The 72089-nt window shown below is 43.1% G+C and overlaps 3 protein-coding genes across 5 annotated transcripts in view; 1 reads left to right on the top strand and 2 right to left on the bottom strand.

Annotated features, from left to right (window-relative positions):
* Window positions 1–5255: 5255 nt before the first annotated feature.
* On the bottom strand, window positions 5256–6683 carry LOC147888710 (dynein beta chain, ciliary protein). The gene is made up of 3 exons (XM_087392885.1): window positions 6331–6683; window positions 5921–6015; window positions 5256–5748 (listed from the first exon to the last, which is right to left on the bottom strand). The coding sequence occupies exons 1-3, from the start codon at window positions 6488–6490 to the stop codon at window positions 5452–5454; spliced, it is 552 nt and encodes a 183-aa protein (XP_087249011.1). The 5' UTR covers window positions 6491–6683; the 3' UTR covers window positions 5256–5451.
* Window positions 6684–22956: 16273 nt separating this feature from the next.
* On the top strand, window positions 22957–44092 carry LOC147888711 (plastid transcriptionally active protein). 2 transcript variants are annotated; one of them, XM_087392918.1, is made up of 5 exons: window positions 22957–23027; window positions 25447–25552; window positions 38177–38312; window positions 43259–43407; window positions 43651–44092. In XM_087392918.1, the coding sequence occupies exons 3-5, from the start codon at window positions 38184–38186 to the stop codon at window positions 43691–43693; spliced, it is 321 nt and encodes a 106-aa protein (XP_087249044.1). In that variant the 5' UTR covers window positions 22957–23027; window positions 25447–25552; window positions 38177–38183; the 3' UTR covers window positions 43694–44092. The 2 variants fall into 2 exon arrangements, with proteins under 2 accessions (XP_087249044.1, XP_087249043.1); XM_087392917.1 differs by lacking the exon at window positions 25447–25552.
* A 17554-nt stretch (window positions 44093–61646) lies between these two features.
* LOC147888712 (putative protein phosphatase 2C 80) overlaps window positions 61647–72089 on the bottom strand; it is a 21284-nt gene continuing 10841 nt past the window's right edge. For both annotated transcript variants that reach the window (XM_087392742.1, XM_087392743.1), the window contains exon 5: window positions 61647–62322. In XM_087392742.1, the coding sequence (XP_087248868.1) occupies window positions 62038–62322 (285 nt within the window). In that variant the 3' untranslated portion in view covers window positions 61647–62037. The remainder of the gene's footprint in view (window positions 62323–72089) is intronic.

Raw genomic sequence — 72089 nt, forward strand, 5'->3', positions numbered from 1 at the left:
ATAATGCATTACATGGAGCATCCTTGTAGTAAAAAATATCCAATAAATACATTACTTCCTTCTACATTAGGATGTATCCCTATACCTTACACCACAACACACTCTAGAGCATAAGGAATTTTTATTCTTGTGGCAAGTTCCCCCTCAACACATAATATCTGAATAAAATCAAAGATCAAGGATCCAAATTGCTAACATGATATCCAATATTCATTAAGACTTAGCCGATCAAGATGTTATCATGGCACATGAATCCATAGTTACAGTAGCCAATGTGCTAACAACCAACAAATGATTCTAACAACTAGAATATTGAGACGTTGTGCTTGCACGGTATGTACTAACTGCAAAATATGGACTCTACAACTTGGCCTTGTATGCCGACAAAATGAAACACTAAACTAAGGATTCCAAGTGGAAGCTATGATGATACCACAAAAATGGTAGAACTATAATACTAATGAAAACTATGTCAAAATGTACCAAAGATTGTACCCGATCTTTAAACCAATGCCTATAGAATGCTTGAACTAAAGTGAGATTCTAGGAAGAAGTTTGAAACAATGTGAGATTAACTTCACCTGTGGAAACTTGAATTATCAAAGAACAAGCTAAGGAGCAAACTCAAACTGAAGAACTCCTATGTTGTGAAAGCCTTGAAGAGACTCAAGTAACCTTGGTAAGACTATGTTGCTTAACAAAAGTCGTGACGCATATGAATAAGCTGAATCAATCAACCACAAGCTAATTGTGTGCTATACAAAAGCATCCAAATACATTTCATCAAGGACTTGACTTGCAAATCCATGCTGACTACAGATGAAAAAAAGTCTCTCTCAAACACAATCAAGACAACGTTCTAGAACTATGCCAGACACTCAATCAAGATAGAATCAATAAAGTTAGACAAGAATTGGAGAAGCTAGAAAAACATTGACTTTGATACCATGTTGAAAAAATGGTGAGAGAGAGAGAAGAGAGAGAGAGAGAGAGAGAGAGAGAGAGAGAGAAATCAAAGCAAGACACTTCTTGTATCGTAAAAAGCACGCATTATGCTCCACTTTAAGGAGCAAACCCAAAGTGGATATAGGCTCCACTTTAAGGAGTAAACACAAAGTGGATATGTATACAAGAAAGTGAATGAGAAGTTAGGAACCCTAGGCCACTTAAGTCTGGTAGGACATGTAGTGCACATATAGTGCAATTTACAATCTCAATAGTTTGAATGTTTTCAATTCTACTTTGGTGGGAATAAATTGACTCATTTTGGACAATCTTTTTAAAATTACCCACACAAAGTCATGACCCCTTTGTGGCCAAGGTAATCCCATAGCAAAGTCCATTGAGATACTTTCCCATTTGCCGACTAGAATTAAAAATGGACCTATTTTTAAGTGTTCACATTTATTGTCTCGACACTTTTGACACTTTAACACAAAGTCTTGGACTTCCTATTCATTAGAAGGTAAAAACTTTTCCATTTAGAACATGCATAAATGTCATGAATTTGAATGTATCCACCACCTTGAACTATCATGATATTTTTAAAAAAAAATGGCATCTTTTGTCTTTATATCCGAGACATATGATGTACCTTGTAGAGCAAATAACCATCTTCTAGACTATGGTCTTCCCATTTAAGTCCTTTGTCCCCCCCCACTTATATATATATATATATATATATATATATAAATTTTTTGGGGGATAAAAGTATTACTGAGCATCGTGAACACTTAAGAATAGTGTTCAGTACTTTGAGGAAAGCCAATCTTTATGTAAATAAAAAGAAAACTATACTGTGTATGGCTAGACTTGAATACTTAGGATTCATAATTACTCCAGGGGGAGTAGAAATGGATCCAAAGAAAGTGGCTGTGATACTGACTTGGCCAATCCCTTAGAGTCTGACCGCTTTGCGATCATTCTTGGGATTTGTCCAATTTTATAGAAGGCATATCAAAGGATATTCCGAAATAGTATCGCCATTGACTGATCTAACCTCAAATAAAGTATCTTTTATATGGGGACAGAATCAACAAGAAAGTTTTAACACCATAACAAGCTGTGGTCACAGGACCGGTGTTAAAAATAGTTGATCCCCAGAAACCGTTGTTCTTGGAAACCGATGCAAGTGCCATTACGGTAGGAGCAGTTCTCCTTCAAGAGGGAAGGCCAGTAGCCTTTTAAGCAAGAAGCTTTCTCCCTCTCAAAGGAATTGACCAACTCATGAATTGGAGTTGTATGCTGTTATCCATGCTTTGAAAACATGGAGGCATTATTTATATGGTTCAGAGTTTTATGTGGATGCGGATCATGATACTCTGAAACATTTTTGTAAACAACCTGACTTGAGGGGCCACCAAGCTAGGTGGGTAGAGCTCATGCAAGAGTTCAATTTGACAATTCGGTACCGAAGAGGGAAGGATAATAAGGTTGCTGATGCGTTGTCTCGCATTATGCACAATATGAGTTTTACGGTATTAGAGAGTGCTCTAATGACCGAGATTAGAGAAACTCAAAAAGTGGACGAGTTTGCCCAGAGCTTATGGCCTAAAGCTCATGTGTTTAGACCCAAGAAAGAAAAGGATGACCTGGCATCCAGAAAAGGCCAAACATATGCAAGATATACCATAAGGGATGGTATGCTAAAAAGAAATGGCAAGGTTGTAGTACCTAGTCAGAATGATCTCAGGCAGAGAGTCATTCGACAGTGCCATGATAGCCCATGTGCGGGACACCCAGGAGTCAAGAAGATATATGATCTCGTGAAGCGAGATTTCTTTTGGCCAAAGATGAAAAAGCATATTCATGAATACGTGACACGGTGTTTTTCATGTCAGGTAAGTAAGGGCGAGCGGGTGAAGCCACCCGAACTTTTACAGCCCTTGGAGATACCACTAAGTGGGAGAGCATTTCCATGGACTTTATTGTAGGGCTGCCTACGACACCAGGAGAGCTTAACTTCAGAAGAGTGTGCTAAGTTATCACCTCGATACTGTGGGCCGTGGTTAATTCTAAAGAGAATAGGCAAGGTAGCCTATAAATTAGAATTGCCACAGGGATGTAAGGTGCACCCAGTGTTTCATGTTTCTCGTTTAAAGAAATTTTTAAATACTGGTGACTCACTAATCGAAGGTGTGGTTTTGTTTCAGGAGATGGAGGATAATGCAAGGCACAAACCAACAAGAATCTTGGACCGAGAAACAATGCAATACGAAATCGGAAGATACCCACGGCGTTGGTTGCATGGCATGGTCAACCTCTATCAAAAGCTACTTGGGAATCCATATACCAGTTGCGAAGAGTAATCCCAGATTTTATCATCGAGGACGCTGATGTCTGAAGAGGAAAGGAATGTTATGCTCTAGCCGAGGTAGCATGACCTCGGAAGAATCAGTCGACATTTCCCTTAAAGGTTCTCTATTTGTGATATATCTGTTTGCGCTTCATGTAAATGATCAGGAGGGAATTAATGTCACGGTCCTAGGTGAGGGCTGATAGCACCAGACTAGGTGGATCTAAGGCTAAGGGCCTAATGCAAGAAATGTGCCTGGGGACAAAGGAAATTAAAGTATCCCAAGAGAGGGGTGAAAAGATGCATTAGGAAGGCCCTATGATGATGACATGTTGCATCTAGATCCATCTAGGGAGATGGGGCTTGTTGGAGTTAGTGAGAGAAGCAAAATGTACCTTCACGTGTGATTTTTTTGGATTTCGACTCTCTGAGAGCTCTCACGCTTCAACAGGATTTGGCTGGGATGATACTCTGTGGTGCTACTCCCGTGATCTACAGTAGTAGTTTAGGAAATGTACGTAACAATATGCAAGATGCCCAAGCCAAATATGCGGATGAGTGTAGGAGATACTTGGTTTTCAAGGAAGGGGATTATGTGCATTTATGTCTCTACAAAAATGTTATGCTTCATTGAAGGGCGAAAAAACATAAAATTCCCACATCCCCTAGGCTGAGAACGGACTACAAAAAAGCTCGCATTTACGAGAAGGAAACTAGACAACAATGGCACTATGTCAGATGCCTCCCACTTGCCACGAACTGAACAAATATATAACAGATATGCTATTGTTAACAGCCCAAAAGTGCTTCAGTAAAAATAAGGGGAGGAAATAAAGCCTGGAAAACAGCAGGTACAGCCGAGAAAGAGGGCAGAGCACGAGCATATAAACAAGTGGTTAGGAACAAAAAAAGGATATTTCTCAAGAGCAAACAGTTGGAGAGTTTGAGGATCTGACACAAAATCCTCAACAGTTTTTCCAGAAGTTACATGGCAGCAAACCTGGGGAGAGGAAAGCATCGTGGGAGGACGTGGTACGAGTCATCAAAAGCCTCTATGAATGAGGTGGGGAAGAGGAAGTCAACCAAGACTATACCATCAAGGCCGCAATTAGAATCATAACAGAAGAGGACAGGAGTAAAGGCCTTAAAAAGCTGGTTAATGGAAAGGCTCCAGACACATAAGCGTTGGTGGCGGAAATACTAACATGGGGAGGGGAGAGGACAAAGAAAATGCTTACCAAACTCATTAATATGGCTCTAGAGGAAAGGTTTCCCTCAAAATGGCAGCTTAGCAGGATTGTGCCGATCCATAAGGGAGGGGACAGCAAAATAGCAAAGAATTATTAGACAATCATGGTAAGCACTTGGTTGATATATGGGCTGCATCAGCCGAGCCAAGCACAAGAAAGAGGCCGTCTATTGTTGCTTTGTACATTTGGATGCACTGGGGGACTTCTGCAGACGCTTGGGAATGCAGGTCAACATAGACAAAACAAACGTAATGGTGATAGGGACACGTAACAAACAGATTGTTATCACTTTTGTGACCTAGAGTCAAAACATTGGCCACGTATCCAACCTCTATTACAACGTCACCTGAAGTATGAATCCTAGACACTGGCTCATGCATGATCATGTTGAGTCCAAGCATACAGATGTGAGAGAGGAAATAATGGTTCTTCCCTCCAGCCATCTTTGACCATTGCATAGACCTCTAAAATGCAATATAGATAACCCTCTCTACTATGCAAATACAACTTTCTCCAGACAAACTGAAGGTATAAATAACTAGGTTTCAAAGAAATGCCAATGCATACCTTATTAGGTTGCCCAGAACTAAGACTATGCATTGTGATGAGATATCAATGGAAGAGCTGATCGCAGAAACAACCACAGCCAAGCAACCAGAATCTCTCACCTCTTAAGAAGCCACTGAAAATCAAAATGCACAGATGAAGCCTTGAATTTGAGAACACTCCTACCTTATTGTAAACTCACAAATGGACGCTCCTTTGACATCAAAACGCACAGATGAAGCCTTTGATTTGAGATCACTCTCCTGCTTTATTGTAAACTCACAACTGGAAGCTTGGCATCAAAATTTGTGGTCTAGGATTCAGGAATAACACAGTTCACATTTAAAACCATCGAAGCTCCTATTCCTGCTTTAAATTTGATCCTGTGTCTTTTGTAGCAGCTTTGAATTCATCTTTCTTCTCGGGAAGGGCATAGAACTTCAGTACTTTTTCAAGTAGGGCAACATCAACCTGATACTTTTTGGCAAGAGCTTCGGCATCCATGTGTTTCTTTTCATCCTCTGCTAATCCTTGGTAGGAGAGAAACATCTGCCGTATGTGAGACACATTTAAAGTCCCAGGAGCTACAATGGTGTCCTCATCAGGGCCTGTAGTGCTATGCCTGTTGGTTGGCATTGGTCTTTTAAACATAGATCCCTGCAACGCTCATTCAAGCAATCTTAAAATTTAGATATACACCTAATCTCTTCCAAATTCCAGCAAACAAAACAACAGCTAAAACATCAAACCTAGATATCTCACGGCAACAGTAGTGCCCAAGCTTGAGAAATCAAACTAAACTGGGACCATAGCATCAAAATCCCCTTACCGGGTGTTGTCCTCCCCTAGTTACCACAGTTCCTGCCATCTGCTTTATCATTGCCGAATACATGGGATCAGATCTGTCCCATTCTCTCAAATCATCTGCAAAACGGTGGCAGCACTCAATCGAACAAGATAATACAAACGGGTGTTGCAAATTGCTTTAAGGAAAGCTTGTTGTTACAACAGCAGATACAAGGCAACAATCCCTTCTTCGATGGAAGAAACGATAGAACTGGATTGCCTAAAACAGAACAGACATTGTAATTCCTGAAGATATGAAATTCACAAAATGATGTGGAAGTTGAAGCATGTAAACAAAATGGGTGGTAGACTAATCTACTTTCCGACTAACTAGCAGGGCTTCTAACGTATTCAAATTACAAAAGTCATGTTGCAGGGGTGCAATGTGCTTACTGGGGTCTGGGGGGGTGGGATAAACATCCCCAGGTATGTGGCCTTGCAAATGGGGGTCTTGAAACCTCGTTTCGCGAGGTGTTTGCGATTCGATAACAGATTGCTTGAGCGTTGAAGGGGGCTTCCGCCAACCTGTAATCTTTCGCAAGGCCTGACCCATTTTCTTCTGTTATCGACAGTTGCCGATAGCCTTCTTCACCATAGCAATGAGAGTCGAAAATTACTGTCCCAAGAAGAGGGTTTAGTGCAAAAATCTTAGTTCTATAACTTCATGGCTCTTCTTAATGGCTCCATCACATAAATACTAGTACTAGCAAGTGAAGTTGTGGTGAAGGATGCACAGAATGAAGGAGTAGTCTTACATGACACACTTTATTTGCTAAAGGAGATTATCATTATTGGCCTCTTAGCATAGTGTTTAAGGCTCTTGATTGTGACGGATGTGATCTTTGATTTCACTGTATGCACGGCTCACTCCTCTGCTTTGGACAATCCAAACTTTCATGCACAAAGCGCATCCACGTGGCAAGCACACGTGACCGCCTTCTCTGCTCTGGTCCCTATGCATAGCTAAATCGCCACATGGCAATCGTGCGGTCATTCGCCACTGCTCCCTGACACGTGTAGAGAGAGAGTGTCGAGTTCTAAAGAGAGAACAATGTCAATTATATATAGTATAGATTAATGTACATTAGCCACCTTGTTAGCAATGCCCATCACAGTGCTGATGGAAGCGTCTTCAATTTCCCCAAGGTTATCTTAAGTAGTCAAGTTCTATCTGTGGCCACTACGAACATGTGTGTGTTTTTGTATTATATGTTTGTTACGTACACGCATACATATGTGTATGTAGTAGTCCAAGAGCTTGTGGTAGTTCATGAGTTTGTAAAAGTCCAAGAGTCCAACAATGGTACTCCAAGATCCCAAGAGTCCAAAAGTGACACGTGGCATAGTTCAAGAGCCGGTAGTTATCTTCTTGTCTACAATCTGACATTCTTGCATCTATATGCCAGTGATTACATACTTCATGAGAATTTAGAATTCTTGGGCCACAATTAGTAAGGGTTTTTTAAAATAGGACATCCATTCCCAACATCAAGCACACCTCATCTTTAGAAAGCATTGAATATGTGCACTCAACTCACCTCTCTATTATGTGCACTCAGCTCACCTCTTTTTTGGAGTCCCTCAGAGTGACCGCAAAATGTTGACAGTTAGCTTTCTCTCCCTCACCCTACATATTCGTGTATCTTGGCATGTGCCATCTACTCACCTCCTATGGGACAAGAATGTGTATGCATGGCAAAGATGTGTGTCAATATAATCCTATAGTTCATGCTACCGGGAGTGCAAGCAAGCTTGTGAAGAGCCATTGTGTGAGATGGTGATGCTTGGGTTATTTATGCACACTCAATTACTCAAGAACCAAAAGACAAGATGTTAGAATTCCATCATATTCAAGGGCAAATAAAGCCCATAAACAAATTACAAGTATACTAGTGCATGAAGTATGTGTGTGCATACAAGGTTCATGAGCTATGATATGGATGCAAAGCTCTAAAGATAATCTAGCATCAACCAAACCCTATGTTGGAAGAAGATCATCCAAACCCATATCCACAACCCTCTAGCATCTGTGCTTGAACATCCATTGAACCTCCACATCGAGCTTGTGGGTTTGTTTATATAGTTACAAACCTTCAAACTTGAAAATTATCACTCGTGGATTGAAGAATCTTGTGCATGGGATTCCTCCACAAAGGCTCAAAATAAAAGTTGTTAGCCAAGGTGTGCATGTGTGTATGTCTTATGATTATGCCTACATGCAAGTGCTAAGGCTTATGAGGCTAGAGGCTAGGCATCAAAGCCTAGCCAAAAACCCAATCGTAAGGGGAAGCTGAGTTGAGGAAAGGGTGGGGGCACCTCACTAAATACTATACTATTGCTAAACATAAGGCGAGGCGGGGGTGGGGGGCACCTCACCAAATGTTCAAATATAGCAATCTTTTCAGCATTCACTCTTTTATAAATATCATAACCAATAAAACTAGCAATAAAGTCTTGCACGTTAATGATGAACCAACTTGCATTGGTATAACAAATGTGACAACATGAAGAAAAGGTTGCAATGGGAATCTTTAATCTATAGAACTAAAGACAGACGATCGTTTCTTGTCACATAAGGAGCCCCTCCTTTAGTATATAGACACTGTTGGAGTGCTGGAAAGAGGGCTATAAGCCACCTATACTAAAGGCCTAATCTAGGCCTAATGAAACAAGGGGGTTGGGAGCAGTGCCCTTGAAAAATTTGAGCATGCATTATAACATTTATTCTACCTATTACCCACGGATGTGGTAGCTTGGAGAGATGTGGGGGGGTTTTTGAGATGTGGCAGCTTGGAGGAGTTGTCACGTGCCACGTGGACTCTTGGACTATCCCTACCTCTTGGATTAACACCCTTGAACTCTTGGACTTTTACAGACTGATGAACTATCACAAGCTCTTTGACTACCACCCTTAGACTCTTAGACTATAGGCTCTTGGACTACCACTCTATCGCATAGGCAAATGTTAGATAGAAGAGCTACCTCTTGGACCATTGCTACCTCTTGGATTACCACCCTTGCACTCTCAAACTTTTATAGAATCGTGAACTATCACAAGCTCTTTAATTACCACCCTTGGACTCTTAGGCTATAAGTTCTTAGACTACGATCCTTGGACTACCACCCTGTTGTATGGGCACATGTCAGATAGAAGAGCTAAAAAGATCTAGCAATACACAACTCTCAGTGCAAAGCTCTTGGAGTATGGCTAAGTAAATGTGGAGGACCAAGAATAGCAAGCAAGAAGGCAAAATTCTATCTCAAAACCTTGTGTAGGAGAGCTCTAGTCCCAATTGAGCGGATCTAACAATAGTACGAAATTGAGTCCGAATGGACTCCAAGGCACAAGGAAGCCTGCAATGACTCAAATATTAGTGCGATATCAAACTACAGTTGGAGACGATTTTGATAGGTGGTGCAATGTCAAACTACCTAGTGGAGACTACAAGTGAACAAGAACAGAACCGATTTGAGTTGTCTCAATCTCAAAGAATCCCCGAGAGCCCTAACAAAGATCAAGAGAGTCCTTGAGATAGTTGTGGGGATGAGCAAACATTCCAAGGAAGTAGTATCTAGAAGTGACGAGGATCCTACCATAGTTTACTCCACCCAACATGTCAAACCAAGAAATGCATGGAGCCATGAGCGAGATCATGTACTCAGAAGACCAATAAGCCTGGATCAAGAAAGTATATTTGCAACAAGCATGAGAAGCATGAGGATGTCATTGCCACCTAGAATAAAGGTGAAAGTTTAATATTTTTGGTGAGATGAAGAGGTCTCCTATTGTCACCACCAGAGCCTCCTCTATGTGTGCACAATCAATGGGTGCAACACCAAGGAAGAGTTATCATTTATATTGTTGAAAGAAAGACTTTAAGAGATGTTGTGACCTAGGCATCTCAATTAATCCATCACTAAGAGCATATCGCGCGAAATCTGGATTCTACTCAAGTAATTTGGTTTCTTGGAATGGGATCATAGCTGAGCATTGGAAAATTAAGGCAAGCCAAGCAATCTCACCTAGCTCTACTCATTCATAAGTTCATTTACTATCAAAAAAACATGTAGTTAGTCCCTACCTAGCTACTAGGTCACGTGCACTCACACACTTTTGCTTAGACACATAGATGATTGCATGAATAATTGTGCCACACACTTTCATTCCACACTCTCAAAGCATGTTTAAAATTAAAAAAAAGATCTCTCACAAACACACACAAAGGTCATACCTTCATGCCAACTAATCTAATGATCAATGGTACACCACATGCACATGGATGCATGTTCAAAAAAAATGCCACCACTAAAGAGGATGCGCAGAAAGAGCCCACCGCCTCAACCACAAGACCCCCTCCAGAGTTCGTAGCCATCTACATCCTCTCAACCATGGTGACCACAAGCATTTATGGTTCAGAGTGATGGCTCTGAGGAGGATTCAGTGCATGACCAAGAAGAACAAATGCCACGTCAGTCACCACTGGCCTACACAACCATTGACGAGGCCCAGTCACTGGAACTTGTGTGGCCACCTACATCGACTTATGCTCTTTCCAAGGAAGCAACATCTTACTTAGACCAAAGGGGTCTAAGCAGTTTGCATGAGAGCCTAAAAGCCTTGGAGGACAGTCCTACAATGACCACGTACATCAGGGACTTTCTCCATTCTTACCACTCAAACAATGCATAGGTTGGCAAGTACGGTACCATCACTGTACATCAGAGCCCACTCAGCACTATCCTTGATAGTATAGTCATTCAAATGGCTTTCTCACTCCCAACACAAAGTGCCAAATACCCTACACGACGTACCGATGCTAAATTTCTCGAAGTACAACCTCTCCTTGCCAAGGGCACACTGATCCATAGGGACATCATATTACTTTGCACTATCCTTAACCATCACCTCAAGGAAGCATCACAATTCCTATCCACAATCCTGGGGGTTAAGTGCAGTAAGAATAGATCCCTTCCACTCCGCACATTTGTTTTGCTGAGTAGGAAACTAAAGCAAGACTGGATCGAGCACTTAGTCATCTTCTTCACAAAAAAACTAGATGGTTCATCACACCAAAAATTTAAAATTCCACACTTATTGGCTATAATCATAAAAAAAGAGCTACAGGAACGAGAAATGACTCTACCCCAATCACCAAAACCAATTGAGGAGTTGGACATTCCCTTCTCACCAGTATGGGAGCCGTCACCAACTTCTCCTACTATCACATTGGCAAGTGCAGATGCCTAAGAAGAAATGCCTATTTTGGAGGTCGGAATTGAGGAATTCCCTCATGAGATGCTACAGCTCGGTGCACAACTACAACCAATATATCCCCAACAACAATAGCAACCAAAGCCTGAGGCAAGATCAGCACCAGAGGCTACATCAGCACCAGAACTGTGCCATGCCAGTCGATGAGCCACAAGGGGAGCTAGTGCCAAGATCAACAGTATGACTATTGTACACAAGTGACTGAAATACCATTGGAACAACCACCCACAAGTACTATAGAATCATTAGGATGGCTACATGGGCACCACTTGTATCAGCAGTATCACCAATCCTCATCACTGTCTATCATTCTCCAACATCAAGCTAGCCAAATGATCCAAATGTTAGAACTATTCACTAGCTTGGCCAAGGAAGAATATGCAAGAGAATTGGATAGACAGACTGTAAAAAAAATCGAAGACTGATTCCAGGCAATCGCCATAGAGGTCAAGGCACTTCAGGTGCAAATAGATGAGACAGAGGTAGAAGAAGTACGCATGAACCAAGCTCTCCAAGCTCAAAAGAAGGCAGTGAGGGATGTGACCTCCAACCTCCACCAAAGCCAAACACAACTGACAGCAGCAGTACAAGCAACGGCAATCCTATAGACCTACTATAACTTTTTGACCTCTGCACATGCTCAATAGACAGAGGTAGTGGCACAAACTCAACTCACTCTAATTCACAAAGAAGAAGAGCTTCAGGATTGCAAAGACAAGCTTGAAGACATGAAATAGTCTTTGGCAGTATGTGCCTTCAGCATTGACGAGCTTACAAGGGAATGCAGAATCTTAAAGGACCAACTTGCCACCGCTAAAGAGGCTAGCACTTCACAAGCACAAGTCTTGGACCAATGATCCAATACCACTGAAGACATTCCTCAACAAGCAAAGGTCACCTTACAAATGAGAAAGCTTAAGGAGACATATACATCCATCTACCAGAAATACAAAGAAAAGATGGAATCTACCAGAAATACAAAGAAAAGATGGAAGAGATGCACTCCCAAAAGATAATCATCTCCAAGCTTGAACTCCAATTGCTAGTGCACAACAATGAGGCAATGGAAGAAAACACCAATGAAGCCCCACTACAATGCACAACGGTGGTGTACCAAGAGCTTGTGGCTGCTCTACAAGTGGAAGATCACCTCAACACATGCGTGCTTATCCAATGGAAGCAACTCCAAATTAGGCATATCCGCTCATCCAACAATCAAATGGGAACGTTCTATAGGGACCAAAACTCTACGAATAATTTGCCAATACTTTGTCTAAAGATGAGAAAAATATATTCTTCCTGTTTACACATGCTGGGTTTATAGCACTCACGAAATGCTTTCATTGCATATATATGCCTCATGGGTAGTCCTCCCCTCAGGGTTATTACTGGTTTGTTGCCATTGCTACAAAGGCCATCACTAGTATTTGCAAGGCATGGCATAACCAACATCCCACCCATGCAGCTGATGATCCCATCGCACCAGTAAAAAGAAGTGTCGAAAGATGATAGGGCCTATCTCACATCCAACTTTCCATACCTAACCACTCTCTCTGCCAACCTCATAACCTCACTTACCCTTGTTGCTACCACCCTCTTAACCTTCCCCGAGCTCCATCCTAACATCTATTCCCTTCATCGTCTCTTTGCTCATGCCTCTCACCATTTTCAACTAACCCAACAGTCACAAACTTACAAACCCCTCACACCTAACTTCTTCCCTTCCCTTGCTAATCCTACCCTCAAGGATTACCAAGCTGCTCAAACCATTTGCCCAGCTCTTCCCCTTCCATAACTAATACTCTTCCATATTTCTCCCCCATGTCCCCAGATTCTCTCCCTGCCCCGTCATCACCTCTGACACTACTTGTGCTTCCATCAGTTGAAAATGACATAGTATTTGATTTTGAATATCAGGATCCAGATAATCCAATTCGTACTCCCATGCCAAGTTCCAATGATGGGTATGATTTTGATGAGATACCACTTCCCAGTAACCCCATCAAGGAATTTTGGAGCAAATATCTTGATATGAACACTCGAGGTGGATGGTGGACCCTAGACAACTTCCCTACCAATCTTCATTAGTGTCAAATTAGTGAAGATTGGATAAGCAAGTTAGATCCACAACCTGATTGGCACGTCCCAAGCTCTTTGATGTAATCTTCTTGAAAGAGTACCTACATGCACCTCCATGTCTCAGAACCCATCCCAAGTTCTATGCAGTTCCACGACATAAAAATGGGAAGTAAACATATACACTTTGGATGAAGGTCGCACCATTAATTGGCCAATGATCTAATCATACTCTGGTGTAGAATGGAATATCCAAGGCATAATAATCCGAGCACTTCAGTAGCATGAGCAAATAATGTGTGGCAACATTGATCGCTTCCTTCACCTAAGTGCTATCTTCTGCAAAACATTGGAATACATTCTGGAGGTCCCATGTTACCTTGATGGCCATTCACCTCCACTCAGTTTCAATCCCAATGAATGGGTCAATGCTCAGATTACAAGCCGAATCAATCAAAGAGTGATCTTCTTAGAAGCATGCCACATATCTCTATTCGAACAAATGGTGGATACAGGCTACCTGGAAATTGAGCAAAGATTGTATGGTACCAAGGCTTTACAACAAAATCGACTGGCATGACACAAGTTCCACAGCCACTGAACTAAAGGCATGGTAACCCAACTATGTGCTCGCAATAAGCCATAACCCAAGGATAGGTAATAAAATGGATCTGAGAGTATGTTGTCTCTGTGCCAACATGGACTTAGGTAGTATAGAATGTGTGTGTAGAGTAGGGGCAAAGCTCCGCTTGTACTTGCATATAAGGCTAGGAATAATCTCTCTTAGGAATCCTACACGCAAGTTCTACTTGCAACTCCTACATGCAAGTCTTACATGCAACTCCTACATGCATGTTCTACTTGCAACTTCTACTTGCAACTTCTACATGCAAGTTCTACTTGCAACTCCTACATGCAAGTCCTACATGTGATTCCTACATGCATGTTCTACATGCGAGTTCTACTTGCAACTCCTACATGCAAGTTCTACTTGCAACTCCTACATGCAAGTCCTACATGCATGTTCTACATGTGAGTACTACATGCAACATGCAACTTCTATATGCAACTTCTATATGCAAGTTCTACATGTAGAGAGAGAATGTCTTACAATTTCTACATGCAGAGAGAGAGGCTCTCCAACTTGTATAAATACCCCATAATGGAATGAAGCCCACACTCTTTGGGGCATTGTGTTGAGTTCTACTTTGGTATTCCAAGCAATTGTCTCAAGTGTCCATGCTTCCTTTCACTCCACGTCCAAAAGCATGTCCTAACCTTGCAACTCCTCCTCCCCTCTCCTCCAACCTTGCAATCCATCCTCTCCTCCTCCTCCTCCCTCCTCCTCCCTTCTCCTCCTCCTCCTTCTCCTCCCTCCTTCTCTCCCTCCTTTCCCCCATGCTCTTACATCTTCTTCTTCTCCCACTCCTATACTCCCCCTAAACCCTTAGTTCCTCAACCTTTAACCTCCAAGGGAGATGAGTTCTCCACCATGTACTCTACCCTGAACCTTGGATCCTCCTTCTAACCCTGGAACCTCTTCTAAACTCAAGAACCACTTTCTAAACCTTGGAACCTCTCTCTAAAGCTTGGAACCTCCTTGTAAACTCTGGAACCTCTTTCTAAACCTTGGAACCTCTCTCTAACCCTTAAACTCCTCCTAAACCCTTCAACCCCCAATGAAGGTGAAAGCCTTCATTACCTCAACCATGATGATACATGTTCCTTTCACACATGCATGCACTATGTTTGCTTACCACACTTAAGCCTGCGTCCCTCACTAGAATACGACTCATGGTCCTAAGCTACACGTATACTATAACAGCAACCCCAATATATCTGTAGGTGACAAAAAACCTTGAAACCCTACATACTGAGAATGCCCTACTCTTCCTGCAGAAGCCATGGGAAAGAGCCAACAGTTGGAAAGATAGACATACCTACCAAGACAGCGTGTAAATTGATAAGGAAGAGGAATTTGCCTCTTCAAGGAATACACGTGGGCAAGTTGTGGAACGTGAAGAGGAAAAAATCAAGGTTTTCATATAGCATTTTGAACAGATGTCCCTAGTAGTCTCTGTTACCATGGATATGTTTGTTAAAGGCAAACCTAAATTATCATCCTTACTTGGCATCTCCTAATTGGAGGGGACCCTCACTAGAGTAGGCAATCAAAGCTATGGATAATGGCAAGATCCTAGGATAGGATGGGCTATCATTGAATTTTACAAAGACTTTTGGGAATTAGTAGGTACTTATCTATTCCAACTTCAGAAGTCAAGTGTTCAAATGTAGTCTGTGTGTCCCATGTCAATGATCTTATAGTAAAGCTGACTAATGAGGGGGGCTAGAAGGAGAAATGGAGAAAGTGGATGCCTTTGACCATATTTTACTATAGCTATAAAATATTTGCCAAAGCCTTAATGTTAAGATCAAAGTTCTAATGGAGCATTGCATCAAGCGATAGAAAAAAGGGTTCATTTAGGGTAGACAATTGATAGCACAATAATCAACATCTAGAAGGGGTGTGAATATACTAAGTGATCAAACCAAGACATATGGTTCATCACAATTAACATTGACTAAGTCTACTATGGGATGGATTGGTACTTTCTATTGCACAATAGTCATTGCAAGATAGTCATTGTTGCATCAAAGTGGACTTTAACAAAGCCTATGTTGGATTGGATTGGGACTTTCTCTTGCACGATATTCATTGCTACTTCATAGTCATTATAGGATACGGGACTGGGTACTACACATGTGTGATGTACTAAACTTTAGCCAATGACAAGGTATGCCCATTGGGCATTAGGTGTGATCGCTATTTTCTCAAAAGCTTTATGAAACAAGTGTGGCCCCCCTATGTTTTTCCATTGAATGCTCTACTATCACTGAGGCTACCACCATGTACAATCATGTGTTGACAGTGTGTAGACCCTCTATATAGAAGTGAATGGATCCCCCTCCAATATTCATTGCTACTAGCCAAATTTGAGGACACGGCGTGGTTTCACTCAGACCTGAGTTAGGTTGCAAGGGAATGGATCAAAGAATGGTGTAAGCATCTAGAGTGGGAGCTAGATAACATCATTTGACTCCATCCTTGGTCAGTCGTGCCACCATTTAGGGAACCTGAGCCTGAGGGTCAAGCAATGTTCATTAGCACTTCAAAAGCTCTTTGCTCCTTCACTACTCCAACCCTCATCAAACGGTCCCCATTAACCTTGCAATGATAGAGCCTAGCCCCAAAGTGAAGGAAAAGTAGCTCTACAATGTTGGACACCCTAACCCTAATCCTTAAGGGTCTATATATATTCATTCTTTAAAATTAATGTAGTGTACAACTAGTCATTTGTAATGTGGTCTCTAGCTATGCCCTCTCCCCTCATCTCTGCTCTTATCTTCCCTTTCTTCATTTTTAATCACTTTTGGCAACAACATAGCTATCAATGTAGGCAATGCTCATGCAGGGATGTGGGTTAGGATTTGTCATCAATTCTTTGAAAAAAAAAAAGGATTTGTCATTAATGTTCTTTTAGTGGGCGTGGTTGCTCCTATTCTTGGATTTAGCTTAATCATGGTGTCTCTATTTTGGATGGTGAACCTATCAAGTTTCCAATCATGGAGCACTTATATTTCTCTTAGCCATGGCCTCTCCAATTAGTTACCATCAAATATCTTTTGGAAAGATCTAGCACTTGGAATCGTAGGGTGAATTTGTCTCTAGAAAGGGTCACACAAGGGTTTCACTTTGGCTCCATTTTGGTGTGATCAGTGATCCTTATGTTGGATGAGGCTCCCCTCACCATACAATGTAATACCCATTCATCATAAAGTTCTTTTGCTATCTCTTCTACCCCACCATCCTTAGATATGGGCCATGGGCTTTATGCTCAAGAGGGATGGTCACATTCCTAATGTCATCCCTATCACCAAAATTATTACAAGAATTGGAATTATCCCATTAATTTAATCCTTCAGTATTTGGTTTAGTGAGATTCAGCATGTTTGTCGCACAACTGATGCATGTGTGCTCGTTGTTCCGTAGTGATGCATGTGTGCTCCTACATGGCTGGATGTACGGCTGCAGTTGTATGAGTGTGTAGCATTGTGTGCACCACTTACGCGATGATGGTATGTGTAGCATGTGTGCACCATCCGTACGATTTTATTCATGTGTAGCATCAGGTGCACCATGAGATGGTATGTGTCGCATGTGTGTACCATTCATCTGTGATTTATTGATTTCGCGTTGCTATGATACTGAAAGGTTGATTGATTGTGGTGATTAATTCCAAGGTTATCTTATGCTTGAAATATTTCATTACTATTGATTGTGTGAATCCAAGGGAAGAGTAATTGATCGGGTGATGGCATCTGGCAAGCATGATCCGCCATATTTTGGGCACGTAGGCGCAACTTTAGTGATGCGGGGATGAATAAGGCTTATGCCTAATTTTTGATATTACAAAAGCTTATGTACATATTTGAATTTTGGAATATTAGTGGCTTGGCTAAGTGTATAAACTAAAGTTAGAAAAAGCTTTATTTCTAGAAAAAGCCAGTTATTCCAGAAGGTGGATGGGCTTTTTGTAAAAGGGTGCATGGAGGAAAGCATAGGGGCTTTTGTATGATTTTTGCTCGGAAGCATTTTGGGAAATATACATAAATACATAGGAGGTGGAAGGAGAGCACCACTCCTATGGGGGGAGATTGTACCCAGCACACTTGTTTTGTCTCTTCCGTTTGTGAGTTTTGAGAGTTTGTGCATATTTTTGAAGAGTGTTGCTGTGTTTTTCAGGGATTTGTAGGATCCGCGAGCATTTCTCGTCGCAGTGGTATCAGAGCCATGGTTTCATCGTCCATAGCATGGGAAGCACATGCACCCCACATCCTCAAACAAGAAACCGCAGCATGCATTAGATTGCGGACACCGCGTACAAGAGCACAACAAAGTTTGAAGCAGCGGAAGCGAACAACGCAAAACGGGTCGCAGGCAAGAAAACGTGCCGCGAAAAAAAAAATATCGCAGCAAAAGAAGTCGGTCGTATGTAGATAGGTTGAAGCTTGTGAACGCACACCCACACCTTAGCTCCTCCAAGTGTATGACCAAGGCGACGGCCAAGGCATAGTCCTTGGCATACTTGGCATTGAAGGCACCATTGGCTGCACGCGAGGAATCCTTGGGAGATTGCTCTTAAAACTTCCCGGGACGTCCCCCATCCCAATAATGTTCTTGCTCAAGTCCCCTTAATACTTGGTGACTATCCACTAGATCAAGTCACTTTGTTGCTCTATTCTTTGAAGTTCCTAGTCATAAAGATATCCTTCAAGGCAAAAGTGCAAACAAGGGAGCAACCCAACGGATTTTGGAAGAGGAGAATCTCAAAAGCAAGTGTTCACAAGAGCAGGAGGCAGTCCACAAGTGCTATCGGACACGAGCTTTGCTTTGTACCTTGCAACGTGGATTCACTTGTTAGAATCGTGTGAGTTTGAGAGCCCATAGAGATACTATTCAACAAATAGCTGCTTTCAATGCTTAGAAACCGAATTAAGATAAGTCTTGTGTTTGTGTGTATTTCCTTTCATAGTGATTTCTTCTTTGCACCGTGCACATACTTAACTATGTCTAAAAGGCGTATTCCATCAGAGATAGGCTATCTTGAAGATCTACATCATGATGAGGATGTGGAAAACGATCACCATCGATCAAGAAGAAGTTCAACACCGATGACACTTACTGAGGAAGAATGGCGAGAACGCTATTAGCATGAGAAGCAACAATGTCAAGAAATTGAAGATGCTCTACGCCAAGTGACGACAACTTGGAAGCCACCTATATCGATTGAGGACGAGGAACCTATGCATGCATCAGATTCCCTGGATGCATGGAAACATCATGCATGGGACCTTGAGTAGGAACTTGAGTACATGCGCAACATGTGCAACATGCATAAAGCCAACGAAGAACGCACAAATCGAGTGTTAAAAGAGATGACTGAATTCACAAAGAAGCGCATGAAGGACAGAGATGATGAAAAAAGTGAAAGCAATAAATCATCAGACACCAGTGATAGTGAGCGTGGAAGAAGCAAGACGAGACATCAAAGGAAGAAGAAGCGACATGTGAAGACTTCACTACGACGACATCATGACACTACTCCTTCACATGAGTCCAGCGATGAAGACAATGTGGGAAAGGCCATCTTGAAAGCACTCAAGCTTCATGATAAGAAGAAGTCTAGTAACATTAATTGCAAAACTTTTCTTTTCCAAAATATGATGGTAAAAGAGATGGACAAGCTTTACTTGCATGGATTAGTTCTTTCAATCAATACTTTTTGGGAGAACGGTACAAAGAGATTGAGAAGGTAAAACTTGCTGCAAGTCACATGACAAGCAATGCACAATTATGGTGGAGTGTGGTTGCCAAAAGCACTCATGTTCCAAAGACATGGGAAGCATTCAAAGATAAAATCAAGAAGCGCTTCCTACCTACACAGTTTGAAGAGGATACTCGCAGGCAATGGTGAAGATTGAGCCAGTTGGATAATGAGAGTGTGGATGCATACACCGAGAAATATCTTTCCTCTCTACTTCAATTTCAAACCATTGAGAAAGTGTCTCGAAAGGAGCAATGTCGTACCTTTGTTGAGGGTTTACGTCCTACTATTCATGCTAATGTACGTATGCTTCGACCATCTATAGCTTCTGATGCTATGGATTATGCCTAATTTTTGATATTACAAAAGCTTATGTACATATTTGAATTTTGGAATATTACTGGCTTGGCTAAGTGTATAAACTAAAGTTAGAAAAAGCTTTATTTTTAGAAAAAGCCAGCTATTCTAGAAGGTGGATGGGCTTTTTGTAAAAGGGTGCATGGAGGAAAGCACAGGGGCTTTTGTATGATTTTTGCTCGAAAGTGTTTTGGGAAATATACATAAATACATAGGAGGTGGAAGGAGAGTACCACTCCTATGGGGGGAGATTGTACCTAGCACACTTGTTCTGTCTCTTCTATTTGTGAGTTTTGAGAGTTTGTGCGTATTTTCAAAGAGTGTTGCTGTGTTTTCAAGGACTTGCAAGTTCTGTGAGCGTTTCCAATCGCAAAAATTTACCAAAGTTTTGTTAGCCTCTTCTTCTGGTTGTGGGGTTCTTTGTGTAGATTCAATCCAACCTTTGAAACATTCCAACAATGTGGGGTAGTTTCTTAATATGATTGTTGTGGGGGACTTTGTGTAGACTCAATCAAACCTTTGAGACATTCCCAAAATGTGGGGTAGTTTCTCAATATGATTCTGATCGGGTCACGGGGGCATTCGTGTAGATTCAGTCCAATCTTGAAGTCACAAAATATGGGATTCCTATTGGGATTATCATTGGATAATCAAATTGGCTAAGTAGCTCCTTCCACTACATCACCCTTGCTTGGGTGGAGGTTCATTTACTATTTCAAGTTAGGTGGCACCAATTCACAGCCATATTTATGTTTACTTTTGTCCACATCAAATTGTGCTTGTTTCCTTTCTACCCATTGACTCAATACTTCATATTTGGTTTTGTCTATTTCAGCCTTGAGATAGGCATCATTTTTTGCTTTCTTGCTCTATGTTGGAGGTTGCTGAGGCCTTTTCTTTTTTAGCTTGAGGTGGTTTTTGTAAGGCAACATCCTTTTGTCTCCTTGTCACCACAAGCATAGGTTGTGACACCAAACTTTGAGTTGCCATGCTTTATCTTTCAAGCCCATTGATTCGAGGGGAGCATCTTGTTTGCGTCATTAAGTTATTGAGGTTGGCTCTCAATGGCAAATCCATGCATGCGTGCCTAACTCCACACTCTCTACGCATAGGTTAGAATGTATTTAGGCCACCTTTCTGAGAGCCTTAACTATTTGGTGATTTTACTTGCATTCAAAGTAGTTAATGGGTGTCTAGGATTAGGCCTTTTACTCCTTTTATGCACTAGATTTGGTACTCTAGTTGAATATAGTAGTTCTTGAGGCTGGATTTGTTGTAGTAGAACTGCTAGTAGAATGAGATTTGAGCTCAAGAATATTACTAAGGAATACGATTCTCAGACATTGAGATACTTGTATTCACATGGAAATGGGATTCAATCGTGGCATTCATGCATTTGATGCAAGTGTGGATTGGATTCATTGCACAAGTTTTTTCTCGATGGCTTGCACAACTTTCTCCTTTGCTTTTTAGCTAGTGGAAAGAATTGGGTTCAGATGTCCTTGATGAACTCCTCCCAAATTATAGCTAGCTAATCCTGCAACTACATTGTAGTGCTCTGTGCACCACTTGTGCTATCGAGTGACAACTTTACATGTCAAATGCATGGAAACAAGGGTGCACTTGGCATTGTCTTATGTAGTCTACTCTGCACAATGGAAAAATAACTCTCAAACGAGTTGAGCCTAGTCAAGGGTCCTATTGATTCCATTTCATACAAGATAGAATTCAGCTTCTCAAAAAAATGGAGGCTTTACTAGGGGTGGAGCTGTGGTTGGGCTCTACTACCCTAGCTTGGAGCAAAGACAAGGTCAATGCTCTCAATCTTGCTCATTCTTGGCTTCTCAAGCCTCCCGGTCCCATTCCTTAACTTTTCAATCTCGACTCCCAATAGGCCTTTGGACTTCCGTGTATCTTGGCACCCTTCTATGGCACCGGCTTCTCGATGATGTAAGACCTTTGTTAGAAGAGTCTCTATTGACTATGTCTACATTTGCATCACTAGCAAAATAATTGGTGTAATGGATGTTGGAGCTGGAGGCTCGCCTATGAGTGGAGACACTACCTTCTCCTCGTCACTAGAAGTGTCTGGTGTAATGGATACTATAGTTGTAGTCTTGCTCACGAGTGGAGTTACCACCCTCTCCTCGAGTCACCACCTTCTCCTCGTCACTTGAAGTGTCTGGTGGAGGCCTATCCATGACTGGAGTCACCACCTTCTCCTCGTCACTAAAAGTGTTGGGCTCTCTCTACTTATGATGAGCTTGCTCGATCTAGTAGAGATTGCAGTCATCGACTTCTCCTCACCACTAGAAGTGGCTAGCTTCTCTACTTATGGTGACCTTGCTCAATGATCTCCCATTGAGGGGGAAGTCATGGAGGGGCTACTTTTGCAGTAATAAGCTATTGTCCAACTTTTCAAGCAATGCCATTGGAATTTATAAGGTTCAATCAATAAAAAATGTAGAAAATTCAATCATTCTTACCATGATAAGATGGGGGCAATCCCTTGAGGCTCAAAGTAGACCTGAAGTCGCCATAAATTCCCTACATTGTAGCTACTTCTACTATCTTGGATGTAATAAGGCCACGTGTACATTTCTTTAGAGAAATACTCACCTTGCGATCTTGTTCACGAAAAGAACTTTCTAAAAGCCTTCTAAATGCAAGAGTGTAGAATCTAAAATTCCTCCCATATGATAAGATATTTAAGAACACGTGATTGTATAACCCCCTAGGAGACCACATCCTTTGCCATCGGCACCTATTCCTCTCCATGGGTAGGCCTAGCAGAATGCCATCAAAACTTTTAACACGTAGAGTTAACTAATCTCCGTCCCTTCATTCAACTTACATGGAAATTAAGCCTCACTAGAGCAAGTAAATTTAAAGCATTTCGAATATCACTTTTATAGGCCAAAAATGAATAGATACAAACACCGAGCGTATACACAAGCAACAATGTGGAATATTTGATCGCACTAGGGACGGACTTCGAGGTCTGTTTATGAAACGTCAAGATTGCGTTCTCAATCATTGTTTACTGTTGATGTGCTGTTCTCCAACGTCCTGTTATATGAATCGAAAGTTTTGTTTTTCTGTCATTTCAGATGCTAAGTTGACCCATCCTCTACAGGGGTATTCTGATCCCATTTTATGTGTGCCCAGCTCAAGTGTGGCTGACTCGGATGATCACAAAGTTTTCGTGTGGCTCCTTTGGGTGTTCTTTTACATTTTCCCCCAAGGGTGGCAGATTCTCATGGCTACCGAACCCTCTATTTTTATGTACCAGCCTGTGATGCGTGAGGACCGCCCAGCAAGGTCTTACCAGTAACGGTACCTTGGGCTCTACCCTTGCACATGTTGCAGCACTCAGTAGTGGATGTGCCTCCCTTTGACGTGTGTTGAGCTATTTAGGGCCATGTGTAAGTCTGCCTACCACCTAGCAAACCTTGATTATCATAGTGAGGTCCCTTTCCCCCAAAGGCTACAAGGGTTCAGGACCCTCATTTTATTCCATTGGATTTCATTAGGGTTCATGATTTTTTCTTCCACATCCTATTGGGGCAGGCTTAGCCCTCAATTGGCTTGGTATTCTACCAAAGCTGCTATCACTTTCTCAAAACTGAACGATGAATGAAAATGGGATGACTTCTTTCAGGTAAGTATGGGGAGGTGTGATTCATGGCGGCATGCTAGATCCCAATATCTTACATTATTGGACATGTGACTGATTTTTCTAGATGCGGTGCACCTCTACCCATCAATTTGCTGTGTCGATTTCGCCATTTGGCGAGCATATGCTTTAGCTGATGTATTTCTGAAGATATAAGATCTCACGTTCTTTGCTCTAGATTGAATGTTCTCTTGAATCATGGGTTGCATAGGTTTAATTAATAAATTCTCTTTGCTCTTGGATGTCACATGTGCCCTTGGAGGTACTTGTGAAAGGATTACATAAGTTAAGATCTTAGTACTGCTCAGATTTTAAACCCTCATACATTTTACATAGAATGTAACATGACCGTAGGTGGATCAGTCAAAAAAAGAACTTTAGAAAGAAAGAAAGAAAGAAATTATTAATGTCCACAGGAGACCAACGGGTCTATGGGACAGTAAGAAACAAGCTAATACATCTGGGCACAAGGGAGCTCCTAAGGAGTGCATAAAGGACTTCGAGTTATTATAAGGGACCTACGTTGTAGTTCTGAAACAGAAGACAATAGTGGGCCATACATCAGTTTAAGACTGAGGGTCTTTTGTTTTGATTTAAACCCCTTGATGAGGGCCACACCTGTCGATATACTGCCCATTTGCCAGCTGGTCTGGCTGCTTTCTGATTCATCTTCGCGTATGGAGTAGAGGTATGTGCAACCATTGCAGAATAGGAGGTTCTGTGATATGGAGTTGAGGCAGTGGGTTTGTGACATTTGGCATCTTCCAGGAGTCTGGCTGCTCTAGACCCTGAGCTGGAGCCAACCTCCGGGGTTGGGCTGGGGGTTCAGCCTAACTCAGGGTTGGGGGAGTGGACTAGAAAGGCTGTGGGGGGCAATCAGAAGTAGAGAGCTGTTGAACAGGAAGGTGTCGAAGGGAGATATGCTGAGGTGGAGAGGTGTTCTGAGAAGTGACACAGCAAGTGTTTTAATATGGTTCAGAAATACTTATCTGGGCATTAGCAAAAATGGGTTTCATTTAATTTACATGGAGTGTAACAAAATGCAATAGCAGCTTCTTATTCCTAGACGATGATACGATTTGTAGGTCCAAAACGAGCTAAGAGAACCTGATGGACACTATCACGCAATTACGTGTTTAGAGTCTTCTTTCAAAGCTGTATTTCAAGCAGGTTTCACATCTGCTAGCCCACTATTGGTGACCTCTGTGCCAAACCAATTCACCCAAAGGGGTCTGTTGCACTCTATGCTGCCACTCTTGAGCACAAGCTTTAGGGTTTTCCCCTACTGCATATACAGTTACCATTGCCTCTCTCTCTCTCTCTCCCCCTGCATGCTTCCGCACTTTCATACTCTCACAGCATGCACTACACCTTCACGTCTCTCCCTAGTGCCCGATTGCTTCTTACTCTCACAGCATGCACTACACCTTCACGTCTCTCCCTAGTGCCCGATTGGTCCACGTAGATGGTTTGCTCCTTGCCTATTACTTTTGCATGATCGTTTGTGTGTGTGTGTTTTGGGCATCTTGTATTGATGCTTGTGCTACATCTTCCTCGTGTTCCCAAGCTCGTTGTGCTAACTTTGTGATTGAGTATTTTCGATCCTTGTAATTTGCTTATCGTGAGAGCGTTACTTGACTGCTTGCTTTTTTCTTAGTTGCATGCCACTTGTGTGTTTACTTGTGCTTTTGCTGCCTAGCTACTTGTTTTTTTGTCTAATTACTAACTTTGTTGTTGAGGAGGTCTCCTATGCCCCTTTAGATGCTTGTCTAAGCCAAAGATGACTTTATGCATCTAAAGGCGCTCCTGCAAATAGGTCCCTTACTATATCTTCTTGCAAGCTTTCAGGTATTTGTCTGCTGTTTGTCATGAGCCTTCTGCAAGCCCCTCGTCTGTATGTTTTACTGATTTGCTTGCATTGAGCCTGTTGCTTGCTACCACTTGTAGTAGGTGTGTGATTGAGCACGCTGCTTGTTTACATCGCTTCGAACGTAGAGTGTCTTACCTTTGGAGAATTGCCTTGGGGTAAGGAAACATGAACTATACAATGGGGGTCATTGGTTTACTGGGCTTGTTTGCCTTAAAAGGTTAGTAGAACCTAGTTAGGGCAGTTAGTACAGTAAGTACTAGCCTAAGTCCTAAGTATAGTGTCCCAAGTGGAGTGGTACACTAAGCACCTGGCTTAAAGGTGGCCAGTTGTGCTTCTAAATCTTGTTGCTTATGAGAGAATAGGAGAAGGCCATGGCTGGGTGGTCAGGCAAGTCTCCTTGACTAACAATTCATGAGCTATGTATGATCTGACATAATGGTAGAGCAACAATTCATGAGCTATGTATGATCTGACATAATGGTAGAGCTAGTGAATTGGCCTTGAGGAGTGGGCTGCATACGTGTTAGATGTGGAGCCTACTGAAGGAATATTCATTGAAAATTGTTGAACACGTCTATGTGCAACTGGTCGATGAAGCATTCAATCCATATAACGTGGTGTCACGAAATGGTATATTGCATAGCATTTATCTGTGCCCAACAGTCACAACAACAGCACATGGTTTGCACCACTTGACATAAATTTGACCAGGTGGAACAGCCATTGAGGAGTTTGCTTGATATCAGCATTGAAGTGGATGCATATCTGTAAATTGAATAACCATGTGCAATTGAACAGCTATTGTCTAGATCAGCATATTTTTGTATAGGACTAAACCATTGGAGGTGTTGTATTATGGATGACAACCAAAACAATATTGCATCAAGATGCTTAAGCTTGCTGGTGAACTGTATAGCGGCGGAGAGTTACGTTCTATGTGTGCTTATGTCATCCACAGCGTGTGCTGGTGAACTTATAGCAGAAAGTTATCTTCTACAAGTGCTTATGTCATCCACAGCCTATGTCGAAGCACAACAGCTGGGAATTGCATAATGACCACTTGTTCAGAGGAGAGAACATATGCTCCAGAAGAGAGAGAGAGAGAGAGAGAGAGAGAGAGAGTTTATTAAAGTCTTCGGAAGACTGATGGGTCTATGAGACTGATAGAAAACTGATACAAATCAAGCAGAAAGGGTGGAGCTACTAAACAAGCATCATCACCCATGCTGAATGCTAAGTGCTAAGTAGTACATAGTCATATCATCAGTATAGTGACATCATCATCATTGTCATCAACATCATCATCATCCTCATACTTGGGTCAATCACCATCAGGGCTGGCTGGCACTGGTCCATGCAAGCGCCCCCATAGAGGTATATAGTGATGGAGCGTTGGCGACTATCTGTGGGTGCCACCCGTCACAGTCTCCTGACAAATGACTCTGCTCTTGACCAGGGCTATAGTAACCCCTGTGGTCGAGCCCTAGGCCTGAACAGTGATGGGAGGTCGCTCAGTGTGATCTGCATGTCCGTCCGCTGTCGAGTGCGGCGTGCCTCAGGCTCTGGGTCTTTGCTGCGTCTACTATTAGTGATTGTAGGGCACGTGCGGTCTGACCGGAAGAACTCTGTGATCCTACTCTAAGAGGGAACGGGTTGTGTGTGTGAGGACTGTCTCTGCATCTTGAGTAAGTGTTCCCTATAGTGGACCGCCTCATGGATGAAGGCGGTGAGGCATCCTTGGTCTAGGTATGAGAGAAGTTTGGATAATGCCCCAAGACCGTCCCCAAAAAGGCAATGGTATCGACTGCGGATCTTGCACTACACGGGGCATTTGAATGCAAAGTGCTCAGAGAGAGAGAGAGAGAGAGAGAGAGAGAGAGAGAGAGAGAGAGAGAGAGAGGCAATGGTAAATGTATATGCAGTAGGGAAAAACCCTAAACAGAGGAGAGAACACATGCTCCAGAATCCAACAACAGTGCCGCAGGATGCTATAAATAGGGCCTGCAATGACCAGGGGTTGCCATATGGCTGACCGCAAGGTCAGTCAACTAACCTAGATTGGGTTGGTTGACCTGACTTGGGTTAAACCTTGGGTTACCCAAGGGTGGCCAGGGTAGCCTGCCATACAAGCTGGCCTACCTGCCCTATAATATGGGCTAAAGTGCCCTACAACCTGGGCCAATGTGCCATACAAAACAGCCTATGAATAGGCACGATTATAAAGTGACACCTGTCCTGAAAGGGGCGGGCACAGTCACATAGAAGCCATCACTCACTAACTGTGTACATGAGATGCTAAACTCTAACAACCTCTCTGCAACTCATGGTATACAAATAATCTAAAGAAGCAAGCTGATGAAGACTCCACTATGGACCCTCCAGCATTGTGGGAGTGTCTGTGGAGATAGCTTCGGATAGCCTGGATCCTTGAAGAAGTGCCACACTTGAACCATGAAAGGGTCGTCCTCAACAGTGATTTCCCAAGCTAGTTGCACTAAGTTCCCAATGGAGTAATATGAACTATGTAACGTACCACGCCCAATATCCTTACGGTGAACTCATCACTTATAGGAATCCTAAACAATGAAATCGAACTCATCGGTCCCCATGAGTACAAGAAAAAGAGGAAAAGAGATGACCACGAAGAGAGATCTCATCTCAGGAAGAGGAGGACTAGGCATCATCATAGATCCTCAATTCCTCCTTCCTCTTCTTCTCATTCTACCTCTTCATCTTCATCTACTTCATCTGGGTCACTTGTGCCCAAGGCTAAAAAGAAAGGGGTGATTAAGCACAAGCGAGCTACAGCAAAGGCTTCTAAGCGTAAATAATTTAAAGAGGTGGTATCTGTGAAATTTGTCACCTTTAATGGCGAGTATGGTCATATTGAGAAGGCTATGCAGTCTATCTGGTAGTTTGATGTCACATTTGGTACAAAAAGCTTTTCTGAGTCTTCCAAATTACACATGGTCAGCTTGCATTTGACAGGGACAGCCAGTGCATGGTGAAGTGCCCAAAACTTGGTGTAGAATTTGTTGATGCATCATGCTGACCAAAACTTGGTGTAGAATTCGTGGATGCGTCATCTTGACCCATGTTTCCACTTGTGGAGGAGAATCTGTTCTCGCTTTATAAATGTCGTCGATCACTTGGGTTGCTGCTCATCTGTGATGTCACCAAGTGCTGGGCTGATATAATGCTTCAACCACGATATGTGAAAGACATTGTGCATAGATCCAATTGTCTGGAAGCAGCAACATCATGGTGACATCGTTGATATTTTTTAATAATCGGGAGGGTCCAAAGCTTCTAAAGGAGAGCTTGGGGCATCGCTTGCCCACCTGTTTCAACCTTTCCTTGATTATGTGTAAATATTTAATAATCCCATTCCCCCTCCTTGAAGGTGACATCCTGACGGGATTTGTTGGCTTGCCGCATGTACGCTGCTTGCGCTTTGGCAAAGCGGTCTTTAGTTGTCTCTGTAATTTCTACCATGGATTCTGTAGTCTTATTGGCTTCAAGTGACAAGGAGATCATCCTAGTAAAAAGTGAGGAAAACCTTCTGCTGAGCGCTGGTTTAGATGGTGTTACGACCAATGCTTGATGAATTGGTATCATTAAGGATGGCCTGTTCGAGCAAAAGATAATGCTCCCACTTCGATTGAGTATCATGGCAATATGCTTTAAGTACATCGAATGCCAGATGATTGTAGACTTGTGACTACTCGTCTGTGTGCGGATGGAATGCACTGGACATCTAGAGCTTGGAGCTGAAACTTTCAAACAGGGCCCTTTAGAGATGAGAGGAAAACTTTGAATGGGATTGGTAATGGCTTAAGCAAACTTGCTGCCTTCCTATGGGACACTTTCACTTTTTTGCAGATCTGACATCTGCACACATAACTATAAATGTCCTTTCGCATTTTAGGCCAACAAAGGTAGCGTTCTAGCTTCTCTCATGTGCTGTTGATGCCTTGATGGCCACCTAGGAGGGAGTCATCTGCATCATGGAGAAGCGTTTGCGCCTTGTCTTTAAGCGTACATAATCTATTGTTGTAGAAAAGCCACCCATCTTGTACTGAGTAATGGCTATGTGCGAGAGTTGTGGGTAACTGGTACTGAGTGTTGAACTCCGCTGAATCCGCATATTGTGCTGTCTTTCCCTTGTATCTCAAGCACAATGACTCCTTCAACTATCTAAATGGATGTTTTCAGACTGGTTTGCCGGCATGTCTCAACCACGAACTCGTAATGAGCTTGCTCTGTCTTTGAGATGTCAGAATTGAAGATTCAGACATGATGGTAACCACTAATGAGGTTATCTTGGAAAAGTACTTTGCACTGTTGAGTCTCTATAAGATGTACTCAATGTGCGCATCGGGAACTTATTGTTAGAAAATTACCCAACAGAGGGTACACACAGCGGAAGACTGATAGTGTTGCCCAGGAGCTCACACAGTGTGGTGTGGGGTGTGGAATCACAAACTTCTTAACTTAATGTGCATAGATGTGCAAGCCAGTAAATAGACAATGCTCAGAGACAAATATAGAAGCAACACTTTATATGTCCGTCCGTCCACAAAGTAGGACAGGATACAATACCAAAAGGTTCTCCTACTAGATGTCAAGCACTTCTAGATCTCTAAGTCTGCGTGCTCCACCTCGAGAAAATGTAAACTCTGTGTCTAGAGTGATCCTCTCCACCTTGTTGTCTGGAAACCAGCCTAGGTGGGCAGCCTCCTGTGAGCTAGGTCTGCAACACAAGGTACTTCTTTCTCCTCCTGAATGTAGGCCCAAAGGTAGCCCTGCTGCTGCTCCTTCTGCTAGTGGATTGGCTGCTCCAGATGATATGTTATGAGGCCAAATGCCTCCTCTTTTATAGGCCCAAGGGGCCCTGAAATGGACTGACCAGACTGGCCAACTGTTAGGTCTGTTTGGGCTGACCAGTCTGCCCCCCCCCCCCCCCCCCCCCAGTCTGTAAAACCGACCTGGTTGGGGCTTTTCTTCAGACCCGCCTGGCCATGTGGCAGCCCGCTATAGGCCCAGGCTCTCTGCTCACCTGCTGGCCCTGCTCCCGACCTGTTGCAGCCTCCATACATGGCCCAAAGGCCCTGCCATGCAGGCGCCTTTACCTACTGTAGATCCTGCCTGTTGTCAGGACACCAACAGCCCTGTCCTCTATCCAGTAGGCCTCCGTACAGCCCCGTACAGTGGGGCCGTACCCTGCTGATGTCAGTGCACCCTTCACAGGGCCCTGCTGCAGGCCGTATGCCTGCTCTGAGGTTCCCTTTTGCCAGGCCAGATCCAGGGCTACATCCCCCCGCCATCTCTCCTGCACAAGGTCTCTTGTGCTGTCCACATGACAGCTCATGTGCTGCCCATGTGGCAGTCTATACATCCCTAGGTCCACCTCCCCCATGCTCTCCTCATATGGGGGCTTACAGATGGGGAGGTGACCATTCCAACACCCCCTCTCACCGACACATCCAGGCCCAATGCCAACACGTCGATGACGATGCTCTAGTAACTCCGTGGTAGTAGTCCTCTAGAACATTTCGATGTCGAAATCTTTTCTTGGCTTTTCTTGTCGCACTCTGTCAAATGCATGTAGGTATGTTGGATTGCAGTCAATAAATACTTGTCTCACAGCTTGAAAGGCGCATATCGGCATCTGTCAATCGGGAGATCTTGGTGACATCCGTCAGGCGGAGGGCACTCAGACACATGCGAACCGTGGGGGATGATAGAAATCGCTATATTGTTTTTAATTTTTGCCCATAACCCGGACTAGTGGTTGAACCATACAACCAAGAGCCACACCCACCCATACTTGATTGCTACATTGGGCCGGCTCCCGTCTTCACCCGTAAGCATTTACCTCCTTGAAAGGAGTAGGGGCTTTGCCGTTGATTGCCTTAGGCCCAGTCAAGTTGATTCGATGGGTTCAATTTTCCATCTCCCACATCATGGTTTCGGAGCACAGGAGTTCAACTACCAAGAGGCCCAGTTCAGCTTCTAGATGATCCAGTAAGAAGCATTCTAAGAGATTTGAAGACGATCTTAGCGAATGATTTGTGAAAGAAAAGATTAGGAAAAGCGAAAGCCTCGATTTCAACATCTATTCGAGGAGATGATGACCAAGCAAGTTTCAACGTCGCTAAAAGAAAAGGGAGATCAAGAGTTTTCTCTCAATTCTCTATCAAAAGACCTTTCTAAGCATTTACATTCTTCAAGGAAGTGTTCTCGAAGTCCTGCATCACACCAAATGCGTCATACTTAAAGATTAAGAGGGAGGAGTTGAAAGCCTCATAGGAGACGAAGCCAAAAGCATGGAAGAGCATGGAAGGAGATCTCCCGGTTCAAGCCCATCTTCTTCTAGTTCTTCTTCTTCTTCTTCTTCTTCCTCTTCCTCATCTACTTCTATATTCTGGGATGCTCTTGTCATAAGCACAGAAGAAGGAGATCCAGATCTCAAAGTAGAGACTTCAAGGAAGGTGGTAAGTCGATCAAGTTCACTACCTTTAATGGAAAGTATGGAGCCATTGAAAATGCTTTGCAGTTCATTCTTCAGTTTGATATAGCCTTCAAAACAGGGCACTATCGTGAGAAGTCCAAGTTAAATATTGTAAGTCTTCACCTGACAAATAGTGCCAGTGCTTGGTGGGGAGCTCTTCTAGTTGTAGAAGAGGCTCCAAAGACACGGAAAGACTTTAAGAAGCAGTTTTTGCCCAAGAATTTCTTTGATGATGTTCATACAGCCTGGGAAAATGTGTGCGTGGCAGCCTCTGACACCATCGTGACATCTAATCAAAAGTTTTAGACAGCTTATCTTCAGATCATGCCCTTCAAAGAAATTTCAGAAGAGACGAAGCTTCGGAAGTATCAAGTGGGCTTGTTGCTTCCCAACATATGAATTAATTAAGCATTGATCCAAAGAAGATGAAGCTCCAAGATTTGAAGCATTCAGCTTCCGTGGTTGAATTGCTACAAGAAGACCTCCTTTAGACTGTGGCAGAAAAAGGGAAGGGTGTGGATACTAGCAAGAGGGTTGTGGCACCAACACAAGGTTCAAAGAGATTTCAGCCTTAGAAGCCGAGGGGCCCATTCAAGCCTTTCAAAGTGAAGTCAAAGTTTACTCTAGAATAGATTGAAGCCTTCCGAAAGGAAGGTAAGTGTTTCCATTGTGGAAAAGAAGGGCATATGGCTGCCCAATGCCGTGAACGGCCTGCGGGTCCAAGGGAGCAGAAAACACCAAGAGAACTGCCAAAGCTTGTGGCGGGAGGAGTCCCCAATATGTTGGGCAGAACCACAGAACCAGGAAACCGAGAGCTTTGCCTCGCATGGGTGGAGCTACCAATAATTTCATCTCAGAAGATTGCAGGCTAGGAATTAAGAGGGAAGAATTGGGATTATCATTGGATGCAAAGCATATTTTTGAAGGGGATCCAGTCAAAGTCACATCTTTGATTGGAAAGCTCTGAATTCATGTATAGGACCATGTGGACCATGAAGAGTTTTATGTTTCACCTCTCAAGCATTATGATGCTATTTTGGGTATGGCGTGGTTCCATAGAAAGGAGGTAGTTCTTGATTCTAAAGCAAGAACTCTGAGTTTTGTGCATCGGAATAAGCAGCACAAGATTTTGGCCAAGGGAAGAGGCGAGACCATTCCAGTTGTATCAAAATATTTCCATTGCTAAATCAATAAAATCTACAATTTCTGCGTATATGGTCTTTGTTAAAGAGAAAGAGGGTGAACCTCAAGTGGGAATAAGTCCTTTAGAAAAAGAAAAATTTCAGTTTCTAGAATCTTTCAAAGATTGTGTTTTAGATTCTCTACCAGGAGAGCTTCCTCCATAACGGCTTGAAGATCATGTTATAGAGCTCCTTCCAAGAAGTAAGCCCTTGAATCGACCGCCTTATCGTGTGAGCGCAGCTCAAATTGAAGAAATTATGGCAAAGGTACATGACTTATCAGGCCCAGTTCCTCACCCTTTTGTTCACCAGTGCTCTTAGTTCAAAAGAAGGATGGCTTGTATCGTATGTGTGTGGATTATAGAGCTCATAATAAAATGACAGTCAAGAATAGGTTTCCAATCTGCATAGATGATATTTTGGACAGATTGAAAGGGGCCACGATTTTCAACCATATTGATTTAAAAAGTGGATATCATCAGATAAGGATCCACTCACAAGATGTCCATAAGACAGCTTTTCGGACCACTTTTGGACTCTATGAGTTTTTGGTGATGCCTTTTGGGCTTATCAATGCACCAGCTACTTTCAATTGTATGATGGACATAATTTTCAGATCTTATAGGCACTTTACAGGTACTTTCTTTGATGATATTTTGGTCTTTTCTAAGACAGAAGAGCACAAAGAGCACTTGGCTACTGTATTTCAAGAATTCAGAAATCATAAGATTTTTATTAATGCCAAAAAGAGTGAATTCTTTCTTGACGAGATTCATTATCTTGGACACATTATTTCCAAGGAAGGGATTCGGTGATATGCATCAGTCTACAGATGGGCCAGTTGTCATTTATTGTGACAACATGAGCAGTATACACTTGGCAAATAACCCAGTCAGCCAAGATTAAAGCTATATAGGAAGGGCCAGAGCTCACCTCGGTACATGAAGTACACAGCTTTCTTGGGCTTTGTTCCTATTACAGATGCTTTATCAGACACTTTGCTGATATAGCAGCCCCCCCTTACATGACTTGACCAAGGAAAATTTAGTTTTAAGGTGGGGAGAAAGACAAAGGACAGCTTTTAATGCTCTCAAAGAAAAGCTAACGACCGAGCCTATTCTCGTTGTTCCAAATTTACAGAAACCGTTTGATGTGGACTGCGATGCATGTGGAGAGTGTGTGGGAGCTGCCCTCCATCAAGGTGGTCGGGTTATAGCTTATGAAAGCAGGAGGCTGCGTGATGGCGAGATGTTTTTGGGTGTTTTTGAGAAAGGGATGCTAGCAGTTATATATGCTTTAAATATTTGGAAGCATTATCTTCTTGGAGCTGAGTTTATAGTCAAGACCGACCACCAGAGCCTCAAGTATTTCTTGACTCAGACCAAGATCTCCCAAAAGCAAATGAAGTGGGCAAATTTTCTGTCCATGTTTCATTTTCAGATTGTCTATACTCCAGCAGCTTGGAACAAAGTTGCGGATGCTTTATCTAAAAGGCCTAAAGCGAATAATGTCACCATAGCATATCACCGGGACTTGGAGGCCATGAAAGAGCTTTATTTACAGGATCCAGATTTCGGAGAGACCATGAGAGATATTCAATAGGGAGTATCATCCAGGCATTATACACTGTAAGACGGATTTCTCATGAAAGATGATCATCTTTGTGTGACTCAAGACATGCAAGCCAAAGTTTTGGAAGAATGTCATGCTCCTCCTTAGCAGGTCTACTACATAGGCCATTGAGCGATATTTCTTTTGGCCAAGGATGCGGAAAGACATTCACAAGTTTGTAACTGAATGTCTTACATGCCAAAAGGTAAAGTGTGATAGGCACAAGACCCCAGGACTTCTCATGCCGCTGCCCATACCGCAGGGACCATGGGAACGTATTTCGATGGATTTCGTCTTTGATCTTCCTAGATCTAGATACGGGAATGACCGGATATGGACCATGATTAACAGGTTCAGCAAGCAGGCCCATTTCATCCCAGTAAGAAAAACTTTTAAGGCAAACCACATTGTTTTTGGCCCAGATTTTCAAGCACCATGGGATGCCTAAGTGATCGAGACCCCAAGATGACTAGTTTATTCTGGAGAGCATTATATGACAATATGGGGACGAAGTTGGACTTTTCATCTTCTTTTCACCCTCAGTCAGACGGACAAGGTGGGAATGCCAATTCCACAGTATTGGATCTTCTCAAGTGTTATGCTTCCGAGCAAAAGGCCGAATGGGAAAAGTATCTTTCTCTCCTAGAATTTGCATACAATAACATTGTTCATAGCTTCACAGGAAAAGCCCCATTTGAAGTTATTTATGGAAAGGTGATTCTGCCACCTATTCTCAGAACAAAGGACGAGATATTTGTGGCTGACCAGTATGTCCGAGACTTAGATACAGCTTTCTCTCAAGTTCGGACAGCAATTGAAAGATCTCAACAAAAGCAAAAGAAGGTAGCAGACAAGCATCGGAGTGAGATGAATCTCCAAGAAGGAGACTGGGTGTTACTAAAGTTTGAAAAAACACGACTTAGAAAGATGAAAGGAAAAGAGGAAGTATACCCAAAGTTGTCTCCTAGGTATTATGGACCATTTAGAGTTAGTGAGTCCATACATGAAGTCACTTTTTAACTAGAGCTACCAGAGACTTGGAAGATTCACAATGCTTTTCATGTGAGTCTTCTGAAGATGTATCAAAGACCAGAACCCACAGAACCAGTTCGAGAGGAGCCACTTGAGGTGGAAGAGATGGAGGAGATCCTCCAATAAGAACAAATTGTATATCATACAGAGAAGAAAGGACCCAGAGGCAAGGTTATCCGTAGATACCTTGTCAAGTTTAAGAATTATTCAGCACTTGATGCCAAGCAGGTAGATGAGGAATTCTTCTCAGAGTATTCTCAAATTCTACAGTTGTATCAAGAAGCGTTTCAGTTGAGGACAACTGTTTAGACGCCGAGGGGATGTTACCATTTGGGACTTTTGGGCCCTGGTGCTGTGTTTTGCTCCTTACCCTTCTCTCCCAGCACTCTATCTTGTTGGCGATTCGATTTTCACAGTTTCAGTACGTTTCCTGAGGAGTGCATGAAATTTCCAGCGCCAGGCATCTTGCCCCGGGTACCACGATTTGCTTCAGAGGAGTCCCACATTGATTGCGAATTGTCCCACGGTGCCAAAGTGAATTTCAATTTCATCCGGTTTGGGTTTCATTCTATGCCAAGGCAACGACTCAGACTTTTAGTTGTAGGCTTCCTAGGAGACCCGCAACATCCAAGTGAGGCAAAAATTAAAATGGCATGTTATCAAGAACCACCATGCTCCACATTTCTTCACCTTTTAAATTTTCATGTCTTTGTTTTAGTTTCCATTCCCTTAGTTTGACACCTTTCATGTCATAAATATAAAAGCTTCATTGTTTTACTATTCACCGTTTAATTTGATTGGCACAGGCCATCACAAAAAAGGTTATAATATCTTTTTTGTTGGATAAAGTTGTTCCATTGCTGCCATGCATCTTCTTGGTCTTGCTTTCCGGCGTGTGTTGTGGGTGTATCTGCAATCCTTATTAACTATGTCTAACGTTGTCACATTGCATATTTATGTGTTAACGAACTAATTTGCTATTACCTTCCGTTATTGTTGAAAAGAAATAGATTATGCATCACATCTCGTTATTGCCTTGTCGATCTTGCGTGTGCAAAAGGTCTTAAAATTATGGTTGTCGGTGCGTACAGTAAACTGATCCTTTGACCAACATTGCCCCTTCAATTAAAAATTTTAGGTTCTCTCATGTTCCTACATTTCAAAGCTCCTCTTCTTTTGTTTTGGTGACTGCAACTGCCAATGTTGTTGTAGTTCCATCTTTGCTCTTTGCTCCATCTTTGCTCTTTGGCAACTGCAAGTGCCAATGTTGTAGTTCCATGTTTGCTCTTTGGATTGTTCTTTGAGTGTTGCTAGCTCATTTTTATTTGTCTTAATTCATGACAATTTTATGCACTCCATGTTCTTAGGTTAACTTGCTTTCTTTGTGTATATGTCAACATATTGGCACTAGAGCACTAGCAACTTTGTTGTTGAGGATCATTTCACAAATTCTGTCCCTTTGATCTTTAAAGATCAAATGGAATTTCAAAGCTCTAGTAGGCAACCCTACTTGTATGATGTTGTTAACTCTCGATCTTCTAGCAAAGCTCTTGATTTTTTTGGCATTATCTCTGATGCTAATGCTATATTATAGCTTAGCCCTTGAACATCATGAAGCATTCCTAGAGCTTTCAGGATGTATTGCACACGTGCGTTCAAGGGGTATTAAAAAATCCCCATTGGCAACTTTGTACCGCATCTTTTGTTAGATGCTCACCCATCAATTTCAATATTTACTTTGTTTCAACTGATAACTAAATATGAGTAAGCATGAATCAATTACCATGCTTATCATAGCCAAGGGCTTGTAACTTAGTTTCTTTGCAATAAACGTACCACACTGGCATTAATCACAATGTTTGCAGCCATGACATGCATATTCTGGATTTTTTGAATGCACTGTAGGCTACGAATAATACCGGCAAACCTATCATAATATTCAAAACAGAAGGCCGGCAATGCCACAAACGCTATATTTAACACATGCTGCCATGGCAGATTGATTTGTTCTTGCAAGGGTGGGCTAGGAGATTGCTATTGATGTCAATTCTCTGTGGGTGACAGTATATAATCAAATGATGATGCTTTCCTGCACGTACCATGAGGAGCACTCTCAGCATCTTTTTTGCAAGCAAAGCAAATGTTTTTGTTGATTAGGGATAGCATTTGTTCTGGTTGAAATCCTTATAAAATGGATTCGGGGTTGTCCTTTTTCTATGCACTGACCTCCCTCGTATTTTGATTTATTTTATGATGAGGTGCAGGCCCTTCATGATGAGAGCAGGTCCTCTTAAGCGACTAGTGACATTTGGGGGAGCAATAGTGACAGGAGTTTTTACCTTGTCCTTGGTCACGTCTGTTGCAATGCAGGCATTTCAAGCAGTCGTTGAATCGAATAAGGTGCTCTCTCTCTCTCTCTCTCTCTCTCTCTCTCTCTCTACACAAGCGCATGTGCTGTGTATGCACAAGTACACTCACGTGTGCATACATGTGCACAACACGCATTTGTGTTTCTAGATCATGTTTATGACAGCTACCTATAGAGCTTTTTTTTTTTTTTTTCAAAGAAAGGAGCCTTCTATTAATGCTTGAAAGATTTCATACAAGACAGCAGCCCTGAAGGTGTTGAGTATGGGAAAAACCGAAAAAGGCTGAAAGAAAGAAACCGGCCTGTTCCAGAGAAACCTAGCTTACTGCCTAGGGGATCTCTGGAACTGGGGCTAACAGACAAGTGGGGGGACTATACAACCAGCGAATCCCTTTCAAAGTGAAGATGTAGAAAACACCTATAGGCCAAGCCTTACGAGCACGCCTCTCGATAGTCACCCTAGAGCCTGGAGTCCCACGCTCCTAAATGATATCTTGCCAGATGGCAACTAGGGTAGCTGAGGGTGGAACCGGGTGCTCACTCATCACAAGACTGTAGCGACCCACCCAAATGTTCCAAGCCGTGATGCTGGCTACCACCTCCCAAACACTGTCCTTCCTAGGAGGAGGAGGAGCTAGGTTGTCAGGGGGGCTGCCTCGTGGAGTGCAATCCTTTGGATGCTTTGACCCTGTATCCGGTAGACTGGGGAGATGTCATCAATCTGAAGCGTGTGTCCTTCCTTTGTCAATCAAGCCACCATCCCCCAGGTGTAACGTGTCATGATCCTGAGGGCTCCCATCCAGATCCTTGCTGCACTACGACAGCTACACAGGCAATGTGGGATAGTCTCCAGGACGCCATCGGAGCAACAATGGCACTGCCCCTCCACTCGCATCTGCTCCAACCACGGGACGATGGGCAAGCGTCCGTGGGCAGCCAACCAAAAGAAGTAAGAGATCTTCCTTGGCCGCAAGCTGGACCACATCCGCGTCCAAAACTTGGAGCGCACATCCCGAGGCACTCTCTGGGTCACCCAATGTCTCTCCCTCGAGGGGGTCCACCTCGACGAGTCCATCTGAAGCCGCCTGATCTACAGAGAGCTATTACAAGCAAAGAGGTTTGATTATTACTTCAGACCCATAAACCATGGTGGTCTCTTGTGGACATCAATAAAATCATAACATGCCATCAGTGTGTGCTGTGTTTGGGTCGTGGTGGGAACTTGTGTGTCTTATATTTAAGAGTTAGGGCATGATGTGCCTATTCACTCTTGGAAAATTAATCTCTATTAATTTGTTGTCAAGGCACTTTGATCGCTGCCTAAGATAGGCTACATGAGGCGAGGGCAATGGCGAGGCCAGCCTCTCCAAACTCTCCCTCTCACTGCTCAGCCTCTCTCGATCCCTCTCCTCTCCCTCCACTTAGCCATCTCCCTCTCCCTCCCCTTCCTCTCTCTCCTCTCCCTCTCCCTTCCCTACCTCCCTTGACTCAGCACCCTTGTCTTTTATAGACGTGCCGCTTCGCTTCTAGGTCCTTCCATCCCTCATGACTTCCAGAGACTTCTGTGCATAAACCTTACGCTTAATATTTATACCACTCCCCCCCCGTGCGAGACTAATTAATTGGTTTTCTGATTTTTCATCTTGTAGGGGATCTATTATATTATCACATGTTGAGCTCCTGAGACCTTTCAACTCTATTCTCGAAATATAATAAGGTGAGCTTGATTCTGGACTATTTGATGATAGAATTAAGATGAAAACTCACATTCCAGGTATCATTTGCATGTGAATGTGTGTGTGTGTGTGTGTGCAGTACGTGTACATTGGTCGGGTGGTGAGATCCATCAAGTATTCCGTAGTGGAAGTTTTAAAGCTTTTGCGCTGATGACGTCAGTGGGGATGCCATAGTAGCTAGTCCTTGCTATATGTGATGGAGTTTATGGTTTTCAATCTTATGAGTGACTATCATGAGATTGAAACTGCACTATGTTGTGTTTTTAAAGGATGAGTTTGGGAATGTTCCTGGATTCATCTATGTATATGCTTCGGCCGTATAAGCGGACATGCAAATTTCACCTTGTGAAGTTTTCGTAAGTTGCGGCCTGCTGGTATTGTGATAATTCTTTCTATCTTAATTGGTGCGTTGTCCTATCAGCTAGATTTAGATGCTCGTTTGGGAGAGACTAAAATGACATCGTTTAGACTTCACAAGCAGTTGTAGCTTGAATGAAGAGCTTTTGGACTACTTTTTGATTAGCCTTCTCCTTTAGTGCTAGCCTTCGTCATGGCTGCGGAGTGCCGACAGAAACTCAGTACGAAGACTTTGTATAAAAGGATGCTGAAGTATGTGTGGGTGTGTGGGTTTGTATGTGTGAGAGCATGTTTTTATACTATGGTATACACCCACTGTTGGGCACTAATGACGTGAGTGGGGATGTCATAGTAGCTAGTCCTTGCTATGCGCAATGGAGTTTATGATTTTCAATCTTATGAGTGACTATCGTGAGATTGAAACTGCACTATGTTGTGTTTTTAGAGGACGAGTTTGGGAATGTTCCTGGATTCATCTAGGTATATGCTTCTACCGTATTAGCAGACATGTAAATTTCACCTTGTGAAGTTTTCATCCAAGTTGCGGTCTGCTGGTATTGTGATAATTAATTGGTGTGTTGCCCTATCAGCTAGATTTAGATGCTCGTTTGGGAGAGACTAAAATGAAATCGTTTAGACTTCACATGCAGTGGTAGCTTGAATGAAGAGATTTTCGACTACTTTTTGATTAGCCTTTTCCTTTAGTGCTAGCCTCTTCATGGCTGAGTTTGTCCTTCACCTCCGGAGTGTTGACAGAAACTCAATACAAAGACTTTGTATAAAAGGATGCTCAAGTATGTGTGGGCGTGTGGATTTGTATGTGAGAGCATATTTTTTTACTACGACGCCTTGTTGCAGTCGTTGGAGTAGATGCCTAAAAAGCATGCTTAATAGACCTCTACTAAGATGGATAGAGGTGCTATAGATAGGCTCGTTGAAGTGGACGGATGAGCCGTGAACCAGAAGGCTCTCCCTCAAAAGATCACACAACAATAAAATCTCTCTCTCAATGGAGAAGAGCCTCTTTCACCATAGATCTCTCACGAAAGAACGAACACTCTATCTCTCTTAAAATGAATAAACCAATGAACAAAAATTCTATTGAGCAAATGGAAATTCTCTCAATGGAAGAGAATCCTCACGATCACTCAAGAACCGCAATATACTAGCTAGAGGATAAGCACTTTTGTCAAAATCTTTGTGATGTGGTGTGCCATAGAGGATATGTAGCTAGAGTTTGTAGATCCAAAGAATCTACTTGGCGAAGCTACCGTTTTTCTTTGTCGAAAAGCATGATTATTAGTGACTATCGTGAGATTGAAAATGCACTATGTTATGTTTTTAGAGGATGAGTTTGGGAATGTTCCTGGATTCATCTATGTATATGCTTCGGCTGTATTAGCGGACGTACAGATTTCACCTTGTGAAATTTTCCTCCAAGTTGCGGCGTGCTGGTATTGTGATAATTCTTTCTATCTTAATTGGTGCGTTGCCCTATTAACTAGATTTAGATGCTCGTTTGGGAGAGACTAAAATGAAATCGTTTAGACTTCACAAGCAGTTATAGCTTGAATGAAGAGATTTTGAACTACTTTTTGATTACCCTTCTTCTTTAGTGCTAGACTTCGTCATGGCTGAGTTTGCCCTTCACCTCCAGAGTGCCGACAGAAACTCAGTACAAAGACTTTGTATAAAAGGATGCTCAAGTATGTGTGGGCGTGTGGATTGTATGTGTGAGAGCATATTTTTATACTATGATCTATACCCACTGTTGGGCGCTGATGACGTCAGTGGGGATGTCATAGTAGCTAGTCCCTGCTATGCATGATGGACTTTATGGTTTTCAATCTTATGAGTGACTATCGTGAGATTGAAACTGCACTATGTTGTGTTTTTAGAGGATGAGTTTGGGAATGTTCCTGGATTCATCTAGGTATATGCTTCTGCCGTATTAGCGGACATGCAAATTTCACCTTGTGAAGTTTTCGTCCAAGTTGCGGCCTACTGGTATAGTGATAATTCTGTCTATCTTAATTGATGCGTTGCCCTATCAGCTGGATTTAGATGCTCATTTGGGAGAGACTAAAATGAAATCGTTTAGACTTCACAAGCAGTTGTAGCTTGAATGCAGAGATTTTGGACTACTTTTTGATTAGCCTTCTCCTTTAGTGCTAGCCGTCATGGCTGAGTTTGCCCTTCACCTCCGGAGTGCCGATAGAAACTCAATACGAAGACTTTGTATAAAAGGATGCTGAAGTATGTGTGGGTGTGTGGATTTGTATGTGTGAGAGCATATTTTTATACTATGGTCTACACCCACTGTTGGGCGCTGATGACGTGAGTGGGGATGTCATAGTAGCTAGTCCTTTCTATGCGTGATGGAGTTTATGGTTTTCAATCTTATGAGTGACTATCGTGAGATTGAAATTGCTCTATGTTGTGTTTTCAGAGATGAGTTTGGGAATGTTCTTGGATTCATCTAGGTATTTGCAAAACGCTATTCAAATAGTCATGTGTCATGCAACAAATTTATATGCCATTGCCTTCATCAAGGTTTCTGTCCTTAAGTAGGGGAACATTCATTATTAACTGCGGATAGCATAATGATGTGCTGGTTCCTTTAGCAGGATTATGTACGGGAACATCCATTATTAAGTGCTGATAGCTGAATGATGTGCTAATTCCTCTGAAGCTGATTAGGAAGCTGAACGAACAGAATAAGAATATGCTCTTTTATCATAATGTTTGCTTTCTCTGGAGGAATGTGTAGTAATGCACTAATATAGTAGAGTGTCTATGTTAGAAAGAAGAACTCCACTCTTAACAATTCCATATATAAAAACTTAAAACTTAGATTGTGAACAATATGCATCTTTGACTGGCAGAAAAAGTCGGCTCCCCGCTGTGGTGTGTGCAAGGGAAAAGGTTTTGTTGGTTGCAAATTGTGCCATGGAAGCTCAACAATAGAGTGGACCCCACTTTATGATCCTGTTATTACAAAACCTTGTGTATGTCCGACTTGCGAGGGGAACAGGTATTGTCTCCTTCTAAGCCCAAATGCCCTTCTATTTGTTGCCCTTGCACTTTTTTGAAACCCACCCTTCCTGTGTGCACCCTACTACCACTATAAAAAAGGCAGGAGAAATTATTTTTCTTTTTGGTGATGTTCAATCTTTCCACACCAAAGAGTTCATTTGCAGATGCGTATATGTTGTGTATGATTTCATCACCCTGTTTTTTTAGTCGCTAGGCTGCTCATGTTACAGCTCTTTTGTAGGGTTCAACGTTGCTTGAATTGTGCGGGCAGGGGATACATATGATCGCATGAGGCAGCCTACCAAAGCTAAAAAGGTCTGCTGCTAAGACATCCATTTGGACTGATCTCGTGTCTTCCTTTGAGTAGATCGGGAAGGACAGAAAGAATGATTTGCAAAGAAAGTACTCATTCAGGATTTTGGAATCATTTTGATCAAAGTGCTTTCTGAAAGCTTCTTTGGCAGTTCTAGTTAACTCTTTCAACAGGGAAAATCTTGGTAGCTTGCCAACAGGATGTTTTCTCAAACCTTTTGAGGCTTTTTTGCCTTCTACTGACAAACACAAATTTCACTATTTCTGATATCCAATGAGAGGGACCTGTAGCGATGCAATTATTTCTACAGTCCATGGTTTAATTCAGCTTAGTAGATTTATAAGGTCTTTTTAATGGGTTATTCTAGTTAGAAGCATGACAGCAAATTCAAAGATGGTATCTCTTTTATCTTTGCACTTAATGTTACACATTTTCAGGAGTTTTGTGATTTCTGACGTGTTTCATGAAAAGCTTCACTTACAATCTCTCTTGGTTGACACTGGGGAATTAGAATGCCCATATTTGCATGTGGATGCTATGTGAAGGAAAATGCACAATGGACATCCGCATCCGTATATCCCACCGTCAGATCAGCTCCAAACTTTGCAAGGGTCCTTTTTTTTTAAATTTTCATGGCTATAAGCACACCGATGCATGTATTTCAATGCTCATGCATGATGCATGGTGAACAACTAGGAAATATCCATTCTAAGCCATGCAATTGACATTAGATGGGCACGATACTTTGCATAGGCATTGAAATTGCCTAGTTTAAGGCTTGTGTAAAGTAATACTCCCAGAAAATACCGTTTTTATGGTTAGAAGCACATCAATGCATGTTTTTCAATGCTCATGCATGATGCATGGTGAAAAACTAGGAAATATCCATTTCATGACATGAGATGGTCATGATACTTTGCACAGGCTATGGAATCACCTATTTTAAGGCTTTACAAAGTTTCGTGTCCATAAAATACCATTTTCATCAGCAATTGAATGGTCAACCATTGTGTAATTTTACTCCACATATGCATTTTGTGCTGCCATTTCTTGGTAAGAATGGCAGTTAAAAAATGGACCAAATTGCCATTTCTTCGTAAGAAATGGCAGTCAAGAGATAGTTGCCATTTTGTGCTACCATTTATTCTTAGAAAATGACAATCAAGAAGTGGTAAATGTTCCATTGCCTACACCAGTGAGTGGGAGCTAGTTTTGGTTTGCACGGCAGCCATTCCCTTGGTAGAGGTTAATTCTCTTCTCAATCTTTTGGCATGCCATCTTGTCACAAGGATGCGTTTAGCAAACATATACAGCTTAGGATACATACTCCTATTGCTCTGCTAGTGAACACATACAGTCACATGCAATCTATGCATCAGATGGATGGTGCTACTATGCAACATGGTGTTAGTGGTGGGCAGCTAGCTGGTCACTCTTGATAAGATTCTCTCAGATGCCTTACAGTCAAACCAAGCCCTGCCCAAAGATATCCATGAGCAGATGCCCTTTCCTCAATATGTGAATCATAATAAGCGTCGGCTCATTTAGTGGTTATAGTAACAAGAACTATGCAGAGAAGGATGTAAAATACAAGCTCACAGTGCATATGTTCAAAGGCAACACTCACACACCTAATGAATGGAGGAGTGGATCACGAATCTAGAAGATTACTTCTGCTTCTACTCTAAGTCGAATGAGAATCACATCGTTTTTGTTGGCATGCATATGCAAGATTATACTCACATGTAGTGGTGGTATATGAGGGATTCACCTCAGAAGCCAACCATATGGAAGGGACTCAAAGAACTCATGGTCACTACCTTCATATCCTCACTCATATTAAAGCAGTACTTGGCTGAGTTCTATTCCTTATCACATACTAGAACGGTCTAAGAGTATCTACAACATTTCTAGATGCTCTCTTTGCCAGTATGTGCAGAACATATATGAAAAGAACAAAACGCCATGTATTATACAAGGGTTGCAATCTCCTTTGGCTGCAGATGTGGAAGTACATAAGCTCAAACCTTTGAGCAAATTTCCCAACTCACAGAGGTCTTGGGGCCTAAGCATGCCAGCAGATATAAGAATGCAATGGGCACTCATAGGACTACGTATGATTCTGAAATATTTGAATCTTGGTCTAGAACTCTAGATTTCCCAAAGGGGGTTTTGTCCAAAGATCTATACTACCATTGTAGTGAGCCTAAACATCATTGAAATATAGAGAAATACAACTGGTTTTACCCAGTTGGAGGGAGCGACCTCATTCTCACCCAATCAGATGCCTATGTACTTGTCTCTATCTCTTTTATTTTCATGCTGTTAAGTGGTGTGAATGCATTTATAATTGTGGTGTTTTTATGTGGAATTTATAAAGTTCTAAAATTCTAAGTTTATTAATTTATTCGATTGGAAATCACGCTTCTATGTAAGCATGACTCTGACAATGGCAACATCCTATATCACTAAGACAAGGGTGTCGACGGCGTGGGCAACGTCTATGTCATCTCCGAGTAGGGATGGAAGCTCTCTAGCTAAGTGACTCATATATACTAGGTCCAGAGCCAGGTCAAAGTGTATTTAGGTATGAGCCGGTGTGGGGAGAGCTTTCACTGTGACTGGTACACTCACCAGAATACGGAATGCCAAATACGAGTAGTCAGCTCCGAGTGGGAAAGGGAGCATAATTAAGTCGTGTACCCGTGAAGCACATGCTAATGGGCCGAGTAGGTCGTCCACTGTGCTCATCCCACTGCCATGTGGGAAATAAGTGAGTGCCTCGGATGATGACCATCTTTGAAGACCATTGTAGATGATGAGGTCGTGTGCTGTCCTTAGCTCAAATAGATGTCGCCCATACCCTATCACATGTAGAGCATCTGCGGAATGCCTCAGTATCCTGAGTTCTACTGCATCTAGCTCCAAAACTATGTGGAGATCTCTCTCATATGTAAAGTCTAGTAGGCCCACCTGTCTGTCTCCTGTCCGTGCATCGAAGTCCCAAAAGGAGGGTGTCTCCATGCCTAGAGAACTTTGTGATGTCATCATGTTTCATCTCATAAAGGTTCTGTCCCTCTGTAGTGACTTCATGTGCATAGGATGATGTGTTTGGGGGCAAGCACACCACAATGAAGATCGATCGAGCATCTGGTAACTGGACTCATACCCAGATATGGCGTGCATGCTCCTCTCTCCATACCACAGATATGAGTGGTCTCAGGTGTGATTTTAAAAGGACAGCCACGCCCCCAAAACCTCGAACTCCACCATCTTGCCTTAGTTCCTTCGTATGGACCAACTCCCATGTATATCTTGTCACTGTGGGCAACCCTCATGTTGAGCTCTCATATGTCTCGGTGTAGAAGATCATGTCTCTATTAGTGTATGTCTCTCTCTCTCTCTCTCTCTCTCTCTCACTACCAATCGTTAGTGGGTACACTTGGGAGTCAGCATTTAGAGACGAGATGAGTGAGACAAGCGGAGTGTGTGGTTTGGGAGGAGGAGCGGTGCTTTTCAAATCTTCTCTCATTGGGGCCATCTCCATTGAGAAGAGGGATGTACACTTCATATTCATGTGGGAATGGATCTGAAGCATGAATAGGCGTGATCTCTTTTTAGTAGTATGCTACTTTCCACCTTAGACATCTCACTTCACCAGAGGCACACATGAGGAGGGCGAGACATCACCGTATGCATCCCTTTCCTCAGACATCTTAGACCTATCAAGCCGCAAGAAAGTCCTCCTTTGGGACTTCAATGCTAGGACAACACATCAGGTACCACTATTGGATTTCCCGGATGATTCCATACTACTACCCAATATTGACCTTGATGAGGTAGGTATGGCATGAGCATCCACTGACAAACAAGAGCCAACCACATCATATGGACATTTCCAACGTGTCGTCGGACTTGTACTTGGTCTTGTACACCCACTTGGTGCCGATTACCTTGCGTTTTGGTGGACGATCCACAAGGTCCCAAGTGTTGTTCTTCATTATGGAGCCATACTCTGACTGCATAGCCTCCATCCACCTATCATCACCCTGTGCCTCTTCAAGACACTTGGGTTCATCAGCACGGATCACCTCTGTCATCAAAGCGTAGTTGACCAAGTGTTCCTGTGCCCTTCTTTGCTCCTCTAATCTCTTGGACCGGCGTTGTTCGGATGGTTCCTCCTCAATGGCTAGAGGTTCTCTGCCATCCAAAAGTTGCTTTACCCACTTTGGAAATGGCCGTTGCCGTTGTGGTTCTGTGGGGGTTAAAGGTCACTGTGCCTTTACCCCGGTTATGTACAATACTCAAACACATATATAAATGAATGAAAAAGAAGATTAGGGTGGTTCTGCACCCATCAAAACTTGTGTGGCTCTCTGTTTCCCTCTGTCTCTCTTCCGTTCTTGCTTCCATTGAGAGCACTCTCAACTCGTATCAGAGCCCGAGTGATCTAGCTGAGCGTGCATGAATGCCTGGAAGCTCAGTAGCTTTGTGGGAAGGAGAAGCTCTGTAGGAAGCTCTGTGGGTGACTTGCATCTGAGTGTGCAGAGACCTTGGGGGAACCTTTGGAAAAGTCACTTTGGTTTTGTGAAGCGGTTTTGAGAGCCTGTTAAGTGTTTTCAAAGAAAAAGTCATTTTTTGAGCTTTTCCCTGTTCCGTTCGATGACAAAGACTCCGTATTGACTTGTAGAGGCAACTATTGCTTGCTTTTGGTATCCACTTCACTTTAGAAGCTTGGAAACAAACACCTTCATTCTTGAATCTAAAATCATTTCGTTGGATTTCTGACTCACTGTGTCAGTTCCTACGTTTTTCTACCCGGGCGTTGGAACTCAAGTTTGGAGCAACCATTTGCAGATCTGTCAGTTCCAGTGGACTCACGAGGTCTTAAAACTTCTATGTTGCTCATCATACACACTCCAGTGGAATTTACAAACATCTCTGTTTCCAAAAACGTTTTTCAGTCCGTGTGCTGGACCCAATGATTGAGACCACGATTTCCAAAACCGTCTGTCCCATTGCATTCTAGATGCCCAAAAACCCCCACCTGTCAGTTCTTGCGCGATTCGGTGGAGTATTTTCAGAGTTATAGATCTCTATGTATTCGATTTCGTCTCTCTATTATGCATTTTTCATTCTAAGGTTTTGAAACCTTAGATTTATGCCACATGGCAGTGGATAAGTGTTGACTCCCATTTCTCACTCATCGGTTGGGATTTTGGAGTTTCGACAGAAGAGAGATATTTGCAAATTTTCTTGCTGAGTCCGATTATGCAATGGCGCCCATGTTTTTGAGGCATCTCAGGTTCTATTTTCAGTAGCGGTCTTTTCCGTGGGACCATGATTTCTTGAGCATACCTTATGCAGATTACTCTGGTTGCAGTTTGAGCCATGTGCACTCATTTGTGGTGTGCATTGGGTTGCAGTGGATGATTTATAGGCCATTTGGATGCATTGCGATCCTTATTGGATGCGCTGATAGGCCCAAATTGCCTTGTGGGATGCTATTTTTATGGACGCTTTGCACATGGATGCTATTTTATGCTGAGGGACAGCTTTGACACATTGCAGGTGATGCACTGATAGTGTTATGCTCTCTTGATGGCAATCCAAAATGCCAATAGTGCCAAATGGCTCAAGCATACTATCCATGGGCATATGCATCAATAACATCACTCCCTGGTCATCCCCCCTACTAAAGCACAGATTTTAAAAAGTGCAATTTAGCTAACTCAACCCCTAACCTAGGGCTAAGGTAATCCTTGCAGCTAGTTTGATTATTTTATTAATCCTTGTTTGCCGCTGATGTGATTAGTTATGTAATCCTAGGGGCTAGTTTTCCTTTTATGCAAAGGTGAGACATGTCACAAGGAGCACAATTTGGCTTACACTAGCTTTTAGCTCTTACTGTATTGCTGTTCATGTGACCTCGGCTGAAGCTGTTCAAGCCACCAAATGGAATGCACAAATACAATTTCTTTTCACAATCACGAGCGATGGCACTTACATAATCCTCCCAGCCAATCTTTGTGACAACAAGCATGAATACAATTCGCATGTTAATTTTTCCTCCATGCTGTACACAAAGCCCACAACTCTATAGATGGTTCTACATGCCACATGTCAATTTCCTACAGCCATCCTTAGGTGTACAGTTACCCTCTCTTGGAGTAACATTTGAAGTATCATTGAATTACATTTGCCCCTTGGCAATTTCACATTTTAGTGCACCTAGGCCCTTGACCTTAGAACCATCTAGTCAATGTCAATTTGCCCTCACCAAGGGCCTTAACATTGATTCCTTTAACCATATACTTGAAGCGCTATAAAATAAAATACGATAATTGGTCCTCTAAAGGAAAATGCCCACTGACCCTTTTGAGGTCATGTTATCTCAGCTTGAGCATAACATTCCTTCCCTCTTCAGACATTAGCATCCTCCATGATAAAAATTGGGAATGCTCTCCGTATCTGGTACATGGATTCACAAGTAGCCTCAGATAGAGGTAGACCATGCCATGCAACCAACACCATGGGTATCTTTTGATTGTGTACTTGCATTGTTTCTTGGTCGAGAATTATTGTTGGTTTGCACGTTGCATTATCCTCTATCTCCTAAAACAAAACGACACCCTCGATTAGTGAGTCACTTGGGTACAAAAACTTCTTTAAATGAGAAACAAGCAACACTGGGTACACCTTACAATCCTGTGGTAATTCTAATTTATATGCTACCTTGCCTATTGTTTTAAGAATTAACCACGGCCCACAATATCGGGGTGAAAACTTAGCACACTGTCCGACAGTTAAAGACTTAGAGTGTGGAAAGACTTTTTCTCCTTCCTTAAATTTCCTTAGGGATCTATTGTCATCCGCATATGCCTTAGCTCTATCCATAGCTTGTGGCGGATGTTAGCTCTCACAAGTGCTAGCATTTCCTGCATCTGCGCCAAATAGCTCGCGGCACTAGGCACTTTCTGAGGTATTCCAACCGTAGTTGGATTTGCTGGTCTATAACCATAGTTCAACTCAAATGGACTCATTCTTGTAGAGGAATGTTTTCTATCATTGTAGGCAAATTCTAACATGGCAACCACTTATCCCACGTATGTTGTCTCAATGAAACATATGCTCTAAGCATATCCTTTAAAGTCTGGTTGACTATTTTTGTTTAACCATTCGTTTTAGGATGATCCCACTACTCATTTCCAACTGAGTTATTATTACCTCAAACAGGTGCCCACGTCGCCTCCTCTTATGCCACCTCCAGCTCACCGGCGTGGCCCACAGCAAGGCCTTGTGAAGGCCTAAGCCTCCATAGCTCCCACCCCACTCCTCCGTTCGTGCCCTCCCTCCCCCTTCCACATCTCCATAATCCACCACTCTCCGTTCGCGACCCTTCCACCCCCCTCTTGCATTTCCAAAAAAACCTCCACCCCCCCCGACGGCACCCCCCTCCCCACTCCCTTTTTTAAATAAAATTTATTATATTATTAAAAAAATAAAAAAAACTATCCTAGCCTAACCATCCCACTAACCCTAGTTAGGTTAGTGTTAATCTAGTTTAGTTTCTAGGCTAAGTTAGCTTTAACTTAGGTGAGTTAGTCTAACTCTAGGTTAGTTACAGCTAGGTTAGTTTAACTATTAGCTAGTTAGACTAATTGGACAGCTAGGTTAGTTTGACTGTACTATGTTAGCTCAACTAACTATGGTTAATTTAGTTAGCTATAGTCAGTTTAAACAATAGTTCGGTTAGGTTAGACTAAGTGTTAGGCATCTAATTGGACAATTAGTTTAGTTAGAGTAACTGGACCAATCAGGTCAATTGAATTGAGTCAGTTACTACCCCTCAGTTAGATTTGAAACCCATTCACACCAAACCCTAAGACCAAGGCCCCACCCTAAAAAAGGTCCATTTTTACCCTTCTTTAACCCCTCGTAACTCAGGAATCCTGTTTTGAGGCTAAATCCTGTTCCTGTTTGGACAGAAGTCCCACAATTACTCAGGAATCCGAATCGTGGGAGGCCCCCTCCTCCGCCCGCAAGCAGGTGATAGCGCCCGCTGCACAAGTGATGCCCGCCCCACTTGCCTGTCTCGTCGCCTCCTCGCCAACCAGCTGCCCGGATTATCGTACGTCGCCTCCAGCCTGGCCAACGCGGTCCACAGCAGGCCCCCACAGCTCCCCCCCCACTCCTCCGTTCGTGCCCTCCCCTCCCCTTCCGCATCTCCATAACCCCCCCACTCTCCATTCGTGACCCTCCCACCCCCTCCTGCATCTGCAAAAAAACCTCCACCCCCCCCCCCCGACGTGACCCTCTCCCCCCCCCTCTTTTTTTAATAAAATCTATTATATTCTATTATATTATTAAAAAAAACCTAACCTAACCTAACCTAACCATCCCACTAACCCTAGTTAGGTTAGTGTTAATCTAGGTTAGTTTCAACCTAGGCTAAGTTAGCTTTAACTTAGGTTAGTCGTCAATGACTCTAGGTAAGTTACTTATAGTTAGGTTAGTTTAACTGTTAGCTAGTTAGACTAATTGGACAACTAGGTTAGTTTGACTGTACTATGTTAGCTCAACTAACTATGGTTAGTTTAGTTAGCTGTAGTCAATTTAAACAATAGTTCGATTAGGTTAGACTAATTGTTAGGCATCTAATTGGATAGTTAGTTTCTTTAGAGTAACTGGACCGATCAGGTCAACTGAATTGGGTCAGTTACTACTCCTCAGTTAGATTTGAAACCCAGTCACACCAAACCTTAAACCCAATCCCCCCCCCCAAAAAAAAGGTCCATTTTCCTTCTTCTTTAACCCCTCGTAACTCATCCGTTTGAGACCCAAACTAGACCCCATTTGAACCAAAATTTCACATACGGAAACACCATGCTATGGGTCATATTTCTAGCCCATTGCACATCATTTTGGCATCCCTAGCACTTGCTCATTCGCGCCCCCGTGTGGGCCTCGCTTTGTACTAATTCGCTCATATCTTTACACCATGACCTCCGATTGTTGATCCATCTGCACCGGCACATTTCCCTATACACATGGAACAATCTTAGGCACATGATGAACATGATGGTCCTTACAACACTAACACCACTCTAATCCTCGGAACACAACTACATCAACACCGGCACTTGCAGCAAAGACAAGCTTTGCAAATCTGGCCCAATTTGAATGCAGCTATGCCCCAGCCAATGCCTCTGACTCCAACGCTCACCAAATCTGCATACAACTGCGTTGCAACCACCACCTCTGACAATCCTCTACCCCGATTCCCCCCCTTAAATTTAAGAAATCCCTTTGAGTCCTCCATGCCACATGGCTGGACACCGTCATGATGATGATAGGGATATGGACCTCGATGCGGAGGCTAACAATTTGTGTAATCGCAGAAATAATAACAATCAAGGCAGGCGCCCCTTGGGAAAATTGAAACTTCCCAAATATAATGGTAGGGGAGATCCAACCCGATTCCTCTAGCATTTGGATGCTACATGCCGATTGAATGGAGATCAATTCAATGAAACTAAGGTGGCCTGGTTTCCCATGGCCTTAACCGATGAAGCATCTGAATGGTACCTAGACCTCCTCGTAGAAGAGCGAGCCACATGGGACCTGCTTAAAATAGAATTCAAGAGGTGCTTTTAAATGGAGAGGCTACAAGATGATCCCGCTCTCCAACTAAGCAAGATCGAACAAGGCTGTCGAGAAGATGTACGCACGTATCTGGGCAAGATGAAAAGATTCATTGCCGAATGTGTCCCACGCCCCAATGCAAAGCACCTCATGGCCTGGTTCATTGTAGGAGTAAGAAAGAAAATCCAGAAGGATATGTAAAAGATTAGCAGCAGCTATGAAACGTTCAATGCTACTCATGCGGTAGCCATTGACATCGAGGATGGGATGACCGACTTTGACACCAATAGGGATGATGGCAGATCCAGTGCACTGGATAAGCACTTTAAAAAGGGCATATCCAAGTCCACTGCCAAAATGTCAAATGAGGATCGCCTAGAGGCCACAACCATGAACCTAAAAGACGAAATGATGCACGCCATGGAACAAAAGCTTCACTTGTCTCAGCCATGACCTCAGGCTTATCCATGGCGAGAAAATGTATGGTGTCCACACTGCATGGCCAATCATACATCAAATGAGTGCCGAAGCGTAGCTGCATGCAGATTGGGCCAGAGTTGCAAAGATTGCCTTTGCCGCAAGTGCGGGTGTTGATATAGTTGTGTTTAGAGGATAGAGTGGTGTTAGTGTTATAAGGACCATCATGTTCATAATGTGTCTAAGATTTTTCCATGTGTATAGGGAAATGTGCCGATGCAGACGGATCATCAATCGGACGTCACGACATAAAGATATGAGCGAATTAGTGCAAAGTGAGGCCCACACGGGGACGCGAATGAGCGAGTGCTAGGGATGCTGAAATGATGTGCAATGGGCTAGAAAAATGGCCCGTAGCATGGTGTTTTTATATATGAAATTTTGATTCAAACGGGGTCCAGTTTGGGTCTCAAACAAATGAGTTACGAGGGGTTAAAGAAGAAGGAAAATGGACCTTTTTTTTGGGGGGGGTTTGGTGTGATTGCGTTTCAAATCTAACTGAGGAGAAGTAACTGACGCAATTCAGGTTACCTGATTGGTCTAGTTACTCTAATTAAACTAACTGTCCAATTAGATGCCTAATAGTTAGTCTAACCTAACCGAACTATTGTTTAAATTGACTATAGCTAACTAAAGTAACCAGAGTTAGTTGAGCTAACATAGTACAGTCAAACTAACCTAGCTGTCTAGTTAGTCTAACTAGCTAACAGTTAAACTAACCTAATTGTAAGTAACTAAGCTAGAGTCACACTAACTAACCTAAGTTAAAGCTAACTTAGCCTAGGTTGAAACTAACCTAGATTAACACTAACCTAACTAGGGTTAGTGGGATGGTTAGGATAGGTTAGGTTTTTTTTTAAATAATAAATGTTATTAAAAAAAGGGAAGGGGGGGGGAGGGGGGCTCGCATCGGGGGCATGGAGGTTTTGTTGGAAATGCAGGAGGGGGGTGGGAGGGTTGCGAATGGAGAATGGGGCAGTAATGGAGATGCGAAAGGGGGGGGACGGCACAAACGGAGGAGTGGGGGGGGGAGCTATTGGGGCTTAGGCCTTCACAAGGCCTAAATGTGGGCCATGTCGGCCAGGTTGGAGGTGGCATAAGATAAGGCCACACGGGCACCTGGTTGGCGAGGAGGCGAGGAGGTAGACAAGTGGGGCGGGCGCAGCCTATGTAGCGAGCGTTGTCGCCTGCTTATGAGCGGAGGAGGGGGCCTCCCACAATTCGAATTCTTGAGTGATTGTGGGACTTCTGTCCGAATAGGAACAAGATTTAGCCTCACAGCTGGGGGTGCTTGTGCAAGTGCCAGTTGCCTGTACACTGTCATGGGTGCCGCTTGGTATTGTTGAGGGCGAGGCTGGTTGTTGCGCATGTTGAAGATGCAACAGTTTTCATCATGGCCGCTGACAACGCAAACATGGCACTACAACCTTGGCGGTGGATTTGCTTGTGCAGTAATCCTGGCTCTTAGGACCGGGCACTCATATGATGTATGATTGGCCATGCAGTGTGGACACCATACATTTTCTCACCATGGATAAGTTTGAGGTGGCGGCTGAGACAACTGAAGCCTTTGTTCCATGGCGTGCATCATTTTGCCTTTTAGCTTCATGGTCATGGCCTCCTCTAAGCGCTACCGCCTGCTTGCGGGCGAATGAGGGGGACTCCCATGATTCGAATTCTTGAGTAATTTTGGGACTTGTTGCCCAGCATCTCTATTTGCACGTATAAGATAGCCTTCGGCATGATTTAGTTGGTCTACTAAATCAGCCTCTTGAGGCACAAAAGCACCTTGTGGGCCCTCTTGGACTGGAGGTTGCTCTGGTTGGGGAGGATCTTGTGGGAGAATGTTCTCTAAGCTCTTTCCCTCCATGCTCATACTTAGCCTTAAAAATGACAAGATAAAATTAATTTGTAACCACAAATAATATTAAATATTTAAACAATTAAATAATATTAAACCTATACAAACAATATTTAAATATTTATTGTCGCATCATTTATCATATTTTAAAATTGGACCATCATTTTTATCGCAACATTCAGTTATACAAATAATATTTAAACATTAATTATTGCATCATTTATCATATTTGACAATTGGATCATTATTTTTATCGCATCATTTACTTATATAAACAATATTTAAACATTACTTATCGCATCATTTATCATGTCACTGTAAATATACAAACTGTTCGAACGATGGAGTGGATCCAAACTTGGATGATATATAAAACTAAAAATGTTACAAGTTCCATGATCGGTCACTCATGTTACATCCCGGCATCCAAGAAAGACTCAATCATTGGCTGGTCAAAGTCCTTGGTTTGGACTGAGCTATATACCACATCTTGGAGGAGTGTCAAAAATCCCACAAAAATATGCAATACTTGGACATCTATTCAGTTTGATTGACTTTCCCTAAACCGCAAATCGTCGTAAACGCCTGATTAGAGCTTATGCAGGCCTTGTACTTGGCGATGGTGCACAAATGTCCAAGATTTTCAGGATGTGATGAGACATGGCATACACATCCTGTGCAACATCGAAAGGTGGTGGATTGGTGCAAAGGCACTCTGGAGCAACGTGACGAAACCTAGCAATGGAGCTTCGCATAGTGTTGGGGCTATCATTGAGTAATGTGAGATAGTGCTTTCTAGTGCTGCATGGGGTCATCATTCCCCAATCATAAATGCCTAGATACACCTCCTCGGATGACTCTGAGAAGTGTAGCATAATGTTTTGCACATGCAAATCATTATGTAGGACATTGTGTTGGTGCATGTAATGAATAGTGTGAACTAGTGCACTTAAAATATCAAATACATGCTGACGGACCCGTGGAGCTCTAGCAGGCATTTCTGCTTTCCATCATGTCTGAGGTAGGTTAGCCATCTTTCCAAATGATTTCCATTCCAGAACGGAAATAGTATCATTGGGTTATCGTCATGGACTAGACCTATTGCCCGGATGATGCCCGGATGTACGACATCACCCAAGCATGTGGCTTCTTCCAATGCACTGGCCTTCAATGCATCAACGGACACAGAAACCCTCAACACCTTACATGCAAAAATCTTGTCCCTTTCAAAGGGAGCACCAAGAATATTGCACATGTTGACTGTTCCTTTCATGCCTGTGCCCACAGCTACACTAGGCATGAATCGGATGTCTCATCGCTGAAGCAATATGGGCCGCATGGGTCTTGGCACTTCTACATGATCACGCAAGCCATGTGATGTGCGTGGTGCTTGTGCAGGAGAGAATGAAGAAGATGGGAATGTATCTGCTTGTGCAGATTGATTGTGCATTTGTGGTGCAGGCGAAAATACAGGAGATGAAAACTAGTTTGCGCGTGCGATAGGAGGCACAAAAGATGTGGTGAAATGTGATCGTGCATGTGGTGGGAGATGTGAAAAAGCAGGAGGAACTTTGAGGTATGAAAGATCTTGGAAAAAAGGGATACGGGGTTTGACATGTTGTGGTGGATGCACTGGTGCATACACATGGCATGGTTGCAGTGGTGCTTGCGACTGCATTGGGTGGAATGCGACATATGACTGGGGACGTGGGTGCATTGGTGCTTGTGGTTGTGGTGGATGTAATGCAGCATCTGACTGGGGGCGTGGGTGCATTGATGCTTGTGGTTGTGGCTGTGCTTGGGAGCATGGGTGCATTGATGGAAGGGAGGTCGAGGCAGCTCCTTTGCCTTTGTAACCTCGCCACACATTCTTGATGTACATGACCCTGGCATCTACAGTAGGACCCTCCCACTTTGTGTCACATGAGTTTATGTCTCGATCTATTTGACCGAGGCATCATCGGCCCTCCATCGCTTAGTGGTACAAATACTGGTTTATAGACTCTACTGTGAAAACATCTGGAAATCGATCATGCAAGGTCCTCCCTCCACGCTTTGCCATTGTCCTCACTAAATTTTGTACACCATTTTGGAAAGTTGTCTCAATGATGTCCTGATCGACATTCATTAAGAAGTGTACATTCTCGTTTTTCAGCACCTTCCTCTGAGACTTTGTGACTTCCTCTTCTCGCCTGCGTGAGCCATCTCATATGCAGTAAGCTGCAACACAAAATTCAAAAAAGAATTCAGTGCCAGGTGCAATAAGAAAATCAATGCAAGCAGTCTAAGAAATGCAACCAGTCTAAGAAATTACTTAGGTATAACCTCTCAACTCAAGCTCAAGCCTCAAATCATGTAACATACTATTCTTGAGCTTAAGACTCATAGGACTATTATCCAAAAATATAAGGAGCACAAAAAACTCTTACATGTGATTACAAAATGCTCACAAATGTATGGCAACATGGTCGTTCACCCAAACAGTACTTAGATTTGAAACTTTATCTATTATGCCTAAAAATAAAATTGATTTCAAGGAGCTAGCATTTTTTACAAAGTGTTTATAAGTATATCAAACACCTAAGCATGACAAAAATTTGTTTAAAAATCATTTTGGCAAGATTAATTTATCAATTAACAAGAGTGGTCAGCCTAGCAAGTTGCATTATAAGTCGCATTTCATAAATAAACATCTTTTTATACTACACATAATAGCCACACAAAGCATCATATCTTAACTATAACAATATTATATCGTAAGGGAAAGTTACCACATCACAATAAAGGCTAAAACTAAAAGAGATTAAGTGCTCCTAATATCAACTACAGTTATGGATAAATTTGACTAAAGTAAAAGGCATAAATATGTGTGTGTGCTTGTATGTGTGGTAATAGTATAATAAAAGATGGTGTGCATAAGGCCCAGGGTTGAGGTGGAAGGGCCCATGTGCCACCCTTCCATGTAAGAGGACCCATAAGGTGCATTGTACATAATCCATGGTAACATATATAAAATGTTAAGGTGGCATGGTTCCTCCATGTGCCACCCCTCCACCTAGGTGATCCCATGCCTGCATTTAGTGAGACATGGACCAAAGACCATGGGAGAAGTAATATAAAATAGGTGGAGATGGATATTATATTGGATTATTCCCTCCATGTAGGATAGGCCCATGTGGGGCGGGGGGGGGGGGGGGGGGGGGGGGGGTGCAGAAAGTCCAAGAATGCAAGTTAAATAATGGGAAAGTAGGATGAGTGGCAAGATTCCTTATGCCAACCCTCCACTTGTCGTCCTAAATGTTTGAACGTATTATAAAATTGGGAAGAGACCAAGGGAGTATCTTAGACTTGGGATATGGGGGTTGATTTATGTGGAGAAATGAGGTAAAGGGTTGTCGCACACAATTAAGAGTGCGTAACCGCCTAGCCCACATCAGAGACTTTTCCACACACACCATGCATGTGGAAGGATGCATTTATTGGGAGAGACCTCCTCTCTTGGATATAAAAGAAGGGGGCTATTCCTTGATGGGACACGCTCGTTCTTGTAAAGCCACCTAGCTAGTACTTTGATTTCTCCCCCCCATCCTTCCTTTCAAATAAAGTATGACCCTCCTCCCTTGATGTCTCCATCTCTACATTCCTCATCCCATTATGTACATGCTCCTCTTTCCCCTCTTCCTCTCCCCTTGTGCCATAGTCTCCCTCTTCATTCCCACCCCTCTTAATCCCTTTTCCCCACCCATGTTCTCCTCTCCCCTCTTCATATTTTGTGAAAGAGGCCCTCCATGTCCAATACAAAAAGGACCTCCTCCAGTGAGGAGATACAGGTTCAAGCCAGGGACCGTGGCACTTTGAGAAATCAGAAAGTTTTAGAAATGTATTAATCTACTCATTCAAATGGCAAGCTTTGTGAGGGTGGTACGTGAGGTCATGCAGGACCTCAAAAACAGTTTCATGTCTTGGTGTTTTAGGTGCATAATCATGGAGACTCCATGGTGTATTTATAGGGATGTCTTGATTGCCTGACAACATGCAGTTGAGGCCTACTTGGTAGACCTCATGGATGACACCCAGCTAGCTCAAATCCATAGGAAAAGGGTCACTGTGACCTTGAAGGATATGCAATTCACTGTGCATCTTAGAAAGCCCAAGGGGACTTAGGTTTTTTGCATATACACCTTGGGCGATAGTTAGGGTTCGTTGGTGTACTCTGTCTTTGGGCATCAATCTTATATCATCCTCTTTTGAATATAATAAAGCGTACTTTTTAACATTGTCTTTGTATCTGCAATCTCCAATTCATTTTCATTGTATTTGCAATCTACAATTTACTTACATGCAATTTGAAACAATAAATTATATTTTGCCTTTGTGTCTCCAATCTTAATTTACTTACATGCAAAACGAAAATTGTATTATTTATTGATTCAGAGTGGTATTACAAAGAATATCCCCTTCAGGGCACATATTACTTTAGCCTACGCTTCTTGCTTTGCTCAGCTCCCTTTTTAGCATGCTAAAGAAGAGAGAGTTGCATAATTAGGCGGAAGCAAAATCCCTCCTAAGTCATTTCCTTGGGAAATTGCACTTCGGAAAGTTGTACAGAATATTGGGGTCCTTAGTACAAAATTCATCGGCTTGAGGAGCATGTTGAGTGCCTCTTCCGAAAGGTCGACAGGAGCGTTGGAGGAGATGGACTGGGAGGTCCCATGCTATGCAAAGCTTGTGTTGGAGGCGTTGGAGTACTCGGGGAGGTTTGTGCGAGGGAGTGGGGGCGGGACGGGATGGGTGGTTTGCTGGGGCAGTTGGGTGGGATTAGAAGGAGGCAACTATGGGATTTCAGTGGGGGGGGATGTGGAGTTGAAGACTGCTATGGCTTCCTGCCCTTCCTCCTCGATGACTTCTTCAAGGTATGCTACATGGATTATTTCAAAATTGTTCACCAAGGACTCGAGAGAGTCCTAGAGAGCTTGTAGCACCCAGTTATACCAATTGCTAGAAGGCTTCACGGACTAACTTGATGCCCTTTTGCTTTCCTTACATAGTTTACAAATCCTATCCCCACCCTTCCCCATCTTTTTAACATCATTTAGTTATGTAATAGAAAAGAAGCGGGATAATATACATTTCAGATAAAAGTTAAATCAAACATTGCAATCCCTATGATCAATATTTAGTGTCTCTTTAGGACCCTAGCGATCTAGGCACAACTTCAGCTGCTAATTGGATGTTGTCTACTAAATTTGAAGGCACAATAAAGAGGTTCTTTGCCATTGAGTTGGTTTTCACATATTTGTAGCCAACGTATGCAATAGTTTTCCCTTGAGTACGTTATTGCTTTGATATTGTTTGTAAAAAGAAGAAAATACGGCTCAAAGTTTCAATAAATAAATCAAACTATACATTTATTTGTTGCACATATTTCTTGCGCTTTAAATTGTAATATGGGTAGCTTCCACAAATTGCTAAGCTAAGCGCCTAAAGAGTGTGAATAGAAGCTGCATGGAAAATAGGTAGTGGGGCATACATGCATCACAAAGCATTTGTTGTTGCTTCAAAACAAATAAGGGCATAAATCATGATCTAGTGCTGTGAACATTGACCACATTGAACAAACAACAAGTAGGCTTGCGTATGAATAGAATTGCCAAGCTCATTGACTGTATCATGAGTATTGGAGTTTTTATGAATACGCTTGACGTATAAGCATTTTTAGCACAACCTTTGTTTCTGTTGCTTTCAAAACGCCCCTTCCCATTGACTAAGATGCTTAATGCAAGAATGCAGCTGTAATTATTAATCAATACGCATATGCTCAATTACGCAATTACTTGATAACATAGTTGGTTAGCTTCCGAAATTTGATATCTTGGACTTAACTGTCTGACAACTTTTACTGTGAATGCAAGCATGGAATGATGTAAACACAAGGTTCCGTTTTGCCATTAATGAACAACAAAGATGTCTTGCTGCACCAAGAGTAATTGTACATTATGAACATGAGCACAAACCCTGCTCTTTGCTGAAGCAAAAAAAATTGGATACAGTAAGAGCTAAACTCCACATCAATTTCTAGATTACAGAGGATGAGAATTCTCCCAAAAATGTATCTTACACTTCTTCACGACAGCTGGGTTGCTGTTTATAACCAGATGCTCTCAAATCTCTCCCCATTTCTCCGTGTCAGCTCACCCTCAGCATGCTTTCAATTTACATCCCAAATAATACATGGCATATTCAAGCAAGCTTGTTCACATTCTCAAGCTAGCATCACAAAACATGCACATGGAATTCCCTTCTGCCTGCTTTAGATCCATCTGCAACAACTTTCAATTTGTTACATATGACACAACCACAGTAATATCATCCATTTTTCCACCATAGAATCGGAAACCAGCATCTTGTGCAGCAGTTGAAAAAGGAGTCTGCCTGTTACGATCCTGTGCCCTCTCCCTTGCCAGGGATGCAATCTTTTCTGCAGTAATGTCAGGGTTCAGATGAGATCGGGTAGCATGCACCACAATGGTCGTCACTTCTGTATCATATAGATTGTCAAACAGCCCATCCGTTCCAGCAACAATCACATCTCCTACTGCAACCTCCACACTGAAAACCTGCAGGTCGAAACTCAGAAAATTAGCTAGCCCCTAATAAATTTTCCCCAGTGACTACCATCTCATGACCTTACAAAGAAATAAAATAACATTCTATACAACCACATTGACAGCCAGTCCTTCACATTATAAAATTGGCAAGGAGCCCAAATAAAAAACTTTACAGTTTCAACATAAAGAACAGTCAAAGATTACTACAAACATGGGTACAATGAGCTCTTAGTAGGACTAATACTTCACATAGGCTGGAAATGAGGATTTGTTCAGACCAGTCGTCTGAATAATAACAATTTCCTTCAAGTAAAGTCGCTCTAGAATTATGAACGTGCATTCAAATGTCGATTGGTAGAAACAGAAATCAAAAGGATGCAGATATAACAAGATCAACCCCAAAATCAAGGTCATGTAAATGTTGCCACTTGTTACCAAAGCACGACATAGGTACTCCAGAAAGGACACTCAGCCAACCTCACACAAATAGCTTCAGAAAGAACTGCAACAGCAAACCCCAAAACAAACTCATCCAACCTTACTAAAAGTCTCCCTCGACTGAAATGGACATTTGCATAATTCTATCGAGTTGAGATGATTTCTCGATGGCAAATAGTTGACGAAGGCTGAGCCTGTGGAGTTGCTGCATGTAGCAGTTTGACTGGTGCAACCGGGCAAACAAGGTTGCAGCAATTCCCAGCTGTACCCCCATGTGACTCAAACAGCTTTATACTGCTGTTAATCCTTCACCCGTGCAATGAGATGAAAGGTCCCCAAATTCGAGGTGGAGGGATTTTCACTGGAATGCGCCACCCCACGTTATATGATGAAAATTCAACAGCTTGATTCTGATCACTCTCATAACAAGAGTCGGAAGGGAAAAGTGCTGATACTAATTCAATGACTTTGTACTAAAACTCTGCTGATATCTTCTCTCCTAGGTACCTTCATTCCTTCGTTGCCCGAGCTACACAGTTTTGTGAAGGATATGGCTGGATTTGCCTCCAGTGAGCTGCCATTTGATTCATTTCCTCATCTTGAAGTCAATGGGCAGAGGGTTGAATATTGACACCCTACTGAGTTTTGACTAACTAGAGGTTGAGTTCACACAGATTTTAGAGCTGGCAAGATATCAATTGCAGGAGAAGGAAGTCCATTGGAGGGTTCCTTCTATCCCCTCACCGGCACTTTGTTGCTTGCATGATGGGACTTCCAAGTGTAAGGGGTGACGATGAGCATCCTTGACAAAATGGCTCACAAGAACCCCAACCAGTTGCTCATCGAAACATGGACCCCTTGATAATATTGATAATCGAGGCGAAGCATAGGCAGCTGGAAGTTGAATCAGAGCATGCTTCACGATGGCCGTCACTGTGACCTCATGGGTTGCCTCAGCCACACAGGGTGTTGGGACACCAGAGCTTCGTGTAAAGGCCATCCAAGCAGCGTACGTGGTCGAAGTAGTACAATGGCTTATCAAGGTCCGTACCCATTGCACTTTGAGCTACAAGCAATCAGGGCAGGGAGGGCCCACACTTGGCTTCCATCTTCCAATACTTGTCCACAACAGATCCAGTTTGCTCTAGACAACTTTCAGAGATGACAATTTAAGCCTTCGAGAGTTCAAAGCGCTCCTTTCGGTGAGTAGGTCAAGACAAAGGTCTAAGACTCAAGAGGACAACCACTACGAACAGCATGCCAACGAGTAACCAGCCACAAATAAGTTGTCAAAACACAATGGAAGAGTAGAAGAGCAGGTGTCCAAGAGACACCCAAACGTCCTTGATAACCGAAAGAGATAAGGGAAAGATGCCATAATCGGTTTGGGTGACTACCTTGACAAGAGGCGAAGCCAAAGATTGTCCACGATGAGAGGGTACATGGGTTCTTCATCAACACATCTCGATGGATATGATTTTGATCTTCCTCCAACCCCTCCACTCTAGGATGAGTTCGAACCTCCCTTGCTTTCTCCGCCACATCTAGAGCCACTAATCAGAGTAGAGAGTCCCATAGAGAAGCGTTCAAGAGCTCCTCCTACGAGGATCTAGAGCTCTTGTGCCTCCTTTCAATTTCAGTTGCCGATGCCAATCCCAAAATTTTCTTTGATGGGGATGCTAGATGGGACAGACTACCTGATCTGGAAAATCAAGATTCGGAGTCCACATGATTACAATTGGATTGTGGGAATTAACTCAAGGACGAGATCCGAAACACGAGGATCAGAAGGATGCGCCAAGGAATGTAACCATGGCAGCAGATGCAGAAGACGTACAAGAATGGGTTCAAAAGGATGTGGATGCATCATTGCAGATCTAGTGCTTCCGCACATTCAACTGGCGGAGACATTGGAACAGCTACTTATGGCGGTGCCCATCACAGTCTGCTTTGATTGCTTTGCATGCGTCAAATTCTTTCATTCCACTTGAAGAATGATGCAGTACACCATCCGCACCTAAGGGGTTTTACATCAAAGGAAATTCTTACACACACCTTGTCACACCTTACTGATCAGAAAAATTGCCTTTCTCTTTTAGTTGTCGAAGTCAATGTCTTCTTGGATGGCTTGATCACCAAGGTATACACCTCCTGGATTCAGATCTCCGCTCCCAACAAAACCAACCCTAGTCTCACAAATCTTGCTTTCCAAGCACACCACTATCACACAACTCTCCAGATGGGAAGCCATGGCTCTGATACCATGTTAGAAAAACCTAGTCCCTATGGCTAGTTTTCCATGCAGCAGAAATAGTAGATGTATAAGGTGTGTGCAATGGAAAATCCTAGATAGGAGAAGAGAATGTTGTAATTCAAACCTTTGACTTCAAATCACAAACACCAAACAAGGATAGACAATAGTAGAGCTGTTCACAAAACACCAGGCAGCTTGGAGAGTGGGCAAGGCTGAGATACCAGCAAGGCCACTAGTGATGAGACTCCAGACAATGTGAACAGGTCCACCCTCATGAGCGTGAGTGCAACTCTAAAAGGAACTAAGATTTACTTAGATGATGATCTCACACTCCTACAGCAGGAGCACCGTAGGGAGGGAATGGTAAGTAGGATGGCAGCCCAACAGGCAGGAAAATGGGCAGCATACAGAGATGGGAAAGTGATCATCCGAGAGAGGGCAGATAGGGAAAAAAGGGAAGAAGGGGAAGTGGGAAGCACATGATGGTGTCTAACTCATGCAATGAGAGCACAAAATAGGCTGAAGATGGCATTGTGAAGCTGCAATGGCACTCTCTCGTCTAATCCAGGGGGGTTTCTCAGAGACCTACACCGACAGAGACCTAATTTTATACACTAAGACACATGAGAGTCCAGAGAGGGGGCTGCCCATAGTGACAAGATACACCTGGGAATCAGAAAGATGAGAGACAATCGGATATGGGGCTCTGTAGGAGTTGCAATCCTTTTCAGATCACATTTGAGACTGCTTGTATCGGTAATACGGAGAGAGGAGCACGCACAAGTTACAACACATGTGGATATGATTCCAGCTACCGGATGCACAACCGATCTTCATTGCAGTGTGCTATTTCCCCCCAAATACATCATCTTATGCGAATGAGGTCACTACAGAGGGACACAACCCATATGAGATGATACATGATGACATCAATAAACAAAAAATACGTTTGATTCTCGAGATTGAGGAACTGTCAGAGAAATTGGCCCGCAATACTCAATAATAGGTTTGATGTCGCAGGTGGGGGAGCTGATATTCGTAACAGAAAGTCAAAAGAATATTCTCTCCACCAGTCTGAACTATCCCGGGGGCTACTGCCGGGGGTGGAAGCGAGGCAAGAAAGTCGGGTCAGCAGATAGCAGGAATCGAACCTGCATCCTCTCCTTGGCAAGGAGATATTTTACCATTCAGCCTACATCCCTACTAATGTCATTTCTATCACTGATGAAATCTATATCTTTGAGGAGGGAGGCTACCAAGGCAATCTTCTTGCCTTCAGTGAGGTCAACAGTATCAAAGTACATGCACAATTTTGCGAGCCATTGGTCAACTGTTCGGCGATTTTGTTGACCAGTGTAGGCGTCCGGAAGTTTTATGTCAAGTCTTTTAGTTTTGGAAGCTTAAAGGAGCACGAGTTCAAAGTTTTATACCTCTCGTGGAATCGGGTCCACATAGTCGTCCGGTGGCGTCATGTCATCCTCTGTATGTGTGGTATTGCGAGAATCCTGGAGTTGTTGGACTTTCTGGACCAAATAAAAAATGATAACCTGAAGCCGAAGTAATGCTGCGCCTTGTATATTTACTTCAGGGGTCTTTTTTGGATTAGGGTCGCTTATCTCCAGAGAGGCTGCACGCAAGAGGTTTGACATATCAAAGGTCCCTATGAGAAGAGCACGAGACTGCGCTCGAGTTTGTACCATTCCTGGAAGAAGATCAGTGCTGCTCCCTGAGACTGCTCATGTTGGAGGGGGTAGGTGAGGGAGGATGGAACCACCCGTGGAAATCTGGCTAAGGAGGTCCTGAATGAGGTAACATTGATGATGCCGAAGTGGGTGTTACTGCTTGTGAGAGGATAGGAGTTGGTTGCAGAGTCCACGGATTTGAGAAAGGGTAAGGAGCTGCTGTCGGAAGCGGAGGATATCCAGGAGAAGGAGTGCCTTCAGAGTGTAAATACTGTCTTGGGGAAGGTAAAACCTATTCACGAGGATATCTGGGAGCTGAAGGAGGTGGAGAGTACCCTGGAGATGCTGAAGCTGAGGGGTAAAAGTCTCTCCAAAGATGGACAGCAAACTCATGTGGAATATCGGGTTTTGGGTATCTACGTGTTTCGTGAAACACACAACCTGGATTGTGCTGAGGAAGTAGTGTAATTGAGGTGGCTCACGCAAAAGATATAGGATGTGGTCCAAGTCACTGGAAGGGCACGTGACACAAAAGACCCACGATGCAAAAGCTCCAAAGTGGGCTGGTTGTGCAATCTGACCACGATATTGAGTGATAGGTGATACCTAAGGTGTCCTTGAAAGGGGCTGGGGCATTACCAGGGGTTTCCATGATTTAAGGAGAGGGCTTTCATTTGCTGTAATGTTTGAAAAGGGAAAACAGCAAATATGTGTTGAGAGAACGTCCTCAAAGAAGGAAAGGAAAGAGGCCACCTGGCACCAACGAATGACTGTCAGTCTGCTGCTGAAAATCGTATTGCAGCAGTGGCTTCGGGTTGGAAAGGGTACAGCATCAGTTGCGATTTTAACGAGGTCCTGATGTTGAGGTTGGTTGAAGACAAATTTCAGGCTCCCAAAATCAAAATTAGTGTTTGCTGTAACAGGGGTCGAATCAGCGACCAAACAGTCCAGTTGTGGCAGAATATGTCACCAGCGATAGCACAATCAACCAGTTGGGGCTTGATCTGTTTGTAGAGGCGAGATCTTTTGGAAAAGATGGACTGGTTGAAGTGATTTGCAGTAAACGAAAAGTGGCGAATTTCTGGCACCAACGTCTTGTTTGCAGTCCAATATAAAGAGGGTCAATGGGTGTATTTACACATTATCAAGCAAAGATTGAAGCAGGTGGGCAAGCGATGCCTTAAGCTGTCCTTTAGGAGCTTCAGACCATTCCCTATTATTCAGAAGATCAACGATGTTTCAATGAAGTTACACCTTCCAGAGAGTTGGACTATGCACAATGTGTTTCATGTAGCTTGGATGAAGCCATATTTGGGACCTCCTCTTTCAGAGATTTCTTTTTTTTTTCCAAAATAGAGACTTCTTTTAAGTAAGAAAGAAGCCCGCTAGAGCAAGCTCTGTGCGGAAATACACCATGCTAAGCATGTAATAAAAACACCTCAGAGGAATGAGATAGAAAGAAACCAAGGCTGAGGCTGAAAATGCCATCTCAACCCTGTAGAAGTCTCAGCAAAGAAGGGAGAGTCTCTCCAATCTCTGAGAAAAGTAACTCTCCTAGACGAGGCTGCTCGAGATGATCCTTGCATGGTCGCCCAAATGGCCATCAGAGTGTGTATCGTATCTGTCCAAGTACTGACCAAGATCTAAGAAGGGTGAACCTGAGAACCCTCCAAAGCCTCAGTGTACCTGGCTCTCCAAATGTGCCATGCTACAATGCTAGCTAGGATCTCCCATGGAGAGTCGACCGAGGAGTGAGCAGCCCTGAAAAGAGTGGCCGAAACATCCTCTAGAGAGCACGACTCCACAAGGTGTCATCGGATGTGAAGAGCCCAAGAGGAGTCAAGTCTCTCAAAAAATACATGGGGCCCTGAAAGAGTAAGCCAAGCCACTGATCCCCAGGTCATATAGAAAGGTAGGCGAACAAAAGTGCTGAAAAGTCTTGCAATCCCCTTCCATATGATTCTCGCCTGTCTGCAATCCCATAGGCAGTGTTGTATTGTCTCCAAAGCAGAAAGGCAGCGAGGGCAAGAAGGGTCCACTCTGAACTTGGACCTCCAATGGTTCACTGCTATCCCACCATGAATAAAAAGCCAAAAGAAGAGAGTGATTTTTCTATTCCGATGGGATTTCCAGAGCCTCTGCCAAAAAATTCTTTGCAAGTCAGCAGAAATCTGAAAGTTCTTCCAATGAGGAGCTCTCGTAGGCTTCCAACCCCTAGAGCTGAGCTGGAATTTCCTAGCATTACTGACCGTGTAACAAAAGAAGGGGATGCCCTTCTCTCGGTGTCCTTCATCTATCCATTCCCATTCCCCAATGTCCCACTGCAAAAACTTAATTGGGACACCTCCATAGAGCCACAACCTCCATGAGCCAAGGGCGAGGAGAAGTGGGTCAGGATCCAAGTACCACTATGAAAGAGTGCCATGCTCCGTGAAGCCCACTATCCTGACTAGCTGAAACGGTACGTCCAACAAGATATCGTCTGTGGATTTGGACAGCTTGCCCCCCGAAGAAACATCAAATACTAAGGCATCCTCATGTGGGTCAAGAAAAGCTATCACCTGTAAAGGAACTCCCAATCTGGAAAATGCCCCCATCCAAGTGGAGCAAGTAATAGGCATGTCATCTGTGTCCACCCAATCCAAGGGCAAGGCTGCATCAATCTGCTGGACTCTCCATGCACTCCCTCTGAGATTAAGAACCATCTGGGCCTGTTAGTCTGCAGGAAGCTTCCTGAAGGCTTTCCATGCTCCCACTGTAGATGCAGGTACCCTCCCCCATCTTAGCCACTGCATGTAAGGAGAAGCTCCAAGTGGTCTGCCAAGCTCATCCAAAATCCTGTCATTCCACATGATAGATTGCCTTTCAATCTCTTCACGGGTGGATGGGGGAAATCCTGCGAAGAGTACTCCTGAAGCTGGCCCATGCTTTCAGGATAGCAACCATAAGAGGGGAAGAGGGAGACCTGAGGTGGGCTGTGGTGAAAACCCATCTAGTATTGTGTGTCCAATCCTCTCCTGAAGTGGGCGTGCGAGACTGTATGCATCTGATAAAAAAATCCTTCCAAGGCTCTTGTCTTGGCATAAGCCCTCTCACAACGAACTTGCAGAGTAAAGCTCTGCACTGTAGATCTGGGTCGATGATATTCAAACTCCCTTCTCTTGTAGCAAGAATCAAGGTCTCCCAAGCCACCTTGGCTGTAATATCGGTTGTGCCATCTAGACCACTCCATAAAAAGTTTCGTACAGGCCTCTTAAGCTGAGTGATACAATCCCTAGAGTGGCACCAACAAGAGCATACAAACCATGCTGTGGGTAGAAGAACCTGGTTAACCACCACCACCCTAGAGGCCAAGTCAAGTTTGGCTGAGCTCCAGAAAAGGAGCTTTCTTCTCATGCTTTCCAACACCGGAGCAAACTCTTGTGAGGGAGAGATGCCCACCCCAACCTGGTAGCCCAAATATCTGATGGAGAAGCCCCTCTGTACCCAAGTGAAGCCAATATCATTACCCCAATCCGGGGTGTCATCCTCGCAAATCCAAAAACCACTGGATTTATGCCAATTAATGTGTGCACTTGCAACCGTGCAAAACAAATCCAAGGCTGTCCGGAAGGAAATGAGTGTCCTGGGGGAGGCATCCAAAAAAACGGCTGTGTCATCTGCCAACTCACTATCCAAGAGCTCTTCTTCCCGACAGATAGGAAGCCTCAGCCCATAAATATCAGCTTGAGATCTAATGTAGATACTCATAGCTTCCGCCACAAACAGAAAAAGAAACGGGGCAAGAGGACATCCCTGGCGGACGGATCTGGAAATCTGAAACCTGTCCCCTCTTACCTCCCCAATGAGCAACTGGCTATGGGCTGATCTGTAGAGAGAGGATACTCCTCTAATCCATGCATCTGAAAAACCAAAGGAAGATAGAGTACCCTCTAAGAAATCCCAGTCTACTCTGTCGTAAGCTTTCTCAAAGTCCAAGAGTAGAATGGCCAATCTCTGGCGGCTCTACATGGCCCATTTTGAGGCCTCCCAAAATGAGAAAATATTATCAAAAATACTTCTGCCATGCACAAACCTTGTCTGTGTGTCATGAATCGAATCTGGAAGAAAAACCTGTAGCCGCAGACTGATGGCTTTCGCCAGAATCTTGTAAAAAGTGCCCAAAAGAGTGATGGGTCTCCATTGAGACACAAGATTCCTATTGCCCCCCTTTGGGATGAGATGAATGAGACCATCTGTGAGTGAGTCCGGCATATCACCAGAGTCCCACACGCCCTGCAGGGCTGATGTAATGTGATCACCAATCTGCTCCCAAAAAGCAATAAAAAAGAAGGGGGTAAGTCCATCTGAACCTGAGCACTTGCCCTTAATGCAGTCTTAAATTCTGCATTGGTAAAAGGTGCATCCAAAGAAACATACATCTCATCCTTCACCAATACAGGGATACACTACCAAATAACCTCTCTGGCATCATCAATGGCCTGTGTGCCTGGATCTGCAGTAAGAAGGGATGCAAAAAAAATCTGAAGCTACACGCATGACAGCATCAGGATCTAACTGTAACACCCCATCTGAGTCAACAAGCTGCGAAACACTATCTCTACTATGTCTGGGCCCATGAGTAGAGAAAAAGTGTTTGTTGACCCTGCCACCCATCTGAATCCAAAAGGATTCCCGTGCATGAAAGACATACTCTGCTCTCTGATCCAACAATGTCTGCAAATGAGCCCTTGCTGCAGCAAGGCGCTCTTGAATCCAAGCATCTGTAGGCCTCTTCTGCTCTTCCCTCTGAAGGGACGCTAATTGCTGGTGTATACCAATCTCACATCTGAGAATCTCACGTCTCCTAGAATCAACGACTGAATGATAATAGTCACTAATTCCGAATAAGGCTGCAGCTACCTGAGATGGATGGACAGCTCCATCCTGTATGCGAGGAACCCAAATCTGTAAAATATCCTCCGTGAGACTCTCCTCTGCATAAAAAGCATCCGGAATCCTGACACTGGCAGAGCATCCTCTCCGATGAGGCTCAAGAATTTGCAACACCACTGAAAAATGATCTGAGGTGGAAACCCCAGTAGAAATGCATACAGATCCTCCTCTGTCAAGTGCCCAATCGTCTACATAAAATCTGTCAATCCGTGCATGAATGAGCATGTGTATTCTCCTGTTCGACCAAGAGTACAAGAGTGATTGTGGCATAATATGAAAGGCATCATCCAACCAAGTGTCTCTACCACTGAACTGAAAGAGAAAGGCATCCCAGGCTGCCCTCTCCAAAGAATGAATTCCATCTTGTCTGCCTCCCTTTTTGTCTGAAGGCAACTCAACCATGTTAAAGTCGCCACCAATGATCCAAGAAACTACAATGGGGGCCTAAGAGAGTAACTCCTTCCAAA

The sequence above is a fragment of the Dipteris shenzhenensis genome, chromosome 21 (assembly GCF_047967505.1).
Source record: "Dipteris shenzhenensis isolate YYH24624 ecotype China chromosome 21, Dip_SZ_1.0, whole genome shotgun sequence".
Taxonomy (NCBI): domain Eukaryota; kingdom Viridiplantae; phylum Streptophyta; class Polypodiopsida; order Gleicheniales; family Dipteridaceae; genus Dipteris; species Dipteris shenzhenensis.

Coding starts and splice junctions, on each gene's coding strand:
- LOC147888710 (XM_087392885.1), bottom strand. CDS start 6,490: ATGGGTCAGGCCTTGCGAAAGATTACAGGTTGGCGGAAGCCCCCTTCA. Junction 6,016..6,330: donor TCCCACCCCCCCAGACCCCA/GTAAGCACATTG, acceptor ACCGTTTTGCAG/ATGATTTGAGAGAATGGGAC. Junction 5,749..5,920: donor CTAGGGGAGGACAACACCCG/GTAAGGGGATTT, acceptor TGAGCGTTGCAG/GGATCTATGTTTAAAAGACC.
- LOC147888711 (XM_087392918.1), top strand. CDS start 38,184: ATGATGAGAGCAGGTCCTCTTAAGCGACTAGTGACATTTGGGGGAGCA. Junction 38,313..43,258: donor CAGTCGTTGAATCGAATAAG/GTGCTCTCTCTC, acceptor TTTGACTGGCAG/AAAAAGTCGGCTCCCCGCTG. Junction 43,408..43,650: donor CCGACTTGCGAGGGGAACAG/GTATTGTCTCCT, acceptor GCTCTTTTGTAG/GGTTCAACGTTGCTTGAATT.